The sequence below is a fragment of the Lolium rigidum genome, chromosome 3 (genome assembly GCF_022539505.1).
Source record: "Lolium rigidum isolate FL_2022 chromosome 3, APGP_CSIRO_Lrig_0.1, whole genome shotgun sequence".
Lineage (NCBI taxonomy): Eukaryota > Viridiplantae > Streptophyta > Magnoliopsida > Poales > Poaceae > Lolium > Lolium rigidum.
Window position 1 is genome coordinate 96,754,978 of NC_061510.1, and position 71,269 is coordinate 96,826,246.

Sequence of the window (71,269 nt, forward strand, 5' to 3'; positions counted from 1 at the left end):
AAATGGAGTTGCTGAGCGGAAGAATAGGTACATCCTTGAAGTGGCTCGATCTCTTATGTTTACCATGAATGTTCCAAAATTCTTATGGAGTGAGGCAGTTATGACTGCTACATATTTGATCAAAAGAATGCCTTCAAAGATTCTAGGTATGCAGTCTCCTTGCCAACTCCTTCTCAATAACAATGACTTTGTTGTACCACCCAAACTCTTTGGTCGTACATGTTTTGTAAGGGATCACGGGCCATCTGTTGGCAAGCTAGATCATCGGGCTATCAAATGTATCTTTATTGGCTATTCCTCCAGACAGAAGGGTTACAAGTGTTGGAGTCCCACTGATAGGAGGACATTTGTAAGCATGGATGTTACGTTTCGCGAGTCTAAACCATTTTATGACGGTGAGAGTGATCTTAGTGGCTTGTTGAAAGGATCGTATGCCGCACCTAGAGGGGGGGGGGGTGAATAGGTGCTAACCAATTTTTAGTTCTTTTTCAAATTAGGCTTGACACGAAAGGTAAATTCTCTAGATATGCAACTAAGTGAATTTACCTATATGACAAGGATATCAACTAAGCAAGGTATAGCAACGCAATAGAAGATAGAGTGGGATAGAGGTAGCAGAGAGTGTAGCACGCGATGACACGGAGATGATTCCCGTAGTTCCCTTCCTTTGCAAGAAGGTACGTCTACGTTTGGAGGAGTGTGGTTGCTACGCAAGCCAAACCAACAGACCACGAAGGCTTCACTCGGATCTCCCGTGAGCAACGCCACGAAGGCCTAGCCCACTTCCACTAAGGGATTTCCTCGAGGCGGAAACCGGGCCTTTACAAAGTTCTTGGGGCACACATCCACAACCAAATTGGAGGCTCCCAAATCTGTAACAATACAACAATCAACAACAACACATCAACAACAAATCAACTAGGGAACCAAATAGGAACACTAGCATGAGATCCCTCAAACAAGAGAGGGGAAATGAAGAACGCTTCGGTGAGGATGTAGATCGGTGTCTTCTCCTTCGAATCCCCAAAGATCTAGAGCTTTGGTTGGGGGAGGAAGGAGATCTTGCAAATCTTGACTTTCTTGAGGTGGCTCTAATGGAGGTGGCTTGGCAGATTTCTTGTCTAATGATTGAGCAAGCAACCAAGGTAGAAGAAGGGGGTATTTATACCCCCTCTCGAAATTGAGCCGTTCGTTGCTTCAGGGGCCGGATAATCCGGTGTAAGTAGGGGCCGGATAATCCGCCCCCCCGGATAATCCGGCCTACAGAACAAAAGTGTGACATTGTCCGGCCAATTATCCGGCCCATGTACTGATTCACATTTCTTCCAGTCCTTAGCCAAAATCGAGGGGCCGGATATTTCCAAAATATCCGGGCCGGATAATCCGGCCCTGGTACAATACCGGGACATTATCCGGCCAAATGTCCGGCCCCCTACCGAGCTGCTTTTCCTCGAAGACTTAGCCAAAATCGGGGGCCGGATATTTCAAGAATATCCGGCCCGGATTATCCGGCCTGGCCAAACTTTTCCTGTTATCTTTTGACGGACCGACCAAATCCAACACACGCAAATATGAAACTATGTAATCCCTGTACCACTTAATCAAACATTAGTGTATCACATATATTGACATCAAACACACAAAACATAATGCAAGAGATGTTCTTTCAATCTCCCCCTTTTTGGTGTTTGATGACAATATACGGATTTGCCAAGGAATCACAATAGAGACAAGCATGATGGCGAGACATAGAGGCACTCCCCCTACATGTGTGCATATAAGTAATTTGCATTTGAATACAAATACACAACACATAGGAGTATGGTGCCTCAACATAAGAGATATCCAACATGAGCTCTAACAAAAGACATTGACACATATGAAGTTGAGATAGGAAGCAAGAAATCATACCCATGTGTAGATATATAATGCGGAGATATAGCATCACACACAATGTAATATCCTTGATCTCAACAAATAGAAATCCGAAAACCATAACAATGTCTCACACCACATAGCACATAGTTTTGAACGGCACACAAACAAACCAAATAGTTCAACTAAAAGGGGAACACAAGCAACATAAGAATGATAAACGCATATGCTTGTGCCCAAACCATGCAAATCCCGGAGAATCCTAATAGAACACTTCTCCCCTTTGGCATCGAGACGCCAAAAGGGGACAAGCGCGATGCTACACGTCCCATGAGAATCACTCGGAGGCATCATCATCATCGGACTCGTATGGCACTTCCTCTTCTTCTTCTTCCTCATCAGTGTCAGGTGCATCCGGAGAGCGGCGAGAGGTGTTGGACCTTTGAAGGCAATCATCAAGATCACTCCATGGAACCCGTGCTTGAGTGCCAACTACTCGTAACCCTGGTGAGTCTGGAGGCTGAGGCGGGGTCCTTGATCACCACTAAGCTTGTGATGAATAACCGCCTGAGTATGCTTAATCTCAGAACGCTCTCGGCTAGCTGCATAGTTCTCCTTATGGATCTCAACATTCATGCAAAGGATATAGCGTTGGAACCAACTAAGCCGGGTCACTTGCTTCCTCAAAGCTGGGACATCTTGATGACGAGCAGGAGCAAAACCACTAGAGCGAGCATCACCCATGAAAGAGTCAGGAGCAGGAACAGCTGAAGAGACTGGCTTAACCTTGTAGGGCTTCTTAACATGGTGCTTCACCAACGGGTACCCACTCAAATCTTCACCAACCACGGCCACGGTGTTGTTGATGAGAAGGCTGGATGTAGGGAGCATAGGGTATGGAGGTCCGGGAGACCATGGCATCATGGATCTCATGGAAAATAAAATCCATGATATCAAGAGTGAAGTTCCGGTCCTCATTTCCATCACGAGCACACCGATAGCTGAGGTGCATAAGGTTCACAAGGACTCCCGGAGAGCATCATTGTTACCACCACTTGGGCAAATGGTTGACCGAAAGAACCGAAGCAGACTGATTATAAATGGTAAGCGGACCCTTAGTATAACCAATTTTCCCTGTCGAGGTATAGAGCCGTGCAAGAGCATTCTTATCTATCGGTTGTGGTCCATGAAGACGACGACCCCCTCAATAGGAACTCCAAGAAAACCAGACAAGCCGGCGAAGAGTGGCACTGCAGTGAGAGGAGCCGATCATCCATTCCATAGTGTGTTCCTCATCTTTCTTGATCGCCAAAGTGGCAAAGAATTGCTTCACCAAATCTGGGCTATAGTCACATTGAATCTTCATGATATCATGCAAACCCAACCTTCCAGCTACCCAGATGGCATCTTCAAAGTGATCGTTTTCAGCCAGAATGTCCACATCAATAGCTTGCATGGGTCTCAGCTTCTTCATGGGCTCATATATGTCCTTGTAGATGAATTCCTGCTCAATGCACCAGAATCTCCTGCCCTCAATCTCTTCATCCCTTGGGATATCTTCATACCAGTTGTTCATGCGAATAGCGGAATAGGAGACTGGGTCCATGGTCTTGTAGTTCTCCCTCACTTCCTTGTTCTTCCGCCTTGAGGAGACGGACTTGCGAGGTGCATTGGTTGCAAACTCGTCACTTGATCGATCATGCCTTGAGCGTCTCCGACCACCCCGAGAAGCACCACCTGTGAGAAGCAAAGGCGGGTAGCAAAGGAAAGGTAATGCTCATAAGTCATGTAAGATACAGTAATACACTCGAGAAGCATGCAAATAAGTCGGTATAAATCTAGACATGATAGATTGAGGCAAACTGCAGCGGCGATGAAGCTCCGAGCCGGATAATCCGGGGTCCCCGAGGGCGGATAATCCGGCCGGGCCGGATAATCCGGCCGGCTCGGGGCGGATAATCCGGCCCTTCGAGATGTGCGGATTTCCAATCAAAAACATGTCTAAGACTAGATCGGCCTCATAGCATGCAAGAGGAGTACACTACACACGATTTGGAACAACTAGACACCAATTCCACCAAGAAAATAGCACATATAAAACACAACATCTAGGGATAGAGATTGTGAATCATACCCACATCCATTGTGGAAACCGCTTGGAGGAGAAGGTAGCTAGGGAGGAGATCCACCCGATCCACCCAAGAACTTCGAGAGGGAGCGGATGGAGCGTCTCCGGCGAGGAGGAGGAGATCCGGCGGCCTTGAGAGGAGAGAGAGGAGAGAGGCGCGTGGGGGGCAAGTTCTGAACCGTTTTGCCCCTTGCGCCCTCGACCTCAACCCTTTCAAGGTCTGCCCAGGCCGGATAATCCGGCCCTATCTTAGGGCGGATAATCCGGCCGGGCCGGATATTCCGGGGTGGCTCGGGGCCGGATTATCCGGGGTTCCGGAAAATTCCGGAATCACGGGAATCCGGCCCATCTTTCGTTGGTTATTTGCAAGACCCATATATGATTTAATAAAGCATCATGTCACATATAAGGTGCAAATTTACCAATAAGATGGATCACCCTAGATCATCCGACCGAAAAACCTCAGACTCCAAGTTTTTACCAAACATGACAAATGAGCAAGATGGAAGTGGCTTATTGGAGAGAGTAGGCTTAGGTTTAGAGGGTTCAAACTGTTAATGGTACATGATCACTCAAGTTTGCAAGAGATGAGCAAATAAGGCCAAACTTGAGTGATTTCCCATAAGAACATGGAGTTGTCAAATAAGAGGCAATGAGATCCAAATAACTCCAACTCTTCACAAAGAAGAGTGTGGTGGCCTAGGCCACCATATATGAGTGTTGTGGCATGGCACCGCGAAGATATATCTTGGGCCCAAGCCACTACTCATCATTGAGGCTCACATATCAACATATGATATAAAGAGAATGATTTCTTAATGTTGGCATTATGGGGGGAGGGATAGCTCAATAATTTAAACCGCACTCCCCTATTTCCATGCCCACATCTAAACCAAATAAAGTTTTGAGACGAAAGTGTGTTTGCAAGATGGTCAAGCTATACTCCTTGAATCAATGATATTTAGCTCATTCCTCAAATAAGAGAACCTTGCTTCATCAAGAGGCTTCGTGAAGATATCGGCAAGTTGATCTTTGGTAGGAACATAGATAAGCTCAATATCACCCCGGCAACATGATCCCTAATGAAATGATTCCGGATCTCAATATGCTTCGTTCTTGAATGTTGCACCGGATTATAGGCAATCTTGATGGCACTTTCATTGTCACATAATAGAGGCACTTTGTCACAAATGACACCGTATTCCTTTAAAGTTTGCCTCATCCATAACAATTGAGTGCATCCACTTGCGGCGGCAACATATTCGGCTTCGGCGGTGGAGAGAGATATACAATTTTGCTTCTTAGAAGACCAACATACCAAGGACCTACCAAGGAATTGGCAAGCCCCGGAAGTTGATTTCCTATCATCCTTGTCCCCCGCCCAATCCGCATCGGTATAACCATTGAGAATAAAACTTGAGCCTTTGGGGTACCAAATACCATATCTTGGGGTATCAACCAAATATCGAAAGATTCTTTTGAGAGCCATCATGTGGCTCTCTTTAGGAGAAGCTTGATACCTTGCACACACACCAACACTCAACACTATGTCCGGTCTAGATGCACAAAGGTAAAGCAAGGATCCAATCATGGAGCGATATACCTTTTGATCCACCTCTTTACCATTGGGATCTAGTGCAAGATGACATTTGGTAACCATAGGAGTGGCCACACCCTTCATCTCGGTCATCTTGAACCTCTTGAGCATGTCTTGGAGATATTTTGCTTGGTTGATGAAGGTTCCTTCTCTCAATTGCTTGATCTCAAAACCAAGGAAGAACTTCATCTCTCCCATCATAGACATCTCAAACCTATCGGTCATAAGCTTTGAGAATTCATCATTGAAAGCTTTGTTAGTAGATCCAAATATAATATCATCAACATATAATTGGCAAACGAAAAGCTCCCCATTGACCCTCTTAGTAAAAAGAGTGGGGTCGATTAGCCCAACATCAAACCCACGGTCTACCAACAATTCCTTAAGGTGCTCGTACCAAGCTCTAGGAGCTTGTTTGAGACCATAAAGTGCTTTATCAAGCTTGTAGACATGGTTAGGAAAGTTGAGATCCTCGAACCCCGGGAGTTGCTTAACATAAACCTCTTCATGCAAAGGACTATTAAGAAAAGCACTTTTCACATCCATTTGTTGTAACTTAAAGTTATGATGCGAAGCATAAGCAAGAAGGATACGGATGGACTCAAGGCGAGCCACGGGAGCATAGGTTTCTCCAAAGTCAATACCCTCAACTTGAGAGAACCCTTGAGCCACCAATCTTGCCTTGTTCCTCACAACATTTCCAAACTCATCTTGCTTGTTCTTGAAAATCCATTTAGTGCCTATAACATTGCGGCACTCCTTTGGCTTCTTTACTAAAGTCCACACTTTGTTGCGCTTGAAGTTGTTGAGTTCTTCATGCATAGCTTCCAACCAATCCGAATCTTCAAGGGCTTCAAATACTTTCTTGGGTTCCACTAAGGAGATATAAGCATGATGATGGCTAAAGTTCGCCAATTGCCTTCTTGTGGAAACCTTTGCCCTAACATCACCAAGAACCTTGTCATGAGTGTGTCCACGTAGCTCGAGGTTCCTATCTCTTCTTGCTAGACGACGGGCCTCGATCTCCTCCTTGGTCTTTCTAGGCCTTGGAGGTGTCACTTGATCAACTTGATCATTTGGGTCCCCGTCTTGACCTTGAACTTGAGCTTCCTCAATTGCTTGGGGTTGCTCAATCTCATGTGCTTGATCTTGAACAATGTTCGGAGAAGGGCAAGAGTTGATTGGATCCTCATTGGAGCCATTATGAGTGATTGGTTGATCTTGACCTTGATCTTGTCCTTGATCTTGCACATAAGAGGGAGAGTCTTGTTCTTGTTCTTGGGTTGGTGCATCATTTGCTTCACAAGGTAAGGTTTGTTGATGTTGAGAAGATGAGGGCTCCACCGTGGTAGAGCATAGTTCTTCCCGAGACGCCACACCGTGTCCCTCAATGGGGCGGAAAAATCCCACACCCATTCTTACTATGGCATCTTGAGGTATTTCATCACCCGCACAAACATCAACTTGCCCCACTTGGGAGCCATCATTTTCTTCGAACTTCACACTACAAGATTCAATGATAATCCCGGAGGATACATCAAAGATTCTATAAGTGTGAGATTCGGCACCGTAACCAACAAATATACCCTCCAAAGCTTTAGGAGCGAATTTAGATAAACGAACTCCTTTGATTTTGTAGAAACACTTACACCCGAACACCTTGAAGTATGAGATATTAGGCTTGTTCCCGGTGAGTATTTCATATGGAGTCTTGTTCAAGCCCTTGCGGAGATAGAGCCGGTTGGAGGAGTGACAAGCGGTGGAGATGGCTTCGGCCCAAAAGTTATAGCGGGATTTATACTCCGCCATCATAGACCTTGCCATATCCATAAGAGTCCGGTTCTTCCTCTCCGCAACACCATTTTGTTGAGGGGTGTAAGCAGCGGAATATTGATGACGAATCCCCTCATCACTAAGAAAATCATTGAGTGTGTAGTTCTTGAACTCGGAGCCGTTGTCACTTCTTATTGCCATAATGAGGAGGTTGTGTTGGCGTTGCACCTCGGTAGCAAAGTCAATGAATATTTGTTGAGTCTCATCTTTCGTCTTGAGAAAGTAGACCCAAGTGTATCTTGAGTAGTCATCGACAATCACCAAGCAATGTTTCTTCGCACCAAGACTTGCATGAGTAACGGGACCAAAGAGATCCACATGAAGGAGCTCCAAGATCCTCTTGGAAGAGATAATGGTCTTGCTTGGATGCGGAGAGTCATGCATTTTGCCTTCAACACAAGCCCTACAAACACGATCTTTGGCAAAAGACACATTTTCCATTAGTCCCACAATATGGTTCCCCTTGTGAAGACTTTGCAAAGTTCTCATGTTGACATGGGCTAGGCGGCGATGCCACAACCAACCCACGTCCGCCTTTCCGAATAGGCACATCGCACTTGACGTGGTGGCCCCGAAAAGTCCACCACATACAAGTTGTGTTCGCGATACCCAACGAATGCGACTTTTAGAGTCTTGCTCCACAAGAGGACCACAATATCATTATCAATAAAGACGGCGAAACCCATCTTGCCAAGGGCGGAAACGGAGAGCAAATTGTAACCAAGGGTTTTGACAAGCATGACATCCACAAGAGTAATGTTGTGTGCAACCACAACCTTGCCAAAACCCAATACCTCGAATGTAGAATTATCGCCAAAGGAGACGGTGATATCATTAATGTTAGGCCTCAACTCCTTGACGAGGTTCTTGCCGCCGGTCATATGACTTGTACATCCACTATCAAGTACCCATTTTGAACCTCCGCGGCATAGTCCTACATGAGATCAATTCTTGGATTTAGGTACCCATTTTGCAATGGGTCCTCTTTTGTTAGCAACAAGGGTCTTTGGGACCCAAATAGACCAAGCAACATAACCATCATATGGGCCAACATATTTAGCATAAACATCACCATAATAATCTTTAAATAAAACATAGTGAGGGTTAGCAATTCCCGCATCATCATCATTCATGGTTTTGCCCTTGGAGGCTTCACCATTAGTGACGACTTTCTTCTTTTCTTGTGCGGGCTTGGCCTTTTGCTTGTTTGCCTTCTTTGCCTTGGCATTAAAACCAAGGCCCTCCTTCCCATTGTTTGATCTTTGCTTACTCAAAAGATCATCCAAAGAAAGTTTACTTTGGGGAGAGGAGGCCTTAGCAAGTTCATCCTTCAACCTAGCATTTTCCTCAACAATGTTTGCATGATCACATAGAGGAGTAGAGGAACTAGGCACATCATATGAAGCAAGCCTAATTTGAAGTTGCTCAAACGACTTGGATAGGAGAGTGTATTCACTCTTCAAAGCTTTGTGAGCTTTGTCTAGTTCATCTAGATCCTTCACAAGTTTCTCATGATCAACCCCAAATTGGGCCTTTTCCTTTGTAAACACTTTATTCTTAGCCCTAGCAAGATCTCTAGCTTTAGTGAGCTTGTTAATTTTATCTTGAGGCTCTTCAATATTTTCTAACCTCTCTTCAAGAGAAGATATGGTTTCTTGACATTCCTCAAGAGCATTTTTAAGAGCATGGATTTCGAGAGAGTCTTCTCTCTCTATTTGACCCTTTTTCTCAAGCATAGCACTTTGTTGAGCTAAACGAATCATGAGGTTTGAAACATGCTTTTTAGTGTTACCTTGTAGGTTGAGAATGAAATCATCAAAATCTAGCATTTCTTGTTTCACTTTTAGGCTAGCATCATCAACCCCTAGTTCACTAGATATGTTAGGGATAGAGGGGTTAGGAGATGATACTCTCGGAGGATTTAGCCATGAGGCAACTTTCTTCCTCCACAAGGATGACCTCATTGGGGGATTCACTTGGTGATGAAGAGTTAGTGGAGAGGGAGGCAAGAGCAATCAATCCATTGGAGGATGCATCTTCTTCATCATCAACATCATCATCTCCGGAGGTATACTCTTCTTGAGTTGATAGCACGATAGATGTGTCCACGGAGGACCTTGCCATGAAGCAATGTGCATTCTTGATAGGAGGGTTCTCATTGGGAGATTCAAAGAGGGATGAAGAGGGTATGTTGGTGGTGACAATGGCGGCCAATTCCTTTGAGCTTTCTTCATCTTCATCACCACTAGAACTTTCAACTTCATCGGAAGAATATTCTTCCCTTGTTACTAGCACAACTCTTGAGGGCCTCTTGCCCTTCTTGGTCTTGTTGTTGTAGAACTTCTTGTTGGGGGCTTTTGAATACTTGCCCTTGGTGTCCTTGCTCTTGTCCTTGGGAATGAGCCTTCCATTATGAAGCTCTCTATTTTCATAGGGGCATTCGGCAATGAAGTGGCGCTTGTCATCACAATTGTAGCAAGATCTTGTCTTTGGACCAAAGCTAGTGAAACCACTTTTGTTGTTCCTCTTGATGTTGTCTTCCTTGGCCTTGGAGGGATCAACCCAAAAGGATTTTGCATGGAAGGCCATGTGATCATGGTAGTGGCATTGCAAATCTTCCGGATAGGACATACTCCACGATGCCCTATAAGATTCTTGAGGAATCACTTCTTCACCGGAGTTGACCACCAAGGCAAGATTGGAACCTTTTGCCATTCCAAGAGCACGATTGCGAGAATCATGAGAGGCTTCCTCAAGCACCTTGAGAGCTTGCATCTCGTGCACGACTTGTTGAGAGGTGAGAGAGGAATAGCATTCCCTCCCCACAAGAGTCTTGACATCGATGGGTACAAATGGCATCATGCATTCAATGTACTTCTCCTTGATCCAAGAGTCATTTATGTGGGTGGCACCAATAAGCCGAAGGCATTGGCAACGGTGAGAAGTCTTCCATACATATCTTCATGATCTTCATCCGGTAGCCTCAAGAACCCTTCGGCTTTATTCTTGAGAGCATTATACTTGTTCCTCCTTGTGCTCTCACTTCCAATGCAACTCGCGGTCAAACCATCCCAAGCTTCCTTGGCGGTGGTGTAGTTCCGAACACGATGCAATTCCTTTGTCCCCACACTTGATTGAATCATGTGCAAGGCGGTGTTGTTGAGTTGACTCTCAATGGCTTCTCTTCTAGTCAAATTGTCGGGGTTGTATGGCTTGAAGCCCACCTTGATGATTCTCCATAATTCATTGGAGGCACTACAAACATGAGAGCGGAACTCAAATTGCCAAGTATCGAAATCCTCAATAGAAAACTTAGGTGGGTCGCCCCTAATGTTCAAATGAGGCATGGGAACCGGTATATCGGGTGATTGGAAAGGTGGAGGTACTCGATTGTAGCTCTCACTTTCACTAGTTCCCTTGGGAGATGCACTTGTAGCTTTGATAGTGTTTAAGTTGTCACCTTCCACGGGTTTGGTAGATGAGGGTAAGTCCGAAGCCTCTCCATCATCTAACGCACCCGTGTCTTTTACCTCTACACTAGGTGCCTTGGGTAGGGCCGGAGCCAATAGCTCGGCAATCATCTTTTTCATGCTTTCCATTTGGGCTTCCATGGAGGACTTCAATGAATTGAAGTCTTCCACGGAGACCGTCTCGGCGGCCCCTTCCGAGGGCACCTCGTCCAGCATACTCTTAGGCGGTTAAGCCCGAAATAAGAGCCGAGGCTCTGATACCAATTGAAAGGATCGTATGCCGCACCTAGAGGGGGGGTGAATAGGTGCTAACCAATTTTTAGTTCTTTTTCAAATTAGGCTTGACACGAAAGGTAAATTCTCTAGATATGCAACTAAGTGAATTTACCTATATGACAAGGATATCAACTAAGCAAGGTATAGCAACGCAATAGAAGATAGAGTGGGATAGAGGTAACCGAGAGTGTAGCACGCGATGACACGGAGATGATTCCCGTAGTTCCCTTCCTTTGCAAGAAGGTACGTCTACGTTTGGAGGAGTGTGGTTGCTACGCAAGCCAAACCAACAGCCACGAAGGCTTCACTCGGATCTCCCGTGAGCAACGCCACGAAGGCCTAGCCCACTTCCACTAAGGGATTTCCTCGAGGCGGAAACCGGGCCTTTATAAAGTTCTTGGGGCACACATCCACAACCAAATTGGAGGCTCCCAAATCTGTAACAATACAACAATCAACAACAACACATCAACAACAAATCAACTAGGGAACCAAATAGGAACACTAGCATGAGATCCCTCAAACAAGAGAGGGGAAATGAAGAACGCTTCGGTGAGGATGTAGATCGGTGTCTTCTCCTTCGAATCCCCAAAGATCTAGAGCTTTGGTTGGGGGAGGAAGGAGATCTTGCAAATCTTGACTTTCTTGAGGTGGCTCTAATGGAGGTGGCTTGGCAGATTTCTTGTCTAATGATTGAGCAAGCAACCAAGGTAGAAGAAGGGGGGTATTTATACCCCCTCTCGAAATTGAGCCGTTGCTGCTTCCGGGGGGCCGGATAATCCGGTGTAAGTAGGGGCCGGATAATCCGCCCCCCCGGATAATCCGGCCTACAGAACAAAAGTGTGACATTGTCCGGCCAATTATCCGGCCCATGTACTGATTCACATTTCTTCCGAGTCCTTAGCCAAAATCGAGGGGCCGGATATTTCCAAAATATCCGGCCGGATAATCCGGCCCCGGTACAATACGGGACATTATCCGGCCAAATGTCCGGCCCCCTACCGAGCTGCTTTTCCTCGAAGACTTAGCCAAAATCGGGGGCCGGATATTTCAAGAATATCCGGCCCGGATTATCCGGCCTGGCCAAACTTTTCCCGTTATCTTTTGACAGACCGACCAAATCCAACACACGCAAATATGAAACTATGTAATCCCTGTACCACTTAATCAAACATTAGTGTATCACATATATTGACATCAAACACACAAAACATAATGCAAGAGATGTTCTTTCACTTGTTCCAGGGGCTTGACCATCTTGGTGATGCTCAAGAGGGGGGGCAACAGCAAGGTGGTGATCAAGAGCAGCAAGATGGTGACCAACAACAACATCAACAAATTCCTATTGTTGCGGAGATTCCTGCAATTCCCGGTACACCTACACCACCTAGACCCGTACCACCACAAAGATGGCTGCAGAATCCACTTGTGTACTCTAGAAGACAAGTACAAAGGGAACAAGTAGATGCACTCGGAGGAGCAACAAGATCGAAGGCGGGGAGCAACCCATTGGACCGGAAAATCAAGGAAGCACAAGTGTAGATTCTGCAGAGGAGAATCAATCTCGGATCGTGTCCAATAATAGCCTAGACTTGCCAATTGCAATAAGAAAAGGGATAAGGAAAGTTGGGCCCCCAAAGCGACTGAGTTATGATGACTATGACATAGGAAATTATATTTCTTACGAGGCATTATCACCCACTTTTCGGGCTTTTGTTGCTTCACCGCAACTGTATCTGTTCCTAAGGATTGGAAGGCAGCCAGGTTGGACCCGAGATGGTGCAATGCTATGATGGAAGAGTTAGAGGCCTTGAAGAAAAATAAAACATGGGAGTTGACAGATCTCCCTAAAGGAAAGAATCCAGTAGGCTGTAAGTGGATCTATTCTGTAAAACAAAATGCAGAAGGAAAAGTGGAGAGATACAAGGCAAGACTTGTGGCAAGAGGATATAGTCAGACTTATGGCATTGACTATGATGAGACATTTGCACCAGTGGCAAAAATAAGCACTGTCAGAATTTTGATCTCTTGTGCAGCAAATTTCGGATGGCCCTTGCATCAACTTGATGTCAAAAATGCATTTCTGCATGGTGATCTTCAAGAGGAGGTGTACATGGAGATGCCACCAGGGTTTGTCAGACCTGAAACTAAAGGGAAGGTATGTAGACTGAAGAAATCTCTATATGGTCTCAAACAATCTCCACGGGCCTGGTTTGACAGGTTCAGACAAGTGGTGTGTGGCATGGGCTATGGTCAATGCAATGGAGACCATACCTTATTTTACGTACATTCGGAGCAGAAAATCACTATCCTTGCTCGTGTATGTTGATGATATTATCATCACGGGAGATGATGTTGTGGAAATCGCAAAACCGAAAGGATGCTTGAGTCGGGCCTTTGAGGTGAAAGATTTGGGAAAACTTAGATACTTCCTTGGAATAGAAGTTGCAAGATCGTCAAAAGGGATATCACTATCTCAAAGAAAGTATACATTGGATCTCTTAGATGATATGGGCATGTCGGAGTGCCGAGTGGCTTCAACACCTATTGACCGAACACTAAAATCACAGCAGAAGTCCGGGAACCCATAAACAAGGAGAAATATCAAAGACTTGTTGGAAGACTAATATACTTATGCCACACGAGACCAGATATATCATTTGCAGTGAGTGTAGTGAGTCGCTATATGCATGATCCGAGGGATGGACACTTGGAAGCAGCTCAAAGAATCTTGAGATACTTGAAGGGCACTCCGGGAAAAGGAGTGTTGTTTAAAAGTAATGGACACCTAAATGTAGATGGATATTGTGATGCAGATTGGGCTAGCTGCTTAGATGATCGAAGATCCACCTCAGGGTATTGTGTTTTTGTTGGAGGAAATTTGGTGTCATGGAGAAGTAAGAAACAATCCGTTGTCTCGAAATCAACAGACTAAGCCGAGTACTGTAGCTATGTCACAGTGGCCCGGGTGAAATGTTGTGGGGTACGAAACCTTCTAAGAGAGCTGAAAATTTTAAGGCAAGGAAGCTTGAAAGTGTGGTGTGATAATATGTCTGCCATAAACATAGCAAATAACCCTGTCCAAGCATGAGCGAACTAAACATGTGGAGATAGACAGATTCTTTATTAAGGAAAAGATTGATGCAGTGATTATCTCATTGGCTTATGTGAGATCAGGACAACAAGTGGCGGATCGTTTAACAAAGGGACCGGGCTCAAAGGAATGTAATCTAGCCTGTGCCAAGATGGGGATGATTGACATTTATCACCCATCTTGAGGGGGAGTGTTGGACAACCGTTGGTGTGTCTGTTGGGTTGTTTTCTTGTTCTCTGTTCTGGCCCATTTGGCCCAGCCCAGTCCTGACCTATATAAGGTGCTTCTATCTCTGTAACCCTAAGAAGAGACAGTTCCTCCCTGCAGCCTCCTTCTACCTCAGGTTAGGCCCTCACCTCTGTCCACAGCCCCTTTAGCCAGGAATGTTGGACAACATTAAACATCTCCTGGCAGCAATATGGCAATAGACTCCAGACCATTGAGCAAGCTAAACCACAATGGGCAAGACCCATGTTCATGGAAATTTTCATAGTAGGAGCCTGGAGTATCCGGAAAGAAAGGAATAACTTCTTATTCAACAACATCACACCAGAATTGGAATCCTGGAAGAGAAGGTTCATTCGGGACTTCTCCCTACTAATTCATAGGACTAAGGAAGACCTGCATCCCTTTATTTCAAGTTTTGCAAATAATCTCTCTTTTCTTTTCTTTTTGAGTCCCATCCTGTACAACGTAATCTTTGTGGACTTTGCCCCAAGTGGGATCTATTAATTAATATACAAAAGCAATAGGAGCCTTTCCTATTGTTAAAGCTTCAAAAAAAAAAAGCCGAGCCACATAGGATTCTTGAGCCAAACGCTTGTACACTCGCCGAAGAAAACCGTCGCAAACTGAGCAGCTTGACCAGAATACGAAGTTCACCATCATGCAACACTTAAAATGGAGAGACAGAGGCGTGAGCGTATGACAACAGATCAGATAGAGGCAGACGCGAGAGAACGAGAGGAGGACACGGACGAAGAACGATGACGAAGCTGGGCCATCACGCCCACCAACCGACAGCGAGTAGGACAGTTGTCTAGTGTTAAATTTAATTGTTTTTATCCAAACTTGTAATATATAATAAATTTGAATGAAAATTTAAATTTATGTCAAATTGCAGGTTTGTTTAAAAGCCATTTGGGGGACGTTGCTGGGCAGAGGCGTCCCTAAAAAGCGGCAACCCGCACCGACATACCTCACAAAGTGCATCTTAGATGCTCTAGGCATATCGATGACTAAAGTCTTAAACGAGGCTATGCTTCAGCCATCGACTGTGAAACCGTTAAACATCAACGAAAAACACATAATAGCTTTAAACGAGAAATATTGATCACCTTTCTGGGTTGTGGCACAGGAACTGCCATCCCTTTCTGAGTTGTGGCAGAGGAACGGCCATCCAAAATGCAGCGAAGACAGAGTGAAACTCCCTAAAGCTACCAAGAACTCCAAAAAAACTGCCGGTAAACTGTATTTGGAAGAGCACTCTGGCTGTGGTTCAGTTTATAAAGATATCTTTATACAAGCCACAATGCAAAGCAGATCGGCAGTCAATCTTGCTACAATACTTTAACATATCATTATGAAGACACAGTAAACCTGAGTGGTTAATTAATTACAGTACTCTAAAACCTGGCAGTTCATGCGATCAGTGATGTTGGTGAACACTAGCAGAGATGCTCCTTTTCCAGTGAAAATACACGAGCACGCATCTTGAACTGGGTCCAGCTCATGGTAAGATCACCATGTGCATCTCCGCCTCACAGTAGTCCCTCTGATGTTGTCGTATGTGCACCCCTTCACTATTTGATTTTCTATCTTAAAGATGATGCAGTATCTTATTCCCAATCCTCATGTTGAGTCTTTATTTGGAGCTGGAGCAGTAGGTGGTGCCGCTGGTGGGCGAGCCATATCTAAGTTTTGCATCTCGCTTGCAAGCAGTGCCCTTCTTTCTTTCAAGAAGTTGAGCCGGTTTGTCAGCTTAGCTAATGCATTTGGTGGTCCGCCCCCAGGTTCCTGAATGTATATGTAGTTGCTTAAATTCAGTCCATAAACTGGCAGCAGCAGCAGCAGAAGCACCGACAAACTTTAGTAAGGCATAGAGATTACCTCCGTTCTAATACTTGAATACGCATTCGGTCCTTGAAGCCTGTTTAGATGTGGGCTATTTGAGTTTTGCCTTGCCAATCTTTGAGCGCCTGAGAAAAATCAAGCATTTTAAACTACTAGTACTAGAATCATTTCTATTAACTTTTGCTTTTTTGGGCACAATTGTTCTAAATGAAGATCAAGAAGTATGGTTATAGATATTACCACCTCAACATTTGTTGTGTTAAAAAGTTAGTACTCAGTTGCAGCTGGTGAGCTGGCTTACCTGTTGAAGATGAATGCTGTGTAGCTTGCCTCCTTAATTGTTCGACAAGCTCCGCCTGAAATGAGAACAATGGAACTGAGCAACCGAAGAACTAAAAGCACAACCAGGTTATATTTTCGTCCTGTCATCCTTAACTTCAATGAGCCTGGATTCTTTGCTACGTAATCTATATATTTTCTTTGGTGTCTACAGTTTCGAATCATGCAAGACAACAAGGACATTTAGTTCTTTTGGTATAGTTTTTACTGGACACTTCAGGCATATCAGGTTCTTCTTGTTTATCTGTAAATATCTGGACAAATCCATGACTAACTTGCTTATACAGTCTACATTTTCCATTCCAGATATTAGGAATAATATTAGACCATTCATAGGGACGTTACAGCAGAGTAGCAGTTCAGACAGTCCATTTCTGGCAAAATGGAAGGAAAAGCCTCTTATGGTCTTACCATGCCACCAGTACCGGGTACCAAACGAGGTACAGAACTGAACCCAGCGATCGATGATGCTTCGGCTGAGGAGCTAATCTCTTGTTTCTCCCTGGAGAAAAGTAGCTTACTTTGGTATAAGTCTTTTAAAAGTATGTTCCTCTCCATAACTTAGAACTCTAAATAGATAGAAAAAATGCTATGAAATGCTCTAGCAAGAAAGCCTTACTCGAGTGGGTTTTCACTACTTATGAGTCTTTTATTGCATGATTCGCATAGCGAGCTGGAGCCCAGCGGGGCCTGGCTGCTGAGTTGTCCACGGAGATCACAAGCCTTTTGCTTCAAGTTCAAAATATCAGCTTCAGCAGCAGCAACTTCCTCAAGATCAGCCTTAGTCTTTTTTTACAAGAAGAAAATTTCAAATGGTGGAAAGAATTTTAGCTTTAACGAAACATAAACACAGCTTCTAAAGAGTACCTTGCTGTCTATTGATGACGGGAAGGACACCTGCCCTCTTCGCATATTCATCAGCCCAGACTCCAATGAGGTCCTCAAACTTCTTTCCTTCTGCAGCTGGTCTCGCAAATTTTCCACCTGTTGAATGCACAAAATATTATTATTGAACAGTAATTGCAAAACTTACCCTGGAAAGTATACCAAAACAACTCCAGGAGATCGAAAGTACACTATAGTAGTGAGTTATAATTTGTAGTGCCAAACAATTGTCTATCAGGAGGGGTTGCTAGTCTCCATCAACTGAAAGTAGTTTAAAATGATGGAACAAGAGGATTCACCTTTAAGTCCCCATAGTGTCAGAAATGTATAGTAAATTGTATTGTCTGATTTATGATGAAAATGGCAATGATAAAGTCGCATTTAAAGGTTTTAGTAGCATTATAACCATAGCCAGTGGAGTCCAGGCCATAATATATCATAGTACCAAGAAAGATAAGTACTCAGCATTACCATGATTGCAAGAAACATTGACAGTATTTGAAAGGAGGCGAGAAGTGGAAATTGTTAAAGTATTGTCCACCTCCTCCATTAGCTTGGACTTCTGGTTCTACTAGTTGGTGCATGAAACTTGGTATGGTATCAGCTTGGCTTTCGCAATTTATAAAGAAAAAAAATGCTCACCCTCTTTTCGTCCACGTTTGGCCTTATTGAGCCACACGTGAGGTAGGTTGTTGAAGTATACGTGGATTTCTCAACATTCTCCATTAGCTCGGATTTTTGGTTCTACTGGTGGGTGCATGAAACTTAATATAAATCATGTGTATTGTCACATCAATTGTGCTTCATGGTGGCTCATGGTTCAGATTGTGGCCTGAGTCAATTATGAAAATCATGTGGCCAAATGGGGCTGTCTGAGCATGTGCTGTTAGCTCACAGCGAGCTACTAAGTTTTTAGATACATCCAGTCAAATATAATTTTCAAAAATACAGCAAAGACTCGCATGTTTGGATAAAAACATCATACTGCGCCAGAACTGTTAGCTTGGTTGTTTTTGCTATGATGTAGGATGCTGTCCTATTACTAAATATCATGTCTGGGAGGAGTATGAGCAGCAAGAAAATGCTGCTTTCTATGCAGCTAATCAGGCATTAAAAGGGGAAGAAGTGATGGAATGATTAGTTTGATATAATACTGTATTATCTGCCTGGGATCATGTTTCCTGAGAATTTTTCTGGATGTACAATGCAATTTCAGTAGTAGTTTTCCATTTCAACTGACAAGGCAGTCAGATGTTTGGGGTAAATTCCCTCGGCATCGTGAATAATGGCTCATCTTAAGGAATGACATAATCAAACCTTGAGTAAAATGCAGAGAATCCATTTGTTGACACCAAAATATTTTTTTTTGAGAAACGCAAAGGACCTTTGTGTTTCATACTTTCATTTCATTTCATTGAAGAGATAGGAGTTGGTTTAAAGTCCTTCTAAGTGGTTGGTTACAAAATGTGAAGACCATAATCTAAATTTATTCTGTGGTCACATTTTTTCAAGAAAACGCAAAAGATTTTTGCGTTTCATTTCATTGGAAAGATAGAGTTTGTTACAATCCTCCTAGGAGGCAGATTACAGATGTTTGGATATTTGGATAGTATTTGTGATTATAATGGTGAAATTGCTCTGTGGTCACATTACTTTAGTTCTGTGGTCACATTGCTTTAGTTCAGATGTTCAGATAGTATCTGTGCTAATAACTTGTAGCAGAATGTTCCTCCCCCCTATAGTTTCTGATGTTTTTCACATATATTGTAAGTTTGCTTTCATCGGTGGTGTCATGATCCCTTATTGAAACAAGTGACCAAGGTGTTCTCTTTGTAGGAAAATAAATAAAAACCTTGAGTTTAAGACCTTACTTCTTTTTCAAGTGCTATACGGCGTTCATGTAATGATTCTTTTCGCTTTTCTAGACTTGCCCGAAGGTTTGCATTTTCTTTGACCTGTAAAATACACGACATCATGTCATATAAATTTTTTTGATATCAAACTTATGTATGATTCTAGGGGAAAAGGATGTACCTCCTTTGAAACTTTAGATTGGAGATCAGCTTTGTTGTTCTCAAGCTTCTCAATAAGAGCCCTAATACAGAAAATAAATTAGAAAAATAATAACGCAAAAGATATCAACAGTCTTAATGGTAAATATCGTGGAAAAAACAATGTGTTCTTGTGAGTACATAACATTCCACAAAGTACTCGTTATCTCAGAAGAATCTAAAAAGGAATGGTAGCAACATGAATAAAGTTGTCCAAAATATGATTAAATGTGCATAGTGCAAAGAAGACAAAACATGATTAAATGTGCATTGTGCAAAGACAAAACATGAAGCTTTTCTTTTGTATTTTGCAGAACTTGTGCCTTAATTGTACAATGCCCATTTGATCATTACAGGTGCATCCTACAACATCTGCAGACTTTGGGAGTCATTCTTAATGTGCAAATATGCAATTCAAACCACGTGGATTCTTACCAATATAAGAAAAAAATCCACACATTTTGTAACCCTCAATCTGTATGTCAAGTTTATAGAAGGTACAAATCTTGCAGATGCAAACAACAAAATTTATTCACCTAGCAATGGAAAGACCAAAAAGTCCAGGACTTAAAATGGAAATTGTCTATCTGCTTTTGCAGTTCACAAATGGCCATGTTTGTGAATGACCTTTTTCATGTGCACACATTCAGCATGCTGTGTATCATCGATTGTTCACATACTTTTGAAATGCACAATTACATGTTTTCAAATCGAGTTACGTGTGCAACCCGTTGTGCAAAATCTGCAATCATCATGCTACATTTTGTGCAGTTGTTCACATATACTTGTGTGCTTTGAAGAGACATATTTAAAATCCACGGATGTACAACATGTGCTATAATCTGTGCACTTGAAAAAATCATGCACACATATGACCATCTATGAGCTATATTATTATTTTTTAAACTGTATAAATATATAAGACATGAAGGACGGATACGACAGCAATATGTACAGATGTTTTTTGTACAGTTCATAAATGGCTGTGTTTTGCACTAACGTTTGCAAACTTGTTGTAGCATGTCATACATCTGTGATTTTTCATTTTTTATACTACCGGTTGCTCTTTGCAATTAATTTATCTCTCCAATAAACAGCACAATTATATGTGCATCTCAGGAGTGAATAGCAGGCCACTTACTCATCATCACTGCAACACTCAACCTCCTCTGTTGACAGGTCCTTTCTTGCCTGTAAATAAAGTAGTAATCTAGTCAAACTATATGATTATTCTAGTAGCATTGGCAAGCAGAACTATGCAAATAACAATTGCACTTACTGAAGTACGGCCCCATAAGGTTCTTTTGCTCCTATTAGCTGAGCTGCTTGACTTCAGAAGTTTTGCTCTCGAAGATGCTGAACGGGATTTTGAAATATTATCTGTGGATGCATTTGATTCTTTCTCCGCACCATGTTCTGTTCTTGCCGCTTTTGCAGGAGGTTGGCCAATCTGATCATTGCCATTACATGCAGTGCATGAGATATTGGTCTTAACATATGGAACAAGAGGAAGTGTAAGGGAGACAAAGAAGTTCGCAAGCGCATCAAGTCAGAGACACAAAGCTATAGTTGTGGACAATCTGTATGTTTGAAGAACACGAGTTAGCTATTCAAGGCTTCCTCAAACACACACCTAGATGTATGTCGTTTGTATTAGAAACAGTAGTCTCCTATATCATGTCCCAGACCATTGAGCTACTGAGAGTGCAACCAAGGTTTTTTCATGCAAGCATGAAATTACAAGCTTCAAGAAGATATTTGAAATATATAATAATAAGTACCCTGTAAGAGATTAGCACATCGGTTTTAAGCTATGATGAAAACGTCAAATCAACTGTTGACTTTTTATCAGCGCACATGATGAACTCATGGGCAAGTTGAATATGAAAGCATAATCTAATTTGTTTGACCAACAAAATACTAGCATTTCAACAGAATACTCTTTTACCAGATTTAGAAAAAAAAAGTGACAAGTTGCACATCGGGAAGACACTACCCAATGAACAAACATGTTGAACATACGATTTGACCATAGCATTTGACTGAAAACAGTGCAGTTAATTTTGATAAGATCAAGTATCACCATTTCCAAGAGAAGATCTTCCATAGTCTCTTTCGTTGAATAGAAGCAGGTTACTACTTTTTGTAACGAAACATGCTCTTTGCAGGACCTTTTGACACCAATAACGTTTGAAACTGATACCATTGCTGTCAATTAGCGTACCTTGTCACGTTTGGCATCAATTCTGCTATTGGCATCACATTCACTGCCGCCAGAAGAGTGTTCAGAATTATCATCCAAGTCTTCTTCAATGTCATCTTCACCAGAATCATAAGAACCATCGTCATCATGGTTTTCGTTATCCGTGGAATATTCCTTGTCAACATCACCATCGTCAGATTCAGTATAAGCGTCTGAAGAACATGAACCTTCTTCCAAATCCTACATAGGTAACTGTTGAATTAGTAATCATAACTTCAAGCAGCTTAACTACAGAAAAAGGAACATGACAACGGAAAAAGATCATACATCAAATATCTGATCATATTCCTCAAGCATAATGATAATAATAGCTTGAGCATGGTTGGCGGCTGCGGCAGCTTGAAGCAGCTGGAATGAACCATCCCCAGCCATACTAAAGTCACTATCAATTTCACATTCACCAAGAAGAAGAGGTCGAAGAAGGAGTGGTGCCATGCAAGCCGCCAAAGCAGAATTAGACATCCTGTTCACAGCTTTGTGTGATCCAACGACCATCATCATCTTAAGAATCCTATAAGAAAGATGATGAGTTTGGTGTCCGTTGGTGGAATTCGATATTGTTATTGCTATACAGGTTACATTTGACTCATCATAAAACCATTAGAATAATGTAAACATATGACGATGTATTCTTACAGAATGACAATCCAAGACATGAAATTTTGTTGATAAATTTTTAAACCAAAAAGCATCCTAGGTAAATACCTCTGGAGTAATTGTCGATTTGGTTCTGGGAAAACTTCATATACCACTTTATTTATAGCATCAAGTCTTCTTGTCTTGTCAGCTCCTGCACCATCATTTGTCTTATCAGTTTATTATGTTCCAAACAAATCAAAATGTTATGGATAAGGGCATATTGTTTGCTGATTTTTTGGTACAATACTCCATGGAACGTAGTCATTGCGATTATGCATCAGTTTTCTTAAGCTGTGAAATGTATTATTATTAGTGAATAAGTAAATAAAGTTCTGAGACACTCTTACGATAAGCTGTAACCAGCGCGGTGCAACATGATGCAGGAATTGGGGATGCTGGCATCTCCCGAAGGATACACTGTAGTAAATTGGAGCGGAACAAATGTTACAGAAAATATATGAACATAGTATATTCCTCGAGACATCAAAGTCGGTGTTGAAAAATAAACACCTTAATACAGTCACCAATAACATGTCCATCATCTTCTGCGGAGAACTCGTTCTTTCCTACACAATAAAATAAAATTGAAGATGCAGCTTTAAACAGTATACATATGCCAACACAAGTGAACTAGCCCAGCACACAATTGTCAGAGGATAAACATCTTAAATAAAATTTAAAAATAGACCAAGAGAAATCACCCTTTTCATAATCCCGAAATCTGCGTTTGACTTCTTCAACATCAGCAGACTGACGGAGGATTCCTTCTACCTTGACACCTACAAACAGAGTGTGTTCCGCTCATTACTGAACTGCGAGATTTTAAAATGTCATGCTTCTGCATGGTTTCTTTTAATGTGCACCAGGACAATATGACATGAATTTAAACTTAGTGCAAAGTCAGTCTAGATAATGTACTGATTAATGACACCAAGGAAAAACACTTACCATAATCTTCAATGAACCTCAAGGCCTTCTCCAGGAAAGATGGACTACCATCAGGATCTACAAGTGAAAACTGTGCAGGTCTGCCAATGACAGACGATTTATCCTCCGCTGCAAATGAAACAAGAAAATTGCTTATTTCGGTGCAACATAAGGATTTCATCCGAACTCGCACACGCACGGGAAAGAAAAATAAATTAGACAGTATACATTTGACTACAAAGTAAATCACAATGCCATACAGAATCTCAACTCAGGGATTATTGCCCCTGATTTTAGGACATACGCAAATTGCATCTGTCACTGGCACACAAAAATGAATTTACTCAGATCTGCATAATGCAGTTTCTATAAGAGCAAAATGCAGCTGTATTAATGAACAACAGAAGGATCTGCACAGAAAATGATTGTACATGCCCTGATCAAGTGGATGTGTATAAGCTTATGTTAGCATAGGACAATAGGTCAACAGGCATGACATTCAAACTGCATTTTTTTTTTCTTAAAAACTTCAGTTTTTCAGTGGCCCAAAATTTCCCAACCATCAACAGATTTATGAAGATTTTTTAATAGTAAACAATGAAGTTGAATACCAAAATGGAAGTCTTGAACAGGCTTTTCCATTCCTTTACCAGATATTTGAAATGAAATGACAAACAGTTCTGTTCTCATAGAAAAATATAAATGAAGTCTAAAAAAAACTGACATACAGAATTTGATCAATACAGCAAAAACTGTGGCTTGTCCATTATTTATATTAAAACCCATATACACTTAACCCAAAATACTGTAATAGCTAAGAGGTTAAACCATCATGTACAGGTTTGATCTTTCTATGGTTTCTTCGCCATAGGCTTGGAGGAAAATTGAGATGCAAAATGTGAAAAATGACTTCAAAGGGCCTTGATGTAACTTTCGGTTTTATCAGGGATCTTTGTGTGTTTGTTTCAGTTCTTCAGTCCAATATAACTTGTTTAGTTAATCAATAAAGTTGGATCTTTTGCTAAAACAAAAAATACCACAACAGCTAGGTTGCGAGCAAAAGCTCATAATTACAACTTGTAATACATCATGTAGGCTTCTAGAAATAGTGTAGCATCTAACTAGTGAGAAGCTAGTGAAAGCTAACATAGCTTACACTGTTCAGTTGGAGCTTCAGAAGGTTCTGTTCCATCAGTGCTGAATATTGGATTTTGCCCCACTGTATTCGCTACACTTGGTGCCTGCGCTAAAGCACTCTCTAATGCACTTCTCCACTCATTGAGTTCTTCCGTAGTTTCTGCCTGCTTGGAGGAAAAAAGCACCATTAAATTCCTACAACAATACCACACGGGTACGATAAATTGTATATTAAATAATAATAGAGAAATGCCCGTCCCCATCACAACAGGGTTGACACTTTCCATTGCTACAGTCCCACAGCCACCCATGTTGCCCCACTATTCACTGATCCTCACAGCCGGCAGAACAACTATGAAACAATGCCAATCCTCTCAACAAGGATGCAAAAAACAGTATGCAAGAAATTTTACAAGATGTACAACCAACCTTCAGAGTAAAAGTACGCCCGTCACGGCCATCAGGAAATAACACCGTTAAAAGTTTTCTGTCTTCTTTGACTACAACACTGAAACATTGATCAAAATTATATGTTTATCGGATAACATGAAATTTAACCTTTCATGAAAATTTCAATTCTCAATGCATACCTTCCGGAGTTATTCAAGTCAATTCCACCAAGTGTAACAACTGGTTCATTTCCTCTGGGAGGTTGATTCTGAAAGTAAAGCAGAACATGGAAGCAACTGTCATGTTTAGAGGTAACCTAATACCTTTATATTTTCTCACAAATGTCACATACTATGCATCAGTAGTAGTACTTGGTAACAGTCAATAATATCCTACCTTTGCTATTTGCTTTCTGTCACTTCCGTTATTCAGTTAGTAGTAGTATGAAAAGAAAAATTATATACTCTGCTTCACAATAAAGCTTGAATTCCTAAGTTGCATCGTTATTTGTTTAGGATTATGGCCTAGACCAAAGCAGCCACTAATTTGTTGGGATAACTGAGCAATGAGATGCCATTAGCTGACATAACTTGCCTTTCACTAAGTTTAATTTGTTTCGACTGGCGTATTTTTTATTTTTACTGCAATGCCGTAGGGGAGGTCCCTACAGTGTAATCCTATTGTTTTAATTATGCCCCTACTCAACCACAGCAAGCAGATTGAGTAACAAGGTATACAAACTGATTCAGTATCTAGACTTCTGATTCTTTGCTCGAAACATTTTGTTAACGAATTCAGGTTATATGTGCAGTTCTCTTTAGCTGCATTCATGTACATCCCTAAAATAAATTTACAGAAGTATACTAGATTACAGTGTACAGTACTAATACAACATCAGCGCAGAAAAGACTTATCCAGGACTAGCATGTGCCATTGATCAGTATGTGGGACCACATCCAGCAGAAAGGAATGACAGATTACTAGTTTCCCCAGAGCTGCATGCATTCCACGGTCAAATATTCCAGTGGTTGGTATTGCTTATCAGATGGTATAGATCAAAAGTTGCCAAATTCTCATTTAAAGGTGTTTTGTCACCTAGTATCCTATTTCTGAATATATCAAAAGTATATTTGAATATCTATAAATTATAAGTGGTGTTGTACAAAAACAAGTATGCTTGACACATTATTCTCGATCATTGTTGGGAACTTGGTATCATAACATTGGAGGTAGTAACTGTGGAAAATAGTGGTTTTAGGCCAGTAACTGTGGGAACCCGGTAATGTAGCGGTCAACTAGGAGAAGGGAGTTGGGAGAAAGCGATGTGAGACTGCTTAATTGCTTAATAGAGTAATTATTATAACCCAATGGGCCCTCTATATAAAGAGATAGCCCAACTCCAATCTATTCCCTCTGGACTGATTTAATTGACGCGAGAGTGCACAGGTAGTAGTTCAATACGTACTGACGCCCGTGTCGATTAAACACGTACAGAGGTAGTAGGTACTACCGGGAACTTGTTGTTCTTTGGTTGCACTGGCTGGAGCAGCACCAGTTGTTGTCCTTCTTGGACCATGTGGCACGTATAGGGAATTTCCCACAGCGTAATCATGGTAGTAGTAATTTAATTTTAGAAATAAGGTCCAAGTCAGAAAAAAAATGGACTGGGAATAGAAAACGGGACAAAGACCATACCAGAGAGTTGCAGTTTACTGTCTGACTATGCATCGCCGTCAGTGAACATTTAAAAGAGTATTCTTTTAATCAAATGGAAAAAAGTACCATCCATACCCAGAGGATGCAAATTAACACCTTAGTAGAGCTGGAAAACACTTTGCGCCGTGTAGTCACACAGCAATGACTAGTAAAGTGATACAAGGCTTGCAGAAAGATGGGTCTAAGCAGTAGCTCATGCGTGAAAATGCTATCAAGATTTGGGAGTGTATTTGCTACAATAATTAGATATCGGACTGAGCAATCAACTAGCAGTTTGGCATTTTAAAGTTTTTTTTTAATTTACAATCTAATGGTGTGCATACCATTAGTGTGCTCTGTTTCACAAATAAAGTTTGTTTAAGCTTGGAGAACAAAGTAGTTCAATCACAGGAGCTTTACGAGTGAATAGCTGATGCAAATAAGTTTAGCAAAGTACTTTAATGCCTCTTACCGGGTCACTTCTGAAGAACACTAATGATGCCCTTGTAAGAATGAACCAGCGCTTTTTCCATGTTGTCCAACCAATCCCTGCTATGTACCACAAATAATCAAATAGGAAGAATAGTGTTGCGACAAATATTTAGAATTTCCAATCTTAAAATTGATCGAATTTAAGAAATGGCTGAAAAAAAATTACAAGTAAAATATGGATTCTTTTTTTCGCGATGAATAAAAAAACAATTTGATCCGAAACATAAGTTCCTTGACAATTTCAGTAAAAAACATCAAGCATGTTTGTTCGCGTGACTCTGTTCTTCATTGGGCTGAGATTGTGAAGGAATTAGATATTTACATTAGCCTATAGATGTAACATTTGCTAAAACTGCATGTTACTCTATGTGCAGGCTATCAGAGAATAAACAGATATGGTATGTTGCTGGACTTTAGTATTCAGTACAAGAGCAACTAAAATGAACTATCCCATGAGTAAGTATTTCATAGTAGCCTCATTAGACAGTATATCTCTCTTGGTATATCTAGACAATAGGTAGGAATATTAACTGAAACATCTCTAGCTACAGGTGTCTTTTTCTCAACACTTTCCTCTCATTCGAACTGACAAGGTCATGGCCAGTTCCAACTTAATGTGTCAGTCAAAATGATTATACACCTACCAAACTGGCTAATATCCTAACTACTAAACTATGATACAACAGTACAAGTTACAGTCATCATGTTCGTAAACTAAAATCTCCATCATACATGGTATGATTAACATTGTCACAATTGTAGTGAGTTCAGGCCGACATGTTTTGCTTTTCTTTTGTGCTTGAAGTTCCATTAATTATGTTATCTCACTGGAATGACAATGTATCCTGATTCATAGATATATGACCTGGAGGCTTTCTGACATCAGTCCTTACAACAAACATCTGGTTTAGATGTAACAAATAGCAGGTACAAAAGAGGGATAAATATACATCTAGCCATGCTAAAATACAATGGTCATCCAAACATACCTTTAGATGAAAGCAGCAAATGTCCACTCTTAAGAACCTGCACTTGAAAAACATTTAATTTGGTCATGGAACTTATCATGCACATAAGAGAAGGACAAAGAAACCAAATATACATAAAAATTGCGAACCAAATATACATAAAAAATTGCCACTGAACATAATTCTGAATTAATAGCATGATTTCGCAATAGCAGTTTAAAGACTCCCATGGTGATCATGCTCATTCAAGGAAAACTGAGACTTAAGAATAGTAAACCTGCCACTATAAATAGCAGTGACACAGCTTATGTAAACATCTATAGACACGCATTCTGCTAATTAAGCTTAAGGTCATTTGGATAACTTTGTGAAATAAACTTTGAGTGCAAGACGATCAGAAAAACCTGGCAGTTAGGACATGCAGCTGGCGGGCTATCACCCGTTTCACTACTCTGGGAGTTTGGGTCCCCCTCCCCACATCGGCATATCTTGAACTGGCCTGTATTCTCCGAAGGCTGCGAAGATGATACCTATGAAAAGAATACTTTAGCATACAGCAACAGACAAGTGGTAACGAGACAGGTAGAACTCGAGTTCAACTAAAAAGAAAAGAAAAGGAGATTTTTTTACACAAGCAGATTTATGTGCACATAGTATCACTCTAATCAACAGTAAAGGATCTTAACAATAGAATATTAGGTTCTTGTTATTGATAAAGGTGCTACGTAAGAAATTATATTCTCGTATGATGATTAACATTCCTTAATAAAATTAAGAAGTCTAGCTTATCTTTTCTTGACTTTGTTGTCTCATCTTGTATTAAAATATTTTTCTTTAAAACAGTTAGCCTTAAGGAATCACACGCAAGCTAGCCAGGCACCATCTTGTCCAAATGGCATGCAAGTAATTATTTTATTTTAGAAGAGAATAACACATGCTTTTTTTTAGAGAGCCAGAGGGAGGCCCTACATAAATTTTCATTAAAAACACAAGATAAGGCTTGACTTGCTTTCTGGAACTCAAACAACACATTTTGTCACGACAATTATGCGTATAAACGATCAGGTGATTTGAACAACAGAGTGGAAATTAACCATAGGATGTACGGATTAGAAACACGGCAACGCAGAACTACAAAAAAGATTACAAATGATTTTTGCAATATTGCCAATAAACAAAGGCTAAGAAGTAAAAAAAAGGTTTAAAATGCGGTAAGAGTACTTATTTTATTTGTTACCCAAATATCATGAGCCACCTGATTTTATTTCATTTGGCATTTGTTCCTTCAGTATGCATATTGCAGCATACTTTCGTGCTCCAATTGCATAACTGAAGAAACACTGCTGGAATATTCATTAAAACTGGTATTTATAGAGCAAAAATCCATTTTAGTCAACTATAGCCGCAACACAACACAGAACAGTCGCATTTTCTAATCTAGTAAACTACTTGATAAACAAAGCAGACACTCACACATTGATGAAACAAAATGAGCTCTTTCATCTCACTCTTATTGTAAATAAATTACACTGCGGTTGTATCTTCAGAAATAAACTTAAATCAACTGAAACTTAAAGCGACTGACTGGAGCATATGATGATCTTACTGGCTGGTAAGGAATCCTGAACTCTGAAGCTGACATTGTCTTCTCTAAATGACTGACTTATGAACACCTCAGGATGATCTGTCCCGTCAAGAGTTGATCTTCCGAAGCAACTGATGCATTGTGCAGTGTTATTAGTGATATAAATCATGGGTTTTTTTCTTCATAAATAAAAAATAAATAACAGATAAATATCACCATATTTGTGAAGCATCAGTAATTTGTTGAGGTTTTGGGTAAAGACTTGTGTGTATTCAGACTGTCAACATTAAAACTGGAATAGCATGAACCATTACATTCAGTTGCGAATCTAAGATGAAATCGATGGGGGTGCCAAGCTTAGAAACTTCCCTATTAAGGTTTAGGTTTAGCCATAATTAATAAAAAATAGTAAATAAACTAAAAGAGCATTTGTATTTTTGGAGTGGGTGTACGCCACTGATTACATTGCCAATCTCCTCCTAAAATACTACTCCGTAGTTCAGTTTAATGTTTAAGCCATAAAATGGACAATCCATAAAATTCGTGAGAATAAGAATGTACCAGAAGAAGCTGAAGCATATAAACTGTTAATTTGTCATGAAATAGCTTCAGTGCGCCAAATTGGTCCCCTCATCCACGTACCATAAGTATGAGCTTAAGATTGTGAAGCCATTAGCTGGACCTGGGGCATTGCACAGCGCAAGCAAAATCAGAAAAGAGATACAGTAAGTAAAATTCAATATATTATTATGGAGACAGACAATGATAAAATACTGATATGATGGACCGTTAGCATGGAGCTGGAGGTCCAATACCATGACCCGCAAATAATTTGGAATTTTGTTTCGCTGGTATTAGCTATGTGATGCCTGTGGAAACAAAATGAATATCTCATTTATGCTTCTAGACAGAGAGTCGAGCATCGAAGGTGCGCGCCGCTGCCGTGATAAAAAAAAAAAAGGCTCCAGCCAGACATAATCCGCCAATGTCCACGCCTCCATTAGACAACGCATGAGGAAAATTAATTCTCAAACAAATTCTCCTAAAACACGGATTAGCCGATTTGATCTAAGCATTCCGCAGGTCAGACATCTGAAACTGCAGGAATCATGGTAGCACGGCGAGGTTGAGAAACCGAACGGGCGGCGACAGATCTAGGCTGGTGTAAAATGGGGGTGGGGTGGGGAATCGGGTCGGCAACGAGGGCTCCTCCATCCCGAAAACGACAACAACAAACCGCAATCGCCCCCCAAAACAAGTAAATGCAGCGATGAGCAGGGGACGGAGGCGGCGGCAATGCGGCTCACCTGCGACCGGAAATCTCAGAGGAGCGGGCGCGCCATGGATCCCCCCACCCTTATCTCGCCCCTACCTCTCTCTGTCTCTCTTCCTCCCTCCCGTTCTATTTTCTCCCGTCTCCTCCTCCCTCTCGCCCGCACTTTCTTCGGCAACCTCTTTTGGAACGGGGGCGAGAGAGCCCGGCGAAAATAGCTGACACCAACGTGTCGCTGCGGCGTGGGCCCACACCCCTGGGCCCCACGTGTCAGAGCGGGGCCCTCCTTTTCCGCTGTCCCTTTCCTGGAGCGAAACACGGGCGTGCGGACGGGGTCAAGCGATCCCCGCCGTCCGTTGCGACACGTGGCGGAGGATCGCGGAAGCTTCTGCCGCGGGGGGGGCGTAGTGGTGGGAAGCATGTCGTTAACGGGAGGACATACAGGTTCTGGCGCGGGGCCCACGGACAGTATCTAGCAGCTGTGGGCTCGTTGCGTCTCCAGATTTTGGATTCTTGTTCCTTTTGGCTTTTGCGCTCTCTCTCTCTCTCGGGCCCACACTTCCTTCCATCTGTGTGCTCACGTGTCTTCGGATGTCAGCGACCGTTGGGTAATCATCAATCTATGATGATCATCTGAAACAAATAAAGCTAGGCAGCCAGCTGAGGGTAGTATTATTGCTCCATCAACTTCAGATTAGAGATTTATGGTCTTTTATTTTATTTTTTGCGAAAATTCCATGATCTATTAATAATCATCAATAGCAGTACAAAGAGATCCAGAAGTAATAAGAATTACAAATATATCATTGGACCACATAGCGACGACTACATACACTGCCGCGAGTCGAAGGCGTGCCGCCGTCCTCGCCCCTCCATCACCAAAGCCATACAAAACTTGTTGTAGTAGACATACGAGAAATCGTCGTACTAAGGCCCAAAAGAACTAGCGCACCAGAGCAGCAACCATTGCTAATGATGACAGCCGTAGATCGGAAGAGACTTACCTGAAACCACACCAGCGATAACAAAAACCGACCGGATCCTAGGAGACCCGTCGGGCACACGACTCCACGCGTCCTCCGCCTAGACACACCACCAGAGCGAGGATAGAGCGAGAAGAACCTTAGTTGTAGCCGCCACCTCGCCATCCAGAATAAGACACTGAAAAGAAACTAAACCAAGAAATAAACCTTCCCACTGGCGAGAGACGGCGGTCCGCCACGCCTCCAAGGCCACCGGAGGAAATTTGGCCTTGGATAGATGTACATGAGCCCAAGATGAAACCGAGTGGTCCAACTTTCTTTTCTAGCAGCAAAAAAAAAGAAAGTACACAAACTTCTGAAACAATTACAAAAGCAAATATTGTCAGAGACAGAGGCCACGGAGAGGGAAGCGAGTGCTCGTCGAAACCTAAAAATGCCTTCGATCATGCAAAACATCTCAAGCATTCAAGCAAACCAAGAAACTTGTACCATAATAATACTATATATTAAAGTTGAACCCTTTTGCTTGAAGGAGAGTGCTTCACTTTCAAGCACTGTAGATGCCCACTTTCTTCCAATCAATCTCTAACACGTGGCATATGGTACAATGTGTGTTTTTTTTCTTTTTTTTTTCTCTTTTGAGATTTTTGAATAGTGCTCCACTTTCAAGCATTATAGATGCCCACTTTCTACCAATCAATCTCTAACACGTGGCATATGGTACAATGTGTTTTTTTTTCTCCTTTGAGATTTTTGAATAGTGCTCCACTTTCAAGCACTGTAGATGCCCACTTTCTTCCAATCAATCTCTAACACGTGGCATATGGTACAATGTGTTTTTTTTTCTTTTTTTTTTCTCTTTTGAGATTTTTGAATCATAGGTTTAGACACAACAACTTTTCATCTGCAATTTTCTAGCTGTAGCTACCTATGTATACCTCTCAAACAAACAATTACCTACGCCGATGTGTTTATTATAGTCTCCATCTCTAAACCTTTTAAGTAGGAATTTTCAGACTGTACACCTTTATGCAATATCTAACATGGCATATTACCTACGCTCTTGTTTTTAAGTCCCTTCTAAAACTTTTTGGTAGGTGCCAACTTTACTGGATACACCTTTATGGGAATCAATCTCTAACACGTGGCATATGGTACAATGTGTTTTTAGCTCTTTTTTTTAATACTATATATTAAAGTTGAACCCTTTTGCTTGAAGGAGAGTGCTCCACTTTCAAGCACTGTAGATGCCCACTTTCTTCCATTCAATCTCTAACACGTGGCATATGGTACAATGTGTTTTTTTACTTTTTTTTTCTCCTTTGAGATTTTTGAACATAGGTTTAGCTCAACAACTTTTCATCGCAATTTTCTAGCTTGCTTTCTTCCAATACAATCTCTAACACGTGGCATATGGTACAATGCGTTCTGGTATCTTCTTTTCGTCCTAATTTTAACACAGTTATTCGATAGACATTTTGGACAATTTCCAATAATAGTTAGCATACATCTACGATAGCATTTTTCAATTTTCTATACTCTGGTATATTTTCAACGAGTCTTTATCTTCTATGGTAGTAATTTCTGGACTCTCTTTTATGGCAGCAATTTACTTGATCATAAGTTTTCTAGCACAATTTCTCAACGAGTATCATACTTTCATCTTCAGGACATAATTTTCTAGTAATAGTTTCAGACGTACATCTACGATAGCATTTCGAACTCTTCAAGTTACTCAATGGTCAGTTATCTGTACATTTCCGGCTTTTATTTCTAGCAGTAGCTACCTCATTCATGAGTATTTGAGATGCTCATTTTCTGTCGTCAACTTTCTCGTAGCTCATTCATTTTCTAGACGGTAGTTTCTCGACATGCGTTTCCGATACTGTTCGACATATTTTTATGGCTCTATACTTTTTACTTAGACGAATTTACAATTTTCTTGCAGATAGTTTCTCGGACTATACATATTTCCACCGTACATAGTTTGAACAGCCATGGTTCATTTCTACCGATGTTACGCACACTTTCTCGCTGACGTAAATTTCAATCAATAGTCAGCATAGCATTATTTCATGTATTTTTTACATGTCTCTCCTTTTATTGTCGATGCTAGCTTCTAGAGATAACTTTTCGCTCGTAACTTTTCTATGGTAGTTATGAGAAATTCTATAACGGTACTTCTTCGATGCATTATTTTTGGTCTCTCTACCTTTTACTTCTCAGACGGTAAATTTTTGAGATAGCTTCCTCGTCGTAATGTTCCATCGATAGTTACTCCAAGGATATCATCCTCTACGGTTAGTAATTTCCCATATCGGTAATTTAATTTTCACGCTTTTCTATATTCTGCGACATATTTCTTCAGTCGCGGTTTTACCATGGTAAGTTTGAAGGTTATTTGTTGATTTCTTTGATGGTTATTTACTGCACACAAAATTTTGACCTCAGCGGTGATTATTCGATATTATTCCTTCGTCGATGTGTCGGTAGTTATTCATGAAATCATCGGTCCCAAATAGTAATTTCCCATATGGTAATTGTTAACACGGTTTTCACGGTTGTAATCTTCACTGTAGTATACCGTAATCATCCGTGCACTGCAGCAATCTTCATCGGTAATTTTCAAATGTGTTGGACAACAATCTTTAGGAATAATTTGCGGTACTCTTCATTTGTAGTTCCTTTTCCTATAGTACCTTCATGGTTATGCTATTGTACCTGCAAATAAAATATGTTACCATTTGTCGCATCTTCTATTCAAAAAGATATTAATACATTATGTTAATCGGCTCACGATAACCTCACGAGAATACTACTACCTTCTTCCATAGCTATTTCAACACAAAAATATATTCCATAGCCTTTTCTTTTAAAGAAACAAATATTACAACTTTTTATTAATCTACACATGATAAACCTACGGGCACGGCGTGCCGCCGTGCCGATGCTTCCTAGTAACTATATAATGACTGCCCGACTTACTGCATGGTCACCAGTTTTGAGCAGAGCCGCTTTGGAAGTTTTGGATTCAAATGTCATGTAATGGGCATGCTGGACTGGGTCATGCACATCAATCGTAAAACGCTGTTCGGTTTCTGTTTCCATATTTACATTCCATTTCTGTTCCTCACCGGAAAATTCAGAAACTTTCCATTATATTTTCACCCTAGATATCGGTTCCATTAGCACCAATAATACCTGGCACGGTACCGTATACTAGATTGCAAGCAATGGCAGAATCATGTAGTCCTTCGATTAACTCCTGCTGTCTTCATTGTTTCATACGAGCCATGTGGTGGTAAGAACCCGCACCCCTTCACGCGCGCAACAGTACTCACTCAAGAGTCAAGACCCATATACAGACGGTCCACCCGTGGGAAAACAGGCAAAGAAGCGATATATCCACCCGTACAGGCGTGAACGAAATAGACAAAATAGCGCAGGCACGGACCACAATTCGCAAGTCGCAATGCTCTCTCTCGTGGCCTTCAAAAGCACCCAGGTGTACAATCACTCATCGGGATTAGTACCACATGCAGCAGCAGCAACACGGATTCCATTAGACTAGAGGACTTGCTGCTACCATTTTAAGTGCACAAACAACACACACGGTCCTGCTCCGTCGCTGTTAACAAACCGTGACTAAATGCTGCTGCTCTCAGCCGTCTCCGCTTGGTTGGTCGTCCTCATCAAGGTTGATGCCGGAGATACTCATCTTTCCTGTATTTACTGCAGCGCGAGGTAAGAAAGAAACGAGTTAATAGGACAGGCATCAGGAATCTGCACACAGTTGTAAGACAGGGCTATAACATGGAAATGCTGAGCCAGCTGGGAGCGGACATGCCGCGTGCTCAGTAACTCGTGATCCATGCCTACTAGTGCTGTCAACTACCGTAGATTCTGCAATGCACATTCATGTCCTGTCGATGTGGAATTACTAGTAGTTTTTTCGTGATCAAGGCTTTTGCTGTTTATTATGCAGAGAGTTTGGTGCTCCATGCTTACCAACTGCATCCAGTCCACAGAGATTCGGCATGTATCTGCTGATATGTTCTTCGGCGGCTTTATCGGCCTTTAGCGTCTCGCATTCGAAGGAGACCAACACCTTTTTGTTGCCATGTTTCTTCTGAACCAACCCAACAATGTCATCTTCCCATCTGCACAACAGATTATTGCATAAGGAAAGTTGCACAAACAAAATTCTTAACAATAACTGAGACTTACTTAACGGCATCACACCTTGGCATAAAAAGAACAGCATCAAACTTTAGACAGTAGTGCAAGTCACCTTTTATTAAGCAATGCAGCAAACACTAAACAATACAGAATCAAATTCCAACAATATGTGTTATGTATGTATTGTACATGGCCCACGCAGCACCAAGTTAGGAATAGGATCCGCACAATTTTATCCATTAAACTAGGAAGAATCCATCAATTACCTAGTTTATCCTTTAAACTAGCAAGAGACCAGCTATGGTAGGATCGACTGATCTAGAGTTCAAATCTAGATCCGTCTTGTCGATCAAGCCGTCCTGTATAATAGGGCTATCATGTACTCCCTGGGGTGACAGGAGAATAGTTCTACATTGCCTCCTGGGCGACAACCCCTCCCCAAAACCCTAGTTCATAACAATACAGTAGAGAGTTGACCATTGAAATCACTAACACGATGAAACATCATAGCTAGCAGCCTATTTTGTAAAAAAAGAACACCCAAAAGTGAACACCTCATAAGTTGGCCTTTCCAAAAAAAAAAATGCATCGGCGCCAGAAATTTTTCATGGAGAGCAGAGAGGAAGGACTGGTTAACAACTTTAGAGTGAAATACTCCTGAGAAATCTTAACAAGGGCAGTTAATCCCACTCGTCACGGATGCAAATTTCTGTTCAATCCACACACACACTGTTAGTTTTAGGGGTATTCCGGTCCAAAGTTTGATCCATGCACCTCATAAGTAGGATTAACAGGGATGGAGGTATGCAACTACGTGCCACTGAGGGAAGGTAATTTTCAAGTAGGATTAACTTGTAGGTTATTTAATTAACATGCTAGTAAGAAATAACTCCAAAATCACAAAATGGAACAATGATAAGTTAAATGTTGTCTTGGTGTTAGTTAATTACTTGAGGGTAGAAGTATACAAAATGGTGAGTCTGGCACAAGAACCAACAATCCAATATAGCTTGCTTCATAGAATTACTCCTTGTTGAAATATATTTAATAAATGCATTTCTTGAAAACATACTTCATTACAACAACTTCTATTAGTATCATGCTTTCAAAAACACAGTTAATTTACAGCGCTTTGATATAGCCTGAAAAAAGATATGAAGGACATCTTAGACCAATGAAAGGAAAATGCATCCATATCCAGATTTCATATTCCCCCACGTGTATGAACAGTTCAACATTTCCAGCTAAAATTCTGGGCATGAGCATCAGGACATCACACCACATTGTTTTTGCAAATAGTAAATTCGACAAAATCAATGTCAGTTTTGATGAAGAGAGAAGACTTACCCATGCAAATGGTCAATGTGTTGTAATCGAGCAGCATCATGTCCCCTGCATTCCACCACAACTACCTTCTCTGTCTTCCTCTGTCACATGAGCACAGGTTAACCTCTGTCACATGAGCATAGATCCGAGACAGCTTTATTTTAGAAGTGAAGATAGGCCAAGATAGTAAGATAATCAGTTGGTAGAATATGTTGTTGGTGGAGAAGAAAATAACACCTTAAAATTAATGATGGCGAGCTTTATAAGGCGGTAGTCATCTCCTCGGCTACACTCCCTCTCACATGGTATTGCTATATGATAGAAAAGAAAAAGGACACAGCAATATAAGCTAAATCTATCTTCTGTTAAAGAAAAAAAAACAAAGGTGGCGCACAACTGCAAAGGGCCCAGAGTAGAAGCACAGAAATTGACTTGTATAAGTAAGAACATAGTAATATCAATATCCCATCATTCTTTCTTCAGATAGCATAAGGAAACAAGTATGGCTTCAGAATGCAATAGGTTATAGCATATTATAAGAAATCTAGCATTGTAGGAAGTCAGCACAAACAATGCTTCGAAATGAAGATAAACTCCTATAGAAATAAACCCTAATTAGATATCAACCTCACACTGTCACTTGTGCTGAACAAAATTGTCAAGCGAGAAGCAGTTGCAGCCAACGATACAATGCTCGCATCAAGAGATTAGAAGGTCAGTACTATATGGGTGAATGTGGAGAGAAATTTACGGGTGCCCTGGAGGCCGTAGCAGACGGAGTCCGGGAGGCGGATGAAGTGCCCGGAGATGGCGCCAGAGGGCAGCAGCGCGATGGAAGCGACGCCCTCCATCTTCTCACCGGCCTCTCCCTCCTCGTCCTGCGCCCCAGCGTCCTCCGGCTCCGGCTCCGCCTCCGCCGGCGGCGGCGGAAGGTCGCCATTCGGCTGCGAGTCCGACAGAGAGCCCATTGTTCAACACCGCGCCGAATTGACGACTACGCCGCCTATAAGCGAAAGCGGAATCTTGGGCAGTTTTGCGCATAGGACCCTGGACATAGCGCGATTTGCTATTTCGTCAAAGCAAATATCGACTTTGGTTACGGCTCCCCAAAGCACTCAGAGATCGGTCGATTTCTTCCCTAACCTTCGTCACAGGAAAGGCAACCATGGCGGCGGCGGCGGCGGCTCCATCGAAGGCGCAGGTGCTGTCCCTCTTCCGGGCCTTCCTCCGCACGGGCCGGAAGTTCTCCGACTACAACATCCGCGAGTACACGGTCCGCCGCGCGGCGGACGCCTTCCGCGACAACCGCGCCCTCGCCGACGCGCCGGCCGCGGCGGCGGCCTTCGCGGACGGGAAGCAGCAGCTGGAGGTGGCGAAGCGGCAGGTGCTGGTCTACTCTCTCTACGCACCCAAGGCCAAGAGCGTCGTCGAGATGAAGATTCAGTGACCGACACGGGAGAGAGGTTTCACGCCAGCCATCTCCTCCTTTTCCCCTTTCGGGTCTGTGCTCTGTTATGTAGTAGGGCTATGGTGATTTGACGCTATTAGAGGTCTGCTGATTCATGTTCGCCATGGTATTGTTTCTTTTGTTTAATAAGTTTGCAGATTGACGATCATGATATTGTATGTTTCACATACGAATTGTTACATGTAAAACTATCTGGTTGCGGCTTACGATTATCTAATGCCATTGCCTTGGTACTATTGGTACATCCCACTTGCATTTCCTCGGTACTGCATACTTGCGGTGCTGACTAGAGTGTCGAATTGTTAAGTTCGTGTTGAAGTCAATTAGGTGACCCATAAGCTGTTTGTTGAATTGCTGAAATGGTGTATCCTCGGTTACAAATCCAAAACCAGATTAGTGTGCGCATGGCATAAGTTGTCATGAGAAAAGCAATAGATTGGCTCTGCGCCTAGTAGTGTCCACCAGATTTAGAGAAATCACACTAAACCCTCTTGTAGCCCTGTCCCTGTGTAACATGGAGATAGACTGAAACAATGATTCCTGAGATGTTTCTTTTCATGTTGCCGTGTCGGTATGGTAAGTGGATGCTGTTTGGTAGCTGAAGATCAGGGTTATGCTTTGACATAGAAGAGCATCACAGCGTGAATTGCTATCCCCTAACCCACATGTTTGCAGGGACTTCTTGAGATGATCTTTGCAGGGAACCTTCACTGTGTCTTACTTGCCCCTCCATATCTTGTTTGCCCCTATGAGTTTTTGTTTGACCACGTTTTACCATCTTTAATTTCCTTATTACTAACTAAACAACCATGCATGAGATGCTTCTTATTGTGCTGCCATCCATGTTGGTATGGTAACTAGATGTTCGGTAGCTGAAGCTCAGGGTTCTAGATAGACATAGGGATCATCACAGCGTGCCTGACGGCTATCCCCTGGCCTGCGTGTTGGGTGGTGCCCTTTTATTGTGATGATCTTTGCAGGGAACCTTCACCATGTCTTATTTCCCCTTCCATATCTTGTTTGCCGCTCGGGCCAATTTTCTCCATCTCTAATTTTCTTGCTGATATGGTTTGCTTAATATTTCTTGGTTTTCTAGTAGTTATACTTGGTATGTTGTCAGCACACAAGATATCTTTCAATTTTTCTGATTGATGGCGTTCACTAGTCTGCCCATTATACAAAACTAAGGAGATTGGGGTTTACAAACAGATGTGTGCAGCCCACCCTGGTGCACCCGGGTTCGAGTCTTGGACTCAGCAAGGTTGCTCAAGTGGTTTCTTCTATAATAATTATGCCACCAAGGTCTAGTCTTTGGTCTCCTTTTTTTACAAACAGATGTCCACATAATAATGTTTACAAAATACTTGCAACAGCATAAAGTCAAATGTAGTAGGTTCGATAACGTAGTGATATGATTGTTACTCCCTCTGTTCCAAATTAATTGACTCAGCTTTGTCTACATATGCATGTATCTCCATAGTAAAACATGTCTAGATACATGCGTATCTAGACAGTTGGGTCAATTAATTTTTAACGGAGGAAGTACGGAGACAGTAGAGCAATATCATCAAGGTACTGAAGGGTGGTGATCAAGCAGTGGACAGGTTACCATCTGGTCCAAGGCTGTAAGCAATGTGGTTTTGTTGTAGCATTAGCAACCAGGTTTTGCCCATGTGATCTATTTTTTAGATGATACAGTTGAACTAGTTTAATATTGACATACTGTTACATAGTTCGAAAGTATATCCTTAGCACACTATTCACAGTTTGGTGGTTTTGGGATGCGCATATGGCATTGCCCCACCCAGATCACTACATATTTGGCCGGATGCAGAGAAATATTATCCTTTTATGTGCACCCAAGGTGCCACCATTTTCGGCTCCGCTGGCCTTTGATCTCATCATCTGATCCATCAGAGTTGGTAATGACTTGTACATTCTCGTCGCTCTCCAGACCGGAGGTATTTGTTCTATGTGAGTGTTGATGGTCGTCTTCTAACTCTGAACTTCCATCCATGTCGTCCTGGCAGGACATTTCATCGATGAGCTCCTGAACGTTGCTATTGCCATCATCAGTTACTTCCTGAAGCTCAGAGAAGTCCACCAAGATATCCTCTGTTTCTTCTGGGATCCCAGAGAAGTCCACCAAGATATTGTTCTCTGCCGCAATCTCTTTGGTCACTTTCTTCTTCAGTTCCATGTTCGTTGTGTTTCCGGACAACTTCCACACCAGCTGCAATGGCAACAAAAAGGTTAACTCTGCAGTCCCTCTTTCTTCTGCGAATCAGTGGGACATACTAGAAATGATCAAATGAATAAGTATTCTTACGATGGGATCGACGATGTCGGTGCCCTCCTTGGCTGCCACAGCAAAGTCATTGCCGAACTTGTCAGCAAGGATGGTACGGGCAAACAGCAGCTCCGGCAGGTCGCCGCACCAGCTGGCAGCAAACATGATGCTGGCTGCCGCTTCCCTTAACTCCTCATTGCACTCCCTACAGCCCAAACAGAATAGCCATGCCATGCAACCGTTCATGGGACCATAGAGGGCCAAATATGAGAACAAAGATCACGTCAGGTGTGATGAAGCCTGTGTCTGGCTACGAGTCTAGGGTTAGGGCTGGCGACGAGCGGGCGATCGCAAGCCGCCACCCTACCAATCTCGGGAGCATTATGAGTCTTCGAAGGAATCAAGTCTCTGAGGTCAAAGGGAAGTCCATGTCGGTTACGGAGCGGAGTCCCAGGGATCTACGACCGGTGGCGGCCGCCAGGGAGAAGGAAAGTAGAACAGGTCTCGGGTCTTTTTTAGGCCTCGGAGAGGGGAAATCGCCCAGCGCCGCTGTGGTTTTCGATAATCCAGTCTTTGCTTTCGATCCCGGTTCTGATCAACTCCCTGCGTGTGATCGGGCGATGGATTCTGCCAGCAATTGGGGCGATCATGGGGGAGCCGCTGAGGCTCCTGCCCGCCCGAAGTTGTTGGTGAAAGCCTCGCCTGGAGCTACGCGTGATCGGAGCAGGGTGTCGGATCTTGGACGGGAGGAACCGGAGGTGGGCAATTGGCATACTGCGGAGAAGGATGGATTGAGGGATCTGGATGGGATCGTGGAAGGGGAGGTGGACATGGAGGACGATGAGGTTTTAGTCCTGGAAGATGAAGAGGAGGAGGATCCACCTGAGGTACAGCAGCGTTGGCGTCTGTTGGGCAGGTACATCTCGCAGAGGAAACCCGATATTGATGACATGACAATCCACTTTAATTCCAAGGTTTGGAGGTTGAGGACGGGGGTAAACTTTGCACCGATGGGGAAGAACTGGTTCAAGATTACGTTGTTCTCTGAAGGAGATTTCAACTTCGTTACCCAAGGTGGTCCATGGATTTATCGTGGATACCCTCTCCTGGTGGCTAAGGTGCGGTGGTGACTCGAGACCGTCCGAGACGGAACTGAATACTGTGCCACTATGGGTGCAAGTTTATGATATGCCATGGAATCGCCAGAAGAAGGGTACTGCTACGCAGATTGGGAATAGAGTCTGGGTAAGTATTTGACTCGCCGATCTTGATGCGGATGGGAACAGCCCGTATGATTTTTGAGGGTCCGTGTGGATATCCCGATCGATCAGAGGCTGAAACAGTCGATTACTACCCAGGTAAAGGGGAAGGACGAGACGGATACCTATGTTCTGCGATATGAGAGGGTGCCTTATTTCTGCTTTTGGTGCGGCTTCATTGGGCATGACGATACAGAATGTGAGAAGAAACGTATTGGTGTACCCTCGCTGGAGTATGATTCCCGTCTACGGTGCTCACCGGTGCGGAAGTTTGAACGCAGACAAGCTTATGGTCCACCACAGAAACACGGCCAGGTGAAGAAGGGCCTGAATTTTTCGTCCAGTGATGAGAATTCTGCTACACTTGGGGTACCTATGGACCGCAGAAGGAATAGCAATGTGGTCAGGCATTCTGGAAATCACATTCCGTCGAGAATTGATGCATGGGATGGTATTGAGGAGCAGGAAAAGGAAGGATCCGCGGAGGTCGACAATGAGCTAGCACATAAAATAAACCACTTGAACTTGCCGCTTGTGTGCGTAGGTGATGAATCACGCGAGTACGGAGCTACAAGAAACCTCGTTGTTAGACCGGGCCGTGGTAGGGGCGCGAATGCAGGAGGTAGGCAAGGGATTATGGCTATGGAGAGTGGCCGAAAAATTATTGAGAATACAATGCCGATTGCCATGTATCCGGCGTTTCCATCTGCGAGCTATTTAGCAGGCCTTGGTAGTGAGGAGATGATACCACCATTGAGAGGCCTGGGCTCCTTTGTCTTCTCGGCAGGGGATACTCTGATGTCGGATGCTGATTCCATACTTGGGAAGAGAGGCTCTCACCAGCAGGAGTGTGAATCAGTGGACCGCTCCAAAGACTGTGTGAAGGGAGGACCAGATATAGGGGAGGATTCGCAAAGGAAGGGTCGGCGGAAAATTAAAGTGGATGGGTTGAGGGATGATTTGGAGGCAACCAGCCAAGGGGCCGCTGGTCAACTGACGGGTTCGCACGGCGCGACCCGTCAGGCGCAATGAATTGCCTAGGATGGAACTGTCGGGGTGTAGGTGGCAAGCCGACAGTTCGAGATTTGGGTGAGATCACCCGTGCTACCAAAGCAAGTCTGATATTTCTTTGTGAAACACGCCAGAAAGCAGAAAAGGTCCGTCGTCTGCGAGGAAGGCTTGGACCGAGGGGCTTTACGAGGAGTTGATAGCGACGGACTGAGTGGTGGTTTGGCTTTATTTTGGAATGACCAGATACATGTGGAGGTGCAAAGCCAATGCGAGAGATACATTGATGTCCATGTTAGAATATCTGAGGATGATCCAGTATGGCGTCTGACTTGTGTATATGGTGAACCAAGGGTAGAGAATAGACATAATATGTGGTCTACTATGTGTAATCTAAAGCAACAATCGGAGTTGCCCTGGTGTGTGCTAGGAGATTTCAATGAAGCAATGTGGGCCTTTGAGCACTTCTCGGCAACCCAGCGATCGGAAACACGGATGTTGGCCTTCGGGGATATGTTGGAAACTTGTGAGTTAGTGGATCTAGGTTTCTCCGGATTGCCATTTACATATGATAACAACGGACGGGGTCGTGGCAATGTCAAGGTCGGGTTGGACCGAGTGGTCGCCGATAATCGGTGGAGGAATTTGTTCGCGGATGCCGGCGTCGTTCATAAAACCTCGCCGTGCTCGGATCATTGCCCTATTCACATTACAGTGTGAAAAGGAAGTGGTCCAAACAAAACGCCAAAAATTCAGAAGATATGAAGTTATGTGGGAGCGGGAAGCTTGCCTCCCGGAGTACATTTCAAATGCGTGGGCTGAAGCTGGGCCAAAGGCAAATCTGGGCCAGATTAATATGGGCCTGGCAGAGGTCATGAAGCGCCTGCAAGAATGGAGCAAAACTAAATTTGGGAGCATCAAATTGCAGCTAGAGAAGTCCCGGAACCTCTTGGAAGAATTGCAGAGTATGAATGCTGATAGAAATGAAATCCGTGCTGTGGCCGACCAAATGAATGAATTACTGTATAGGGAGGAGATGATGTGGATGCAACGTTCAAGAATCGACTGGCTGCGAGAAGGTGATCGTAATACAAAATTCTTTCATAGCAAGGCAGTATGGAGGGCTAGGAAGAACAAAGTAAAGAAAATCGTCGACGATCAGGGTATCGAGCATGACGACCAAGCCATGATGGGCAAACTAGTCAATGAATACTTTGAGGGTTTGTTTGCTGCGGATAGTTCCCTGGACCCGGACCTCATTCTCCCCTTAATAGAAACAAAAGTTTCGCCTGACATGAATGCCAGGTTGTTGGTAGAGTTTACAGACAAGGAAATATCGGATGCCCTCTTCCAAATTGGGCCCTTGAAGGCACCAGGAGCAGATGGATTCCCGGCCAGATTCTTTCAGCGGAACTGGAGTACTTTGAAGGAAGAAATAATTCCTGCTGTCAAGGAATTTTTCACAACCGGAGTTATGCCATCAGGTGTCAACGATGCTATCATTGTTCTGATCCCCAAAGTAGACAACCCTACAAAAGTGACTGAATTCAGACCAATAAGCCTATGCAACGTGATTTACAAAATAGTCGCTAAGTGTCTGGTGAATAGACTGAGGCCGATACTCGATGACATAGTGTCCCTGAATCAGAGTGCGTTTGTCCCTGGACGACTGATCACTGATAATGCATTAGTGGCGTTTGAGTGCTTTCCCTATATACAGCAAGAGAAGGATCCAGAGAAGAGTTTCTGTGCATATAAACTTGACCTCTCAAAGGCATATGATAGAGTGGATTGGAGATTCTTGGAGCAAATGATGATTAAGATGGGCTTCGATCGCCGGTGGGTGAAGTGGATCATGACGTGTGTCACCACGGTGAAATATCAAGTGAAATTTAATGGAGCCATCCTAGATTCATTCGCACCGACGCGTGGGCTTCGGCAAGGTGATCCCCTCTCCCCCTTCTTATTCCTTTTTGTGGCTGATGGTTTGTCTGCATTATTAAGGCGTGGAATGGAGCAACAAAGTATAACTCCGATCGAATCTGTCCCCGGGCACCAGGCGTGTCACATCTGTTATTCGCTGATGATACTTTACTCTTCTTTAAAGCTACGGTGCATGAAGCCGAACAAGTGAAGGAAATTGTGGAGGTGTATGGAAAAGCCACCGGGCAGCTAATTAATCACAGCAAGTGTTCTACCATGTTTAGCCGTGGGTGTCCAGCTATCGTGCAGGAGGAGATTAGGAATACCTTGCAGGTAGAGAAACCACAATTTGAAGCAAAATACCTCGATCTTCCCACTCCTGAAGGTCGACTGAACAAAGGCAAGCTCCAGAACCTACAGACCAAATTCACCAAGAGGTTCATGGAGTGGGGAGATGGTCTTCCATCGCAAGCTGCAAAAGAGGTGCTCATTAAGGCAGTGGCCCAGGCGATACCAACCTATATAATGGGTGTGTTTAAACTGCCGTTGGGATTGTGTGATGACCTAAACCGGATGATTTGCAACTACTGGTGGGGGTCAAGGAAGGGAGCACGGAAAACTCATTGGAAGTCTTGGGAGGCTCTGACACACCCAAAGAACCAAGGTGGTTTAGGGTTTAAGGATTTTCGACTCTTTAACCAAGCTATTCTAGCTCGGCAAGCGTGGCGCCTTATAACTAAACCTGACAGTTTGTGTGCCTTGATCCTCAAAGCGCGTTATTACCCTAATGGCCGGCTTGAGGACACTGTTTTTGCAGGTAATGCGTCGTCGTCGTGGCAGGCGATCCAACATGGACTGAACTTGCTGAAAAAGGGGCTAGTATGGAGGGTGGGGGATGGTAGCCAGATCCGTATCTGGAGAGATCCCTGGCTACCTAAACCCTTCTCGTACCGGCCACTTTCGGAGAGAGGAACCTGCAGACTGAAACGAGTCTCGGAGTTGCTGACGGAGACGGGAGAATGGAGAGTTGATCTCCTTCGCCGTTTCTTTCGGAGCATGGACGTGGAGGAGATCCTGAAGATAAAGGCTTCGCCGAGAAGATGTAACGATGTCCTTGCATGGGCTCCCGATCGGCGCGGCATCTTCACCGTCAGCAGCGCCTATAAGGTGGCATGGGAGACTACTCATCACACGTCTACGTGTGCTGCGAGCAGGGCACCGGACGGCAGTCGAGCCGTCTGGGACACGGTTTGGGGGTGCCCTGCTCCTCCCAAGGTACGCGTCTTTGCATGGCGTCTGGTTACAAATTCGTTGGCCACATGGGAAAATAAAAAGAAAAGGAATCTGGAAGTATCTGACACTTGTGTTCTTTGTGGCATGGAATGTGAGGACACATACCACACCTTTTGCAGATGTCCGTCGGCAAGATCGTTGTGGGATGCGATGCGAGAGGTTTGGCCCCTTAAGGAGCACATACCCAATACTGGGAAGGAGTGGCTATTCCAGGCACTGGATCAAGCTTCAGATCAGGAAAGGCTGATGATGTTGATGACATTCTGGAGAATTTGGCATGTGCGGAATGAGATTGTGCACCAGAAGGCGGCGCCACCAGTTGAAGCTTCTCGGAGGTTCCTATGCAGCTATGTTGATTCGCTGTTATGCATCAAGCAAGAGCCAATGCTTGACCCGATTAAAGGGAAGGCCATCATCCCTATAGTTACTGCGGCAAGATCTCGCAAGCACAAGGGAGTTGTGAAGCCTCGGAACCACGGGGAGTGGTCGAAACCTCCGCAGGGATGGGCCAAGTTAAATGTTGATGGAGCGTGGGCTACAGCAACTCACACCGGTGGCACGGGAATGGTGTTGAGAGACGAAGAAGGCAACATCATTATCACGGGGTGCAGGTTCCTACAGAGCTGCGGGAGTCCACTAGAAGCGGAGGTGAAGGCATGTATTGATGGGCTAGCTCTTGCTCTGGAGAGAACGTCTAAGCCGATCATCATGGAGAGTGACTGTCTGGAAGTAGTGTCTATGATTAATAGTGAGAGCACCAATAGATCTGAGGTAGCAGCACTCATTGATGCTGCTAAGCATTTGTGTAATCCTGATAGAGTAGTTCAGGTTAATCATATTAGTAGAGATTTAAATGGTGTGAGTCACACCTTAGCTAAACTAGGTTGCAAAGACCAGCTCTCTATGGTTTGGATCCGCCATGGACCAGACATTATTAGACAACCTTGTAATCAGGATGGCACTCCTATGGAGTGAGTAATAAAAAATTTCCGCAAAAAAAAAAAAAGGTGTGATGAAGCCTAACATACTGTGGCTTGTCCAACTGCGCAGCTTGCTCGATGAGCCGATTGCAGTAGAGCTCTATGATGCCGAACGCCTCCAACATGTTGTCTTCCTGGATAACCTGCTCTGTCTGGGAAGAGAAACAGACATTTGTAAGACTACATCAAATTAATCAGAGTATACCACATCTTGTTTCATGTTGGCATGCGTGAAGGTGACCAGTACGCACGCGGCTGAGAGCACGGTCGAGGTGGCCAAGGGCAAGGAGCTGGCTGACATCGCTGGAGGCGATGGACTTGCGAGCAACGCGAGGCCGGCGGGCGACAGCGATCCGGGTGACAGCGAGCTCGAGAAGGGACTTGAGTTTTGCTGTCTGCTTTGAAGTCTTGCGGAGCAATCCCATGGCTGGACCTGATGGTGTTTCCGTGGTGTCGGCTTTGATGCTCGGTTATATGAATGCCTATCTTGGTTGTATTGCTGGTCCTTTGCGTGGACAGGAGATTGGAGAAGGTGGGAGACGATCAGTTGAGTTGCTTGTGGACTCAATGAGGAAGTCTGGCTTGGAGGGGCAAGAATATATAGGCCCATGGTTCTGTTCTAGGCAGTATAGTTTTAGTGCCTGTTAATTAAAACTGGTATGGTTCCGTTTTAAAACCTTGTTAAGTATACTTGCAGTTAGTTAAACACTAACTCATTTTAGGAGATGCCCATAGTAATTTTTCTGATACGGAGGAGCGAGTATGAAATTGGGACAGAAATGCGTAGTTGTCGATGGTGGTCACCTGAAGGCTGAAGAGGCAGCCGATGTGAGCAACCTCGTCTGATTAATTTGGTATGGCCTTAGGGCATGTACAGCGCTAGCCTTCTTAATGGGCGCTTAATTAGCCAGTTAGTACATGTAGGTTAGCGTCAGCCTCTTAGCTTTGCGTCGACGCAAGGAAAACAACCGGGAATTGGCCAAAACTGCCAGGATTTAATCCCTGGCGCCCCAACCTAAGCGTCCGACTGTACATGCCCTTATATCTCTTCATGCAGCAACCCTCCTCCGATCAGTTTGGCTTGGTTTCTTCATCCAGTTATTTTTTTTTTCTTGAGGAACGGGCAGTCGAACTGCCACTTTCTATCCAGGATCTTTGTGAAATGGGAGTATTGTTTTAGTCCCTTCTTCCTGCACTTGTTCACCCTATTTACTCAATCAAACGGATGGATAGGCTCTAAAACATTGACATCCTCGTCTCCTTGACCCATGTAGATTTACCTCCAACTATATGCACCTTAGGAAACTCAATTATATGCTAAAAAAAACTTTCACATTCCATTGTTAAGTGTAAGAGTGAAATGCAACTGTCTTACACTTCAAAAAAAAAAACAGCTGTCTTTCAGTCTCTTGTACGAGGAGCCTTCGTTCTGCACGACCCTCTCCCGATGCTAATTTTGAACGTACAAATGGCATCCAAATTGCTACATTTTGAGCAAAAAATGTACAAGGAAGTACTTCATCTTCTTGTGCACACCGAAGATGTCGTCATCTTCAGCTTATCCGCTGATCGATCAAAGTTGGAAATGCCACACGCATTCACATCCTTCAGCCGAAGCCGTTCGCCCTGTCTGAGCGAGGATGGTAGTCATGTCTTGCTCTGAACTTCCACGGATGAAGTCCTAGATTGACAAGCACCTGACTATGTACAACGTCGCTGTTGACATCCTCCATTGTTTACATGGTCTAGGAGAATTCCACCGAGATGTTGTTCTCCACGGCGATTGCTTTGGTCACCTTCTTCTTCAGCTCCATGTTCATCGTCTCTCCGGACAGCTTCAACACCAGCTGCAATCGACACAAAACAAGCATGTCAGTGTCGCTTTTCCTCTTTACAACATCTAAATTAACGGACCTCCAGAGATGAAGAATAGGAATTATTACCGTAGGATCGACAAAGGCGGTGCCCTCTTTGGCCTGCGCGGCGAAATCGTTGCCGAACTTGTCTGCGAGGATGTCGCGGGTAAGCTGCAGCTCCGGCAGGTCGCTGCACCACTTGGCAGCAAAAATGACACCGGCGGCCGCTTCCCTGATCTCCTCGCTACACTCCCTGCGCACTAAACACATTAGTTTTCTTGACCTGGACATTTACATTAACACATACAAGCCATGCAAACAAGCCATCCTATCGGAGCTAGGCTAGAAATCTAGAGCCAAAAATGGGAGCAAATGTCAGGTCAGGTGATCAGTTACGTACTGGGGCTTGTCAAGCTGCGCAGATTTCTGGGTGAGGCACTTGCAGTAGGCCTCTACGGTGCCCAACGCCTCCAACATGTTGTCCTCCTTTATCACCTGCTCTGCCTGCGCAGAGAAACACGCTAGCGTTAGCAACACTGCTAGCCATGTCTAGCTCGTTTCTGGAAGTTCGTTTCATATGTACGCACCCGGTGGATAGCCCGGTCGATTTGGCCGAGGGCAAGGAGCTGGCAGACGTCGCCGGAGGCAATGGACTTGCGAGCGAGGCGTGGCCGGCGTGCAATGGCAACACGTGAGATGGCGAGCTTGAGAAGGGACTTGAGCTTGCCGGTCTGCTTGGAGGACTTGCGGAAGAACAGACCCATGGCCGGCGAGTCTGTTCTTGCCGGTGTCCCTTGAGGTGTTGTCGTCGTCGTCGTCGTCTTTGATCGGACCAACGATACGCCGACGACGGTCGGCGGCTGTATCGTTGGCCCTTCTGCGTAGGGAGGCAGGGGGAGGAGGAGGTGAGTTTTGTGGGTGAAAAAAAGGCTTTGTAGGGCCGTGCGTTTCTGTTTTTGGTAGTCTAATTTTAGTGCACAGGCTGTCAGTTCAGTTAAAAACGAACTTCTTTTATATTTGGAACATGAGGGATGGACGTGCACATAATATGGAGCAAAACGTGTAAAATAGTTCTTGTAATCAAAACGTGGAAAAGTAAACCGCCGGCTACACAGGAGGGTGTTCCATGGTTACATTAAGTATACTTTTGGAGTGGAGGATTTTTAAATCAACACTTTGCAAACTTTGATCCATCAAACACATCTGCTCTTTTGAGCAAAGGAACGAGGACATAGTTGTCAAGTGTCAGAAACGGAGTTTTGCAAATTTTGAATTTTAGTTATTTTTGGAATTCAACAAGTTACAACATCGTCTGTATTTATGTTTCATCCTATCAATTCTGACTTATGTTATAGTTATTATGTGTTGCGAAGAGACCCTTGAAGCGGAATGTTTACATAAGTGAGCGGAGGATGGTAATTTTGCATCCAGAGGTTTACAAAACATAAGATAACAAAGCATGGCACCAAAAAAATGAAAACCTGCAAATTGTAAATATACAGCCACATGTCTACTGTTGAATACTCCCTCCGTCGCATATGAATGGAGGGAATACAAGCTAAACATATTTCTCTTGTATTTTCTAGTTCATTGAATTTTTTCGTATCGTTGACCGACCTATTTGTGGCATCGTGTTTTTATGTGATATGTATGTCCGTGTTTTTTTAATTTTTTCATGTGGTTTTGCATTCGAATTTTTCAAAACAAAAGTATGGAAAACGATCATGTGAGTGCCCATGGAATGCTACAATGAGAACTTGCAAAAACTTTACTGGAGTGTTTCCTTTTTCTACTCCGCCTGTCTCATAATATAAGATGTTATTGCAATCAATGTACACATATTGGTTGTAATAACATCTTATATTATTGTATGGAGGGAGTACATGATATAATTCTTTTCCTTACTTTTATGAACTTTTGTATGTTATTGTATTTCATGCTATCTTCAATTTTCTTCTGCGTTTTTAAAACCTCGAGCTGCAACACACCGTGCTTAAGTTGAGCGAATGTATGGACGAATAATTTTGGAATGTTCAATGTTTGGAAGAAAATTTTATTACTGTTGATTTGAGGGTTTAAGGCGAACCAAGTAGTTCTAGATTCATGAATCATAATAGAGATATAGTGATCCATAGAACAGCATAGGAAAAAATTCTTCGTCCACTTACTTCAAGCAGTAGAGTATATACAATATGGATGAACTTCTCCTTTGGTTTTGTTTTCAGATTGAAAACAAAAAAAAAACCACAATCCACTTAGACCTTTTAGAACACCACAAAGGGCTACATAATAATTACCTAATCTCACATTACATTTGCTTATACTTTAGTTAATTATATGCCTTTTAGGATCGTCGTGTTTTTCCTATTCTTGCTAACAAAACATCCATTTTGACAGACACGCAAAAAAAATTGCACATGCAATCCTATCACATTCTTGTGTTTTTCCTAGTCCTACGATTTCGAAATCCTGTGAATCAAAGAGGCATATGAAAAATAAAACCGCAGGACCCAACAAGATTTCAAACATAGTATTATTTTTCTAGAATGACATAAAGGAAGGTATTTTGTAGGTGTCTTTGGATGGTACACAAGAAACAAATACAAAATTCTTTAGATGATTTGGAGAGAGATAGTAGTGAGATATATAATGCAAGTGCATTGGACTTCCGAAGGTAAAAATAAAGTGATGTTTAAGATCCTATTGAGATTCCTATGGAATACATAGAATATGAACGACTTGCATAGAAATATGGTCACCTCATTCTTACGATACAAAGGGCGGGCTTCCTTATAGGGAAAAATTCCGATGGAATTCTTCAAACCAAAGAGGCCCTAAGACAAATAAAAAAATGGATTGTACGGGGGTGGTTCCTCAACCTCTTGGCCAGCGTGCCACCAAGGAGACCCTTTAGCCACTCTGCCACGGTACTCAACGCCAGCCTAGTGTCAAGTAGTTACGTCCCATATGACGGCACCAGCATCCGCGATGTCGAGTGCATCTTCTTCCACGGTGGAAAGGGGCCTGGATACATTTTAAAACTTTTCTTAAAGTACCTCTTTGTAAAAAGTTGAGGGCTTGATTTAATTGTTTTTTCTGTCTGAGGTCCTCTATGTAAAATGCAAACCCACCGAATAAATGCAGCTCTTGACTCTTCGGTCCCTTCTTTATCCAAAAAACAAATAAGAGCTGAAGACTAATGTGTGGCCTTGCATATATATAGACGGATGTAGTCACGAGTACATAAAAAGTTGTTCCTCACGTGAGGTTAAACCCTATTGTGACATGCATTTTACATGTCAGAACATGTCTGTTGGAAATGACTACCTCCACACGGAAGGGCGAGGTACCTTGGCCACTCCATTGGTATCTAGATCGTTGGTTCGCCTCGTTTTTAGTATCTAGATCATTGGTTAAAATATTGTGTAAATAATACTATATATCATTTGATGAAGTGCCTCATAAGTGCAGGTGAAAGAGGCAGCGGATGGTGGAGTAGTTTTGTTTCTTGTGTTGCTACACAAGGAAATTGTAGTATTTTCTATGGTTAAAAGAGTGCAGCGGGTGACGGAGTAAGTATATCTTTCTAAATGTATCGTAGAAGAAGGTCTTCCTAGGTGAAAATGCGACAGACATTGGAGTAAGTATATTTTTTGATGGTACGTAGAAAAACACAACATTATTTTCCCCAGGGTAAAAAAGAGGGAATATCAGATTTTTTCTGAAATCATGTTGAAGAATTATGCACTATTAAAGAATTATCTGCTGGCCGTAGCTTGTTTATACCAAACATTTTTATTTATAATTCATTTTAGCTACATATGATTTCAACTAGTACATTTTGCACTATTTAGTACAAATATTTTGTTTTTCATTATTTATTTACATTCCCAAGGCATGTAACTCAAAGTAGACATAAACAAATTTAAGCTATGTTTTGAAATGAATCTTGGATTAGTTGTTATCTTTTCAAGACACTATATTGCACTTTTTGTTATTTGTATAATACATTGCAAGTAATTTTGGATCGGATGAAGTAGTTGGTTTCTATTTCTAAATATATGTTCATATATATATTTGTATTAGTTCATTGTACTATTGTTATCACCAGAATTTGACCGGATCAGAGGTGGGCCGCGATTAAGATGGGCTTGAAGAATATACATGGAAGATATACATGAATCGGCCTTGTATACAAAGTTTGGGCTAGTTTGCCCGTGTATCTGTAAATATAGTAGGATACGTGTCGGTTAGATAGAATTTGGCTCGTGCACGGTTGGGATTATTCCCACGTTAGAAAGTCTACGGACTATAAATATGTATCTAGGGTTATTGAGAAAAACAACAATCACGTTCATCACAAACCAATCTAGGCGCATCGCCAACCCCTTGTTTCGAGGGTTTCTTCCGGGTAAGCATCATGCTGCCTAGATCGCATCTTGCGATCTAGGCAGTACACGTTTATTCGTTGTTCATGCGTTGCTCGTGCCGAAGCCTTGTTGATGGCGAGCAACGTAGTTATCATAGATGTGTTAGGGTTAGCATTGTTTCATCGTGTCACATGCTTTTGTCCATGCAACCCTTAGACGTCTAGCCGCCCTTACACCTATCTTAGGTGTGAGGGCGGCACCTCGCTTGATCATTATTTAGTAGATCCGATCCATTATGATTGCTCCTTGTTCTTCAAGGATTAGTTTAATATCTGCATAGTTAGGCCTTGCAAACGGATTGAAGGATCCAGTGGCACGTAGGGTGTAGTTTGCTAGCCCTAGATAAGATGTTCCGGGGATCAACTTCATGTTGGTTTTTAGGCCTTGTCTAGGGTCGGTTTATTATCACCGTGCGTGGCGGCCAGGCTCAATCACGCGTAGGATGTTCCGATTATGTGGTGAAAACCCTAAATTGTCGTAGGTCGTTTTAGCTTTATATTGATCAAGCAGGACCACCATGTGATCGTATACCTCATACGGATCATGGGTGGATCGGCTCCTTGAGCCGATTCACAGGACAACCTGAGAGCCGATCGAGGCTCGTATTTAATGTTTACGTGTATGCCATGCAGGAAACTAAGCGAAACAAATCCATCACCTTCCTGACCATGTATAGGTCAGGTGGCACGCCCTTGCACCAGCATCGGTCGTGCGTGCCGAGGCTTTGCGGGCCGTCGCTCGAGGGACCAGGGCCAGCCGCAGTCCTGGGAGCCTCCCGGCTCTACTGTGTTGCCCGTCGCTGCTCGCCGGTGGGTTTCTGACCGCAACACATTCTGGCACGCCCGGTGGGACCGTCTTCGACATCAACTGCATCGCCATCTACATCCGAGATGGCGGAAGGTACTCCGGTCACGTACGAAGATCCGACCGAGGAGCTCAAGAAGAAGTATGACGAGGTCAAAGCTATCCTCGAAGCCGACCTCATCGGCTCTTTCCGCAGAACCCGCTCACACGGCATTAGGTGGAAGGGGTTCTCACCCGAAGGCGCGCTCGATGGAGTGGACCTGTCTCGCCCCGTCGAAGAACGCACCGGGTCTCGCGTCGGAGATTAATTTCATGGTAGCTCATTCGCTGCACCGCCATTCTGAGAGCCTGGTGAACACTTTGGAGCGTATCGCCCTTCGGGTGATCCAGGAAATCATGAGGCATCAGCACTCTCCGTCAGGACCAGCTCTAGGGAGTCACCAAGGAGAGATACCACTCCAGTCCCGACCACCGCTGCCGTTCGCGTTGGCAGCACCAGAAGTGCCGAGTTCACCGGCATACGTCGTCTACAAGATCGGTGGTGACCCTAGTGATTACCAGTTCTTGTATGAGGCGCCTAAGGAGATCCCTCACGGATACACGTGCACATACGTGCCAGACTGCAAGAATCGGGCACTCACGAACCGGACCGCAACAGCGAGGGACTTTTGGAACAGCAGAGAGGAACTTCCGGAACGGATCTTGAGAAGCGGACGTGGCTAGCTAAGTATGCCACTCCGACGAACCTCCGGAGCTCAACTCCTGCAGCTTGGCTCGTAGCTTGAGAAGCAAGCGTGGCTGGCTAAGTATGCCACTCCAGCGAATCTTCGGAGTTCGACTCCCGCAGCCAAGCACCGCGGATCGGATCGGTACAATCTTGAGAGACCAGTTCGGCATGGTGCCGAAAAGGAGGGCAATCGGCTATTCCAAGCCGTACCCCAACGAGTACGATTTGATCCCACTACCACCCAAATATCGGCTCCCTGAATTCTCCAAGTTTAGTGGGTCAGATGGCTCCAGCTCAATCGAACATGTGAGCCGATATTTGGCGCAGCTGGGCACGATCTCGGCATCAGATGAACTACGCGTGAGGTTCTTCGCACAGTCCCTCACGAGATCGGCTTTCGGGTGGTACACATCGCTGCCACCAGACTCAATCCGGACTTGGAAGCAGTTGGAAGAACAGTTCCACATGCAGTATCACTCAGAGGCTTCCGAGGCCGGCATTGCCGATCTAGCTCAAGTACGACGAAGCGCGGAGAAACGAGTGTCGAATACATCCGCCGCTTCAGGACCGTTAGGAACCGATGCTATTCGGCTCGTGTGACCGAAAAGGAAGCGACCGAGTTGGCGGTGGTGGGTCTCGCATCACCGATCAAGGATGTGGCCTCCCAAGCGTACTACCCTTCGCCGGCGCATATGGTGCGTAGGCTGTCGTTATATGAGCAGCGCCACCCAAAGGTGTACCAGGATAAATTCAAGCGTGCGGTGGTCCTGGTTGAGGCAGATGAAGATGAAGGCTCCGCGGGAGATCAAGAGGTAGCAGTGGCTGAATGGACTCGGGGGGCAATCCCCGTGTCCTGCAAATGGGTTAAGCCACAAGGTCCTCCAAGAGGGTTTGACTTCGACGTGACCAAGGCTGAGCAAATTTTCGACCTCTTACTTAAGGAGAAGCAGCTAAAGGTACCCGAAGGCCACAAAATCCCCACGGCGCAGGAGCTGAACGGAAAGCCATACTGCAAGTGGCATAACACGTTCACCCATACCACCAACGACTGCAGGGTGTGGCGTCAGCAGATCCAAATGGCGATAGAACAAGGGCGTCTAATTATCAGCCAGTACGCCATGAAAGTCGACACACACCCCTTCCCCGCCGTTAACATGGTGGAGTGTACTTACCCTGGGAGGTGCCAGCCAGGTTTCTCGTTCAGCATCAACATGGTAGGACCTGGGCACCACTCTGGTAAGGACAGAGACGAGGGAAACTGCTCTCATAACAAGGACAAAGAGGAAGCCATTCCACGCGATCGGCTCCGGCACTTCCCAAAAATTCTGGTTACAATCAAAATGAAGGCCGATTCCAGCAATCGGCCCATATTATCCTTACCATACGTTTTCCCTGTATTCAGTGTCGATCTCACGGTGACGGAAAGCTAGGGTATGGGTTTACATCGGCTGATGAGCTAGAAGAAGTCGACATCGGTCCTGGGGATAAGCCACGACCAACTTTTATCAGCAAGAAGTTAGATCCATATCTCAGGAGTCAGATGATAGCTCTGTTAAAAGAATACCCGGATTGCTTTGCATGGGATTACACAGAAATGCCTGGGTTAGACAGGAGCATCATTGAGCATCGGCTCCCCCTTAAGAAAGGATTTCGGCCGTTCCAACAACGAGCACGTCAGATGAAGGCCGAAATTCTGGAAGAGGTCAAGAAAGAGATCGAGAAGATGTTGGCCGCCGGGTTCATCAGGCCATGCAGGTATGCTCGAGTGGATCTCCGGCATCGTACTGTAGAGAAGAAGGACGGCCGATGGCGTGTGGCCATAGATTTCCGAGACCTCAACAGAGCCACTCCAAAAGATGAATATCCGATGCTCGTGGCGAAACGTTGATCAATGCAGCTCGCTGGCCACAAGGTGTTGAGCTTCATGGATGGCAACGCCGGCTATAACCAAATCTTCATGGCTCCAGAAGATATACACAAGACCGCATTCAGAGTACCAGGGTCAGTGGGCTTGTTTGAATATGTAGTCATGACCTTTGGGTTGAAGAATGCTGGTGCAACGTACCAAAGAGCCATGAATTATATATTTCATGATCTGATCGGCAAGTTGGTGGAAATCTACATCGATGACGTGGTGGTCAAATCTGTCTCCATGGAGGGACACTTGGATGATTTGCGACGCATCCTAGACCGAACTCGGAAGTTCGGACTGAGAATGAATCCAAAGAAGTGTGCCTTTGGTGTGACGGCCGGTCAGTTCCTAGGTTTTCTGGTTCATGAACGAGGAATTGAGATCGGCCTGAAAAGTCAAGAGGCAGTGCGTACCATGCAGCCGCCAACCACGAAGAAGGAGCTCCAACGTCTTATCGGCAAGATCAACTTCGTCCGACAATTCATCTCTAACCTGTCAGGACGAATTGCAGGACGAATTGAGCCGTTCATGGCGTTGGTGAAGATTAAATCTGATGACGAGTTTCACTGGGGGGCAGAACATCAGCAGGCGTTTGACGAGGTTAAGCGGTATCTAACAACGCCGCCTGTGCTAGTTCCACCCCAACAAGACAGGCCGTTCTATATCTACTTATCAGTAGCTGACACGTCCATCGCTTCGGTGGTGGTGCAACTCTATGAGGGTATTGAAAAGGTCGTTTTCTACCTCGGCGAGAAGGATGTTGGACGCAGAGACAAGGTATCCCGAGGTCGAGAAGCTATGCCTCTGCTCGTTCTTCACCCGCACCAAACTTCATCATATCCTTTTGACGGCAGAGATCATCGTCATATGCAAGTCGGACGTGGTCAAGCACATGCTCGTCGGCTCTCGTTTTGAAAGGCCGACTTGGTAAGTGGATGTTTGTGTTGTCGAGTTCGATCTTCGGTATCGCCTGCGAAAGCGATCAAGGGACAAGCGTTGGCCGATCTTATAGCTGAACGGATTAATACTAATATAGCAGCACTATCTGTACGTGCATGGGCTATGTTCTTCGATGGATCGGCTTGTGATGATGGTTGTGGCATCGGCATTCTGCTCGTGTCGCCTCGGGGGGCCACATATTCTTTCGCCATCAGACTATTGATGTCTACGGGTGCTTCTATTCTTGTAGACAGTGTTGGGCCTCCAAGAGCAGAGGTTTGTAGAACAGCAGCAAATTTCCCTTGAGTGGATCACCCAAGGTTTATCGAACTCAGGGAGGAAGAGGTCAAAGATATCCCTCTAATGCAACCCTGCAACCACAAAGCAAGAAGTCTCTTGTGTCCCCAACACACCTAATAGGTGCACTAGTTCGGCGAAGAGATAGTGAAATACAGGTGGTATAAATAAATATGAGCAGTGGCAACGGCACCAGAAAAGTGCTTTGCCCAGGACAGTAAACAAGCAGTAGTAACGTAGCAGTAGTAACGCAGTAAAACAGTAAACAAGCAGCGATAACAATATTTAGGAACAAGGCCTAGGGATCATACTTTCACTAGTGGACACTCTCAACTTTGATCACATAACAGAATAGATAAATGCATACTCTACACTCTTGTTGGATGATGAACACCATTGCGTAGGATTACACGAACCCTCAATGCCGGAGTTAACAAGCTCCACAATTCAATGTTCATATTTAAATAACCTTAGAGTGCAAGATAGATCAACATAACCAAATAGATCACATCAATACCATCACAGTAATAGTTAACTTCACAATCTACGAGAGATCACGATCATAAACTACGCCAAGTACTACATGATGCACACCCTGTCCACTTTACACCATGCAGGAGGAATAGAATACTTTAATAACATCACTAGAGTAGCACATAGATGAATTGTGATACAAAACTCATATGAATCTCAATCATGTAAAGCAGCTCATGAGATCATTGTATTGAAGTACATAGGAGAGAGATTAACCACATAGCTACCGGTACAGCCCCGAGCCTCGATGGAGAACTACTCCCTCCTCATGGGAGACAACAGCGTTGATGGAGATGGCGGTGGTGTTGATGGAGGAGCCTTCCGGGGACACTTCCCGTCCCGGCGGCGTGCCGGAACGGAGACTCCTGTCCCCCAGATCTTGGCTTCGCGATGGCGGCGGCTCTGGAAGGTTTCTCGTACCGTGGCTTTTTCGTATCGATGTTTTAGGTCTGGGACCTTTTTATAGGCGAAGAGGCGGCGTCAGAAGGTCAACGGGGCGACGACACCATAAGGCGGCGCGGCCTGGGCCTGGGCCGCGCCGGCCTATCATCTGGGGCCTGTGTGGCCCCCCTCTGGCGACTCTCGGGTGTTCTGGATGCTTCCGAGCAAAATAGGAACCTGGGCGTTGATTTCGTCCAATTCCGAGAATATTTCGTTACTAGGATTTCGAAACCAAAAACAGCGAAGAAACAAAGAATGGCCTTTCGGCATCTCGTCAATAGGTTAGTTCCGGAAAACGCATAAATATGACATATAATGTGTACAAAACATGTAGATATCATCAATAATGTGGCATGGAACATAAGAAATTATCGATACGTCGGAGACGTATCAGCATCCCCAAGCTTAGTTTCTGCTCGTCCCGAGCAAGTAAACGATAAACAAAGATAATTTCTGGAGTGACATGCCATCATAAACTTGATCATATGTAAACATATGTAATGAATGCAGCGATCAAAACAATGGTAATGACATGATTAAACAACTGAATCATAAAGCAATGACTTTTCATGAATAGCACTTTCAAGACAGGCATCAATAAGTCTTGCATAAGAGTTAACTCATAAAGCAATAATTTAAAGTAAAGACATTGAAGCAACACAATGGAAGATTAAGTTTCAGCGGTTGCTTTCAACTTGTAACATGTATATCTCATGGATAATTGTCAATGCAAAGCAATATAACAAGTGCAATAAGCAAGTATGTAAGAATCAATGCACAGTTCACACAAGTGTTTGCTTCTTGAGGTGGAGAGAAATAGGTGAACTGACTCAACATAAAATTAAAAGAAAGGTCCTTCAAAGAGGGAAAGCATCGATTGCTATATTTGTGCTAGAGCTTTGGTTTTGAAAACATAAAGAGAGCATAAAAGTAAAATTTTGAGAGGTGTTTGTTGTTGTCAACGAATGGTAGTGGGCACTCTAACTACCTCATCAACCAGACTTTCAAGAGCGGCTCCCATGAAGGACATTATCTCTACCAGCAAGGTAGATCATCCCTCTTCTCTTTTGTTTACACATGTACTTTAGTTTAGTTTTTCTTTATTTATGGATGGCACTCCTCCCAACCTTTTGCTTACACAAGCCATGGCTAACCGAATCCTCGGGTGCCTTCCAACAATCACATACCATGAAGGAGTGTCTATTTGCAAAATTAAGTTGCTTACTGATGAATCGAGCAAAACATGTGAAGAGAATTATTAATGCAAGTTAATTAATCGGAGCTGGGAACCCCATTGCCAGCTCTTTTTGCAAAATTATTGGATAAGCGGATGTGCCACTAGTCCATTGTGAAAGTCTGTCGAAGTAAATGACAAGATCGAAAGATAAACACCACATACTTCCTCATGAGCTATAAAACATTGACACAAATCGGAGGTGATAAATTTTGAATTATTTAAAGGTAGCACTCAAGCAATTTACTTTGAAATGGCGGAGAAATACCATGTAGTAGGTAGGTATGGTGGACACAAATGGCATAGTGGTTGGCTCAAGGATTTTGGATGCATGAGAAGTATTCCCTCTCGATACAAGGCTTAGGCTAGCAAGGTTATTTGAAACAAACACAAGGATGAACGGGTGCAGCAAAACTCACATAAAAGACATATTGAAAACATTATAAGACTCTACACCGTCTTCCTTGTTGTTCAAAACTCAATACTAGAAATTATCTAGACTTTAGAGAGACCAAATATGCAAACCAAATTTAGCAAGCTCTAGGTGTTTCTTCATTAATGGGTGCAAAGTATATGATGCAAGAGCTTAAACATGAGCACAACAATTGCCAAGTATCAAGTTATTCAAGACATCATACTAATTACTACATGTAGCATTTTCCGTTTCCAACCATATAAAAATGAACGAAGCAGTTTCAACCTTCGCCATGAAAATTAAAAGCTAAGAACACATGTGTTCATACGAACCAGCGGAGCGTGTCTCTCTCCCACACAAGCATGTATTTATTCATAGAATGAAAATAACAAAACAAAAATAAAAGCACACGTACGCTCCAAGTAAAGTACATAAGATGTGACCGAATAAAAATATAGTTTCAAGAGAAGGAACCTGATAAGTTGTCGATGAAGAAGGGGATGCCTTGGGCATCCCCAAGCTTAGACGCTTGAGTCTTCTTTAAATATGCAGGGGTGAACCACCGGGGAATCCCCAAGCTTAGAGCTTTCACTCTTCTTGATCATAGTATATCATCCTCCTCTCTTGACCCTTGAAAACTTCCTCCACACCAAACTCGAAACAACTCATTAGAGGGTTAGTGTACAATAAAAATTCACATGTTCAGAGGTGACACAATCATTTTTAACACTTCTGGACATTTCATAAAGATACTGGACATTAATGGATCAAAGAAATTCATCCAACATAGCAAAAGAGGCAATGCGAAATAAAAGGCAGAATCTGTCAAAACAGAACAGTCCGTAAAGATGGATTTTATCGAGGCACCAGACTTGCTCAAATGAAAATGCCCAAATTGAATGAAAGTTGCGTACATATCTGAGGATCACTCACGTAAATTGGCATAATTTTCTGAGTTACCTACAGAGAATTAGGCCCAGATTCGTGACAGCAAAGAAATCTGTTTCTGCGCAGTAATCCAAATCTAGTATGAACCTTACTATCAAAGACTTTACTTGGCACAACAAAGCACAAAACTAAGATAAGGAGAGTTTGCTACAGTAGTAACAACTTCCAAGACACAAATATAAAATAGAGGTACTGTAGCAAAATAAACACATGGGTTATCTCCCAAGAAGTTCTTTCTTTAGAGCCATTAAGATGGGCTCAGCAGTTTTAATGATGCACTCGCAAGAAATAGTAGTTGAAGCAAAAGAGAGCATCAAGAGGCAAATTCAAAGCAAATTTAAGTCTAACATGCTTCCTATGCATATGAATCTTGTAAATAAACAAGTTCATGAGGAACAGAGTAGCAAGCATAGGAAGATAGAACAAGTGTAGCTTCAAAAATTTCAGCACATAGAGAGGCATTTTAGTAACATGAAAATTTCTACAACCATATTTTCCTCTCTCATAATAACTTTCAGTAGCATCATGAGCAAACTCAACAATATAACTATCACATAAAGCATTCTTATCACGAGTCTCATGCATAAAATTATTACTACTCCCAACATAAGCATAGTTATTCTTACTAATTGTAGTAGGAGCAAATTCAACAAAGTAGCTATCATTATTATTCTCATCAAGTGTAGGAGGCATAGTATAATCACAAAAAAATTTACTCTCCATAGTAGGTAGCACCAAAAGACCACTATCATTATAATCATCATAAATAGGAGGCAAAGTATCATCAAAGAAAATTTTCTCCTCAATGCTTGGGGGACTAAAAAGATCATGCTCATCAAAACCAGCTTCCCCAAGCTTAGAATTTTCCATATCATTATCAACAATGGTGTTCAAAGCGTTCATACTAATATTACTACCAGCATGCAAATAAGATTCCATAGGTTTTTTAATTTTCGCATCAAACCATCCATGTCTTAAATCAGGAAATAGAATAAGAAGCTCATTGTTGTCCATTATGCCAAACTAGTGTAAACAAGAAACAAAAAGATGCAATTGCAGGATCTAAAGGAAATAGCTTCGAGTACTTACAACGGCGAAAATAGCTTAGTAGCCGAGATCCGGAGTGTGAGTACCTTTTACCTTTCCTCCCCGGCAACGGCGCCAGAAAATAGCTTGATGTCTACGGGTGCTTCTATTCTTGTAGACAGTGTTGGGCCTCCAAGAGCAGAGGTTTGTAGAACAGCAGCAAGTTTCCCTTAAGTGGATCACCCAAGGTTTACCGAACTCAGGGAGGAAGAGGTCAAAGATATCCCTCTCATGCAATCCTGCAACCACAAAGCAAGAAGTCTCTTGTGTCCCCAACACACCTAATAGGTGCACTAGTTCGGCGAAGAGATAGTGAAATACAGGTGGTATAAATAAATATGAGCGAGTGGCAACGGCACCTGAAAAGTGCTTTGCCCAGGACGAGAAACAAGCAGTAGTAACGCAGCAAGTAGTAACGCAATGAAAACAAGAAACAAGCAGCGATAGCGATATTTAGGAACAAGGCCTAGGGATCATACTTTCACTAGTGGACACTCTCAACTTTGATCACATAACAGAATAGATAAATGCATACTCTACACTCTTGTTGGATGATGAACACCATTGCGTAGGATTACACGAACCCTCAATGCCGGAGTTAACAAGCTCCACAATTCAATGTTCATATTTAAATAACCTTAGAGTGCAAGATAGATCAACATAACCAAATAGATCACATCAATACCATCACAAGTAATAGTTAACTTCACAATCTACGAGAGATCACGATCATAAACTACGCCAAGTACTACATGATGCACACCCCGTCCACTTTACACCATGCGGGAGGAATAGAATACTTTAATAACATCACTAGAGTAGCACATAGATGAATTGTGATACAAAACTCATATGAATCTCAATCATGTAAAGCAGCTCATGAGATCATTGTATTGAAGTACATAGGAGAGAGATTAACCACATAGCTACCGGTACAGCCCCGAGCCTCGATGGAGAACTACTCCCTCCTCATGGGAGACAACAGCGTTGATGGAGATGGCGGTGGTGTTGATGGAGGAGCCTTCCGGGGGCACTTCCCGTCCCGGCGGCGTGCCGGAACAGAGACTCCTGTCCCCCAGATCTTGGCTTCGCGATGGCGGCGGCTCTGGAAGGTTTCACGTACCGTGGCTTTTTCGTATCGATGTTTTAGGTCTGGGACCTTTTTATAGGCGAAGAGGCGGCGTCAGAAGGTCAATGGGGCGACGACACCATAAGGCGGCGCGGCCTGGGCCTGGGCCGCGCCGGCCTATCATCTGGGGCCTGTGTGGCCCCCTCCGGCGACTCTCGGGTGTTCCGGATGCTTCCGGGCAAAATAGGAACCCGGGCGTTGATTTCGTCCAATTCCGAGAATATTTCGTTACTAGGATTTCGAAACCAAAAACAGCAGAAAACAAAGAATCGGCCTTTCGGCATCTCGTCAATAGGTTAGTTCCGGAAAACGCATAAATATGACATATAATGTGTACAAAACATGTAGATATCATCAATAATGTGGCATGGAACATAAGAAATTATCGATACGTCGGAGACGTATCAGCTATCTACCCCTTGCACCAACAATGTCGCTGAGTATGAGGCAGTGCGCAAGGGAATGGAGTTGCTTTTGGAAGCCGGGGCAGAGGCGGTGGAGCTTTTTGGAGACTCGAAGTTGGTGATCTCCCAGCTCACGGACGAATACAAGTGCGAGAGTGAGTCACTCTTTCCATATTGGATGGAATGTCGTGAGCTGATAACACATTTTCGGTACATCAATTTCAATTGGGTCCCAAGGTCTCAGAATACCGACGCCAATGATCTCGCACAGATGGCGTCAGGATACAAGTACATACCAGACGGGTCTGAAGTTCAGGTGCAGTTCCTGGAACAGGATGACTGGAGAGCCGATATCTTCAATTACTTGAAGGATTCTGCTCGGGGGGCACCTAAACGGATAAGGTACAAGGCTATGAAATATGTCCTTATAGGAGATGACATGTTCTACAGGACGTTGGAAGGGTTACTACTCAAATGCCTGGGACCAATCGAGTCTAATCGGCTCTTACATGAGGTGCATGAAGGCGCTCGTGGAACTCACCAATCGGCTCATAAGATGAAGTGGTTAATTAGGCGATCAGGGTTTTATTGGCCCACCATGCTTGAGGACTGCTTCAAGTACTACAAGGGATGCCAAGCGTGTCAGATGTTCGGAAAAATTCAGATGGTACCCGCATCAGCGATGAACCCCATCATCAAGCCTTGGCCATTTCGAGGTTGGGGCATGGATATGATCGGCAAAATCCATCCTGCATCGAGCAAAGGCCACGAGTGGATTCTGGCCATTACAGATTATTTCACCAAATGGGTGGAGGCCGTTCCTATGAAGAAGGTAAAATCGGAAGATGTGATCCAATTTGTCAAAGAACATGTCATTCATAGGTTCGGGATTCCCCAAACCATCACGACCGATGGAGGTTCGGTTTTTGTTTCTAAAGAATTCAGAAAGTTTTGCGATGACATGGGGATTAAGCTGATCCGATCATCTCCATACTATGCTCAAGCCAACGGGCAAGCCGAAGCATCCAATCAAAGCCTGATCAAGCTGATTAAGAGGAAGATTGACGAGAACCCTAGGGTGTGGCATGAGACATTGTCAGAAGCTTTGTGGGCCTATCGCATGTCATGCCATGGAGCTATAAAGACTTCGCCATACCAGCTTGTCTATGGGCAGGAAGCCGTATTACCTTGGGAAATTACGGCTGGATCGAGACGTGTCACGTTTCGTAATGACCTCGACACTGAAGAATATGCAGCCCCGATGAGTGACACTATTGAGGATGCAACGGAACTTAGACTTTGGTCGTTGGAGAAGATTAAAGAGAACAAAGCCAGGGTAGCTCGTGCATACAATAAGAAGGTGAGACCAAAGGAGTTTCAAGTTGGTGATTTAGTATGGGAAGCCGTGTTACCACTAGGAACCAAGGATAAAGCATATGGCAAATGGTCTCCTAATTGGCACGGTCCTTACAAAGTCATCCAGGTCTTAAAGGGCAATGCCTACATGCTTGAACAGTTGGATGGTGTGAAGTTCCCAGTGGCCGTCAATGGCCAGCATCTCAAGAAGTATTTCCCAAGCATGTGGGATGATGGGCAGTGAGATATGGGGGCCGATTTTAAATCGGCCAGTAAAAAACAAAAATGTACATACAAATCACAGCCGATGCACAGACATCGACTTGAGAAAATATGCGAAGACAACAGTATACTGGTACAGCCGATGCATTGCTGTCGACTCTATAGGAACAAGCTCAATTGAGCAGGTTAACAGATCGGTTTCAGACCAGAGAACATGATATCTGAGATGAATCTCCCAGTGGATTTGCTGAGGAGTTGAGTCTGCGTGTTTGAGGTTGGAGGATGGTTTGGACATGGACTGGACCTGTTTGACCGTGTGAATAGGCAACTGTTTAGCCTCAAGTGCAAGCCGATGCCCTGCCATCGGCTCTTTGTACAGCAACTTCGTTCGACAATCGGCAAAATTGACAAGAAAGCAAAATTAATAGGGGAATATTTTCTTCATTAATAATATGATTTCTTACAAAGAAAGAGCCGATTGCTCAAGGGAGGAAGAACAAAAGAAATGTCTATTGACCAATCTGCTACTACTACTAGGCCTATACTAGTAGATCCTAGTCTACGGGCCATCGCTGCCCTCGTCGTCCTCGGAGCTCTCGTCGGCGCTGCTGCCGGCGGGCTCCTCGTCGCTGCTCACGTAGCCCTCTACGGGAGCCTCGTCCTCCTCGTCATCGTCGCTGTCGTCGTCGTCCCACCAGGTGCGGAGGCGCTTCGCCGGCGGGTAACCCTCGAGGGAGTCGTCGTCGTCGTCTTCCTCCTCCTCTTCCTCGGAGGAGGTGTAATCGTCCCAGGAGAACGAGTCGTCCTCGCTCTCCGATTCCAGTTCCCCATCGGCGAGGAACCGGAGGTCTTCATCTCCGCCGGTCAAGGACTTGTCGTCCTCGGACCGGACGGAGGAGGCGTGGTCCTCCCGGTCCCACTCCTCCGGGGCGTGCTCGCCGTGCGCCGCCATCCGAGCCGCCACCGGATCCCACTCTGGCGTGGGTTCGCGGGAGGAGGAGGAGGAGGAGAAGGTCTGGGAGGAGAGATCCGACAAGGCGGAGGAGGAAGAGGAGGAAGACATTGCTCTGAGATTGGGGTTTTCTGGTGCCGATGGCCAGAACAGAGCAAGGGGATGAAGAAGCAAACTGCTCGATGCGGTTAAATAAAAGGGGATATAGTGGAGATTCAGTGCCACATCAGTTTCCGAGGAAGTGGTGCCCAAAGAAAAAAAAATTTGCCAGGTCACGCGGAGAAGTTGAGGAGGCAAGGCATCATGATGATGGGTACTGCGACGGTTCTGCTCTGCCACACATGACCCGACGAAGAAAAAACAGAGTGATTTTGGAATTGTCATTTCCAAAACCAGGGGGGCATGTGTTATCACCATAATTTGACCGAATCAGAGGTGGGCCGCGATTAAGATGGGCTTGAAGAATATACATGGAAGATATACATGAATCGGCCTTGTATACAAAGTTTGGGCTAGTTTGCCCGTGTATCTGTAAATATAGTAGGATACGTGTCGGTTAGATAGAATTTGGCTCGTGCACGGTTGGGATTATTCCCACGTTAGAAAGTCTACGGACTATAAATATGTATCTAGGGTTATTGAGAAAAACAACAATCACGTTCATCACAAACCAATCTAGGCGCATCGCCAACCCCTTGTTTCGAGGGTTTCTTCCGGGTAAGCATCATGCTGCCTAGATCGCATCTTGCGATCTAGGAAGTACACGTTTATTCGTTGTTCATGCGTTGCTCGTGCTGAAGCCTTGTTGATGGCGTGCAACGTAGTTATCATAGATGTGTTAGGGTTAGCATTGTTTCATCGTGTCACATGCTTTTGTCCATGCAACCCTTAGACGTCTAGCCGCCCTTACACCTATCTTAGGTGTGAGGGAGGCACCTCGCTTGATCATTATTTAGTAGATCCGATCCGTTATGATTGCTCCTTGTTCTTCAAGGATTAGTTTAATATCTGCATAGTTAGGCCTTGCAAACGGGTTGAAGGATCCAGTGGCACGTAGGGTGTAGTTTGCTAGCCCTAGATAAGATGTTCCGGGGATCAACTTCATGTTGGTTTTTAGGCCTTGTCTAGGGTCGGTTTATTATCACCGTGCGTGGAGGCCAGGCTCAATCACGCGTAGGATGTTCCGATTATGTGGTGAAAACCCTAAATCGTCGTAGGTCGTTTTAGCCTTATATTGATCAAGCAGGACCACCATGTGATCGTATACCTCATACGGATCATGGGTGGATCGGCACATTGAGCCGATTCACAGGACAACCTGAGAGCCGATCGAGGCTCGTATTTAATATTTACGTGTATGCCATGCAGGAAACTAAGCGAAGAAAATCCATCACCTTCCTGACCAGGTATAGGTCAGGTGGCACGCCCTTGCACCAGCATCGGACGTGCGTGCCGAGGCTTTGCGGGCCGTCGCTCGAGGGACCAGGGCCAGCCGCAGTCCTGGGAGCCTCCCGGCTCTACTGTGTTGCCCGTCGCTGCTCGCCGGTGGGTTTCTGACCGCAACAACTATTTTTTAGCTATGATCCGGGATATGTGAGTTGTTTCTTAAGAATTAAATATAAGATCAAACCAATCCAACATCTGTTTTCCAGCAAAATAATATTTATTTGACAGAATCATCTTAACTAGATCTAAATATTTCTAATATAAAACATAAATTGCATGTATTTAAATATTAAACTATGCCACCTATATGAATTGTCTATATGTTTTTTCACTTCTATTTCAGTTTCCTTGACTATCTTAAAATGCATGATCTAAAAAATATCTTGATAGAGGTTTCTAGTTGAAAGGGTAGATATGGTAAGCTAGAGGAGAGGGTGAATTGATTATACAAAATTTATTTTAGTCTCTTAAAAAATAGGCTATGCGGATAGATGAAGTGGCCTAATGCAAAATAGGTGAGCCAACCTATATGATGATACAAGTACTTCAAGTAGGAGTGCTATCATACATTAAACGACACTAGTAAAGAGCTATGATATAAATATCCGAGGCATGCTAGAGATGAAGATGTAAGCCCGATGTGCGACGAACAATTCTCAAGCACCACAAAGGCTCAACTTTTCTCCGTGGGTCTCCTCCACGAAGTAGGAGATCAATCACTAGTGCTAGGCCTTTGAGGTAGCCTCAAAACGCTCACGAACTTTCCACGGGGTAAATCACAGGCCATAAGCCGTCGTAGACCCTAACCACCTAGGGTTTCACAAAAATCTAAGAGTAACGAGTTAGCTCGATGCAATAAAGGGTACGAAATATGGCTTGGTGAGATTATAGTCCATGACTTTCTTTTGCTTTTTACCAAAGATATTTGTATTTGGTTGGGTGAAATGTGCGAGCTTTTGTGTTTCAGTAATAGTGGGGGCCGAGAGACCTTCAAGGTTCTGATATGAATGGTTGACTTGACCTCCTCACAGAGGAAGAAGGAGCTTTTATAGACCAAGGGAGAAAACAAGCCTTTTGAAGAATTCCATGCACCCCTCTCGGTGGAATCGACTCTAGGACCGACAATGTCGGTGCCTGGGCCAGTCGACCGGGCAACGGACCGGCTAGGTTAGTGTATTGGTGCTGCAACCTAGACTGGCCGACATGCATGGTTGTTCCATACCTTTGGTGCAAACAGGAGCCACCGATCCTATCGGTGTGGAGGTTTGTTAGACCTACACACACAGACCGGCACATGTCACGCAAATGAACTTCCCAAACCAGTACTTCCCCAATGTGCTAAACTCTCATATATTTGTGTGATGGTGATATATGTTGGTAGGATATGTGTTTTTTTTGGCTCTGGTTAACCTCCCCATGAAGCTCATCGAGATCACCCCTCTTAATATCACGGTGTTTCCTGTTTATCTCAAACATAAATATAAGCGGCATAAATGGAAAGCTCTCACACTTTGCTTTAATGAATGGGGGTCTCCAACCATCTTCCATCAGCAACTACAAACTAAAACCTAGGGCATAACACTTGTAGGTAACATTAATCTATCTCTAGCTTCGGTATCATCATTAACCAAAACAATGGTCAAGGGCAAAATACCCTTAAATATGTTGCATAACATAAGATGTTACTACAGCCAATATACACATATTAGTTGTAATAACACATTATATTTACTGAATAGATGGAGTACAAGATATAATTTTTTGTGAAATACTTATTTTGATGAAATTTGCAGGTTATTGTATTTCACGCTATCTTGGATTTTTTTCCCAAGTTTTTAAAAACCTCGAGATGCAACACCACCATCCTAAAGTTGGACCAATGTTTGGATGAATGATTTTGGAACGTTTAAGGTTGGAACACAAGGTTTTTAAAAGAGAAGGCCACATGGCCTGGTAAAGCAGCACCCACCATACATGGTCAGTACCATACAAGAAACAACTCGAACATACACAAGAACCCACACGAAGTCTCAAATCTGCTCCCTAGTAGTAGCAACACGCAGATAGGATACAAAACCCTCAAAGCGGGTCGAATAAGCAAGCTAATCTTCAGTCCCAGTCCTCGCGTGTAGCCTCCCGACCTCATCCCGCGCAGCGTCCAGAAGCGACATGCCCCTTTGTCTGACTAGAACCCTCCATGACTGCATGTGAATCAACATATGGTAGAAAGCGTCAGCCAAGTTACCAATCAGTTTTCCTTCGATAGTTAGTTTATTCCTAATGTTCCAGAGAGACAACTAAGGGCCACAAAGGTGAACCAAACTAATCTACGAACGGGGCCTGCCAAGCCCTGTGCCTCTCCTTTTGTTTTGTGTTTTTCCTATTCTTGCTAATGAAACACCCAGTTTCACATGCAATCCTATCACATTCATGCGTTT

The 71,269-nt window shown here is 43.6% G+C and overlaps 5 protein-coding genes across 5 annotated transcripts; 1 reads left to right on the plus strand and 4 right to left on the minus strand.

Moving 5' to 3' along the window:
* Window positions 1-15,741: 15,741 nt before the first annotated feature.
* On the minus strand, window positions 15,742-29,774 carry LOC124697754 (rho GTPase-activating protein REN1-like). The gene is made up of 24 exons (XM_047230298.1): window positions 29,739-29,774; window positions 28,537-28,662; window positions 28,154-28,190; window positions 27,145-27,221; window positions 25,178-25,245; window positions 25,017-25,095; window positions 24,607-24,751; window positions 23,472-23,579; window positions 23,225-23,302; window positions 23,034-23,089; window positions 22,871-22,940; window positions 22,590-22,674; window positions 22,152-22,395; window positions 21,846-22,064; window positions 20,901-21,071; window positions 20,763-20,812; window positions 19,605-19,665; window positions 19,442-19,525; window positions 17,553-17,669; window positions 17,305-17,471; window positions 17,097-17,187; window positions 16,648-16,702; window positions 16,383-16,471; window positions 15,742-16,289 (listed from the first exon to the last, which is right to left on the minus strand). The coding sequence occupies exons 1-24, from the start codon at window positions 29,772-29,774 to the stop codon at window positions 16,125-16,127; spliced, it is 2,478 nt and encodes an 825-aa protein (XP_047086254.1). The 3' UTR covers window positions 15,742-16,124.
* A 5,680-nt stretch (window positions 29,775-35,454) lies between these two features.
* On the minus strand, window positions 35,455-38,446 carry LOC124697755. The gene is made up of 5 exons (XM_047230300.1): window positions 38,230-38,446; window positions 37,716-37,789; window positions 37,500-37,579; window positions 35,982-36,133; window positions 35,455-35,705 (listed from the first exon to the last, which is right to left on the minus strand). Exons 1-5 carry the CDS (start codon window positions 38,444-38,446, stop codon window positions 35,635-35,637), a joined length of 594 nt encoding a protein of 197 aa, XP_047086256.1. The 3' UTR covers window positions 35,455-35,634.
* A 186-nt stretch (window positions 38,447-38,632) lies between these two features.
* LOC124697757 (LYR motif-containing protein 4-like) lies at window positions 38,633-39,185 on the plus strand. Its single transcript, XM_047230301.1, has one exon. It carries the CDS (start codon window positions 38,644-38,646, stop codon window positions 38,923-38,925), a length of 282 nt encoding a protein of 93 aa, XP_047086257.1. The 5' UTR covers window positions 38,633-38,643; the 3' UTR covers window positions 38,926-39,185.
* A 1,399-nt stretch (window positions 39,186-40,584) lies between these two features.
* On the minus strand, window positions 40,585-48,124 carry LOC124697759. The gene is made up of 4 exons (XM_047230303.1): window positions 47,951-48,124; window positions 47,748-47,851; window positions 41,276-41,441; window positions 40,585-41,179 (listed from the first exon to the last, which is right to left on the minus strand). The coding sequence occupies exons 1-4, from the start codon at window positions 48,122-48,124 to the stop codon at window positions 40,796-40,798; spliced, it is 828 nt and encodes a 275-aa protein (XP_047086259.1). The 3' UTR covers window positions 40,585-40,795.
* A 1,320-nt stretch (window positions 48,125-49,444) lies between these two features.
* LOC124699946 lies at window positions 49,445-50,319 on the minus strand. The gene is made up of 4 exons (XM_047232161.1): window positions 50,143-50,319; window positions 49,956-50,059; window positions 49,643-49,808; window positions 49,445-49,546 (listed from the first exon to the last, which is right to left on the minus strand). The coding sequence occupies exons 1-4, from the start codon at window positions 50,317-50,319 to the stop codon at window positions 49,445-49,447; spliced, it is 549 nt and encodes a 182-aa protein (XP_047088117.1).
* Between the last annotated feature and the right edge of the window lie 20,950 nt (window positions 50,320-71,269).

Bases quoted from the DNA above. Each gene is read 5' to 3' on its own strand.
- LOC124697754 (XM_047230298.1), bottom strand. From the start codon at position 29,774: ATGTCAGCTTCAGAGTTCAGGATTCCTTACCAGCCA. The intron at 25,246-27,144 runs GTAAGAGGCATT...CTTTACTTTCAG, and splicing joins TGTTCTTCAGAAGTGACCCG to AATCAACCTCCCAGAGGAAA. The intron at 16,472-16,647 runs GTAAGCCAGCTC...GATTTTTCTCAG, and splicing joins ACAGCATTCATCTTCAACAG to GCGCTCAAAGATTGGCAAGG.
- LOC124697755 (XM_047230300.1), bottom strand. From the start codon at position 38,446: ATGGGCTCTCTGTCGGACTCGCAGCCGAATGGCGACCTTCCGCCGCCG. The intron at 36,134-37,499 runs GTAAGTCTTCTC...TCTGTTGTGCAG, and splicing joins CACATTGACCATTTGCATGG to ATGGGAAGATGACATTGTTG. The intron at 35,706-35,981 runs GTAAGCATGGAG...CTCGCGCTGCAG, and splicing joins CTGTGGACTGGATGCAGTTG to TAAATACAGGAAAGATGAGT.
- LOC124697757 (XM_047230301.1), top strand. From the start codon at position 38,644: ATGGCGGCGGCGGCGGCGGCTCCATCGAAGGCGCAGGTGCTGTCCCTC.
- LOC124697759 (XM_047230303.1), bottom strand. From the start codon at position 48,124: ATGGGATTGCTCCGCAAGACTTCAAAGCAGACAGCAAAACTCAAGTCC. The intron at 41,442-47,747 runs GTATGTTAGGCT...TTTGGGCTGTAG, and splicing joins GCGCAGTTGGACAAGCCACA to GGAGTGCAATGAGGAGTTAA. The intron at 41,180-41,275 runs GTAAGAATACTT...TTGCCATTGCAG, and splicing joins CCGACATCGTCGATCCCATC to CTGGTGTGGAAGTTGTCCGG.
- LOC124699946 (XM_047232161.1), bottom strand. From the start codon at position 50,319: ATGGGTCTGTTCTTCCGCAAGTCCTCCAAGCAGACCGGCAAGCTCAAG. The intron at 50,060-50,142 runs GTGCGTACATAT...TTCTCTGCGCAG, and splicing joins TCGACCGGGCTATCCACCGG to GCAGAGCAGGTGATAAAGGA. The intron at 49,547-49,642 runs GTAATAATTCCT...TGTCGATTGCAG, and splicing joins CCGCCTTTGTCGATCCTACG to CTGGTGTTGAAGCTGTCCGG.